We start from the raw sequence: 72,089 nt of genomic DNA, 5'->3' as shown, positions 1-72,089 counted from the left end.
AATTAGCTGTCATAATTTCTCTGCCATCATTTCATATTTCAACACCTTCCACAAACATTATTCTTCCACATACGTCCAGATACTTCATCTGTGTTCATTACAACATAGCGTATTCAGGTGGGTATTATTTGTGAAGTGGGCAGGCTATTTCTGTCCATCCCATTTCCAGACAGCTATGTTGGTTTATCATTTACAGGGATGAATGTTTGACGTTAGAAGGAAAAGTGTGTGTGTGTGTGTGTGTGTGTGTGTGTGTGTGTGTGTGTGTGTGTGTGTGTGTGTGTGTGTGAGTGTGAGTGTGTCAAGCACGATTTGTCAGGAAGAATTTGAACATATATGATAATATCTTAAAACATCTTTCATTAGTGGATGAAAGATGGGGTGAAACATGTTTGATTAGGCTGATTAGTATTCAGATGAACTGCAATATCCTGGATCCAGTCCACTTCTGAAACAGGAAAAATAAAAGGAGAGAACATTCTAGAACTGAGGTCACATGATGTCACTTTATCATGCTGCAGCATGTCAAATACCGAGAGACATTAAATATGCAAATAAAAAAAATAAAAAAAGATTAAGGATACGGTTTTTACTGCACAGCAATACACTGAGTTATGCAATAAGCAGAAACCCAGACTGAACGTAACTCTGGCCACTTCTGACGCACGAATATGCAAACCCATTATCAAATCAAAGAAGGTGAAATACCAAGAGGGTCAGTTTCTTTCATATGAATGAGCTGAAGTCCTGCGAGTCCTCCATTTGCACTTTGCAACACTTGCACCAGATGTGGTGTCTACAGCACGAGGGTTTATTTCTCTGAGAAATTGCACAGTGTTCTGCTCAGCAAGAGATAATGGCTGCCTGGCTGGCACACGCTGTGGATCCTTCCAAGGTACAAGCTATTCCAGACCACCCCAGCGGTGCCTGGTTGGGCTCGTGTTGTCTGGGTAGGGTGGTCTGTCCATCACCATTACAAGGAGCAGGGCGAACCCAAGTGCTGAGATGGCTCAGAACACCAAAAGGCTTCAATTAAGGAAAACAAAGTTTTTTTTTATTGAAGACTTGAGCAAAAACGAAACAGGCAGGCTTGGCAGAGTTCACACATGACCAGCATGGGCAACTCAAGACTAAGCAAAAAGCAGGACCAAGGGCAGGGCTTTAAAAAAAAAAAAAAAAAAAAAAAAAAAAAGCAGGCGAAATTAATAATTAATACAGGTGGAGGACAAACAAACTGAGACAAGGACACAGGTGGAGGATATTAACTAAATGAGATATGGAACACAGGAAGTTATGAGGCCATCTGGTGGTCATCTCGGGAAACAGCAGCCAAATCCCTGACAATCACATAGACTTACATAGCCACATGTAACTTTGCATGATGTTGGTGCAATGCGCGAGGCAATGAGTCTTTACCATTGTACACACAAAGATCCATAAGCAAACACCAATCTCCATCCACAATATACTGTTGCCCGTGCAATCACACCTCCACCTCTGAACCAGTCCCCCAGTACAGCATAACATGCATGTATATATCTGCGGAACGCTCTCTGCCCGTCATGCTGGAACATGCGGTTGCCCGTCATGCTGTTGACTCGCTGATTGAACAGATCACCACACCAGTATATACTTAGCCAGCTTGTGTTAGAATGTTCCAAGCACAAGATGTTGCTCTGCGCGGGTTATTTAGCACCACAAATCTGAGGTGTACCTGCCCTCCTCGCCACGTCTGCAGCCGTGGCTTGTTTTTCAGTCATGATTGCTGCCCGTTTTCCCTGGCTGTCAGTGGCCCAAGCTCAGAGGTGCTGAAAGACATTTACATTTAATCACTTGGCAGACCCTCTCATCCACAGCGACTTGGAAGGCAAGGTGCATAAGTGTATATAATAGGGCCACATGAGCAACAGTACGTACAGAAAAATAGCAGACCACATCTGGACATGCGTCACACACAATGTTATAATAGCCTGTATTCAGTGTGGCAGTGGGTAAGTGCTACAATAATCACAAACCACTACTTTCAACTATTGGTGTCAGAGTGTACTAATTCCCTAAGGCAACATATAAGAAAAGGAAAAGTACTGCCATTTCTATTGCCTAAAGTATTATAACCATATAGTGGGAACCAAGATGAATAGTGAAGTAAAAGGTCTTTAGTCTTGGTAGGAAATGCCTTGACCCTGCAGAATGACAAGGTGTCCCTACCTGGCTGAGTGGAGTTGTCTAGCTGTTATGCAAGGCCTGTTGATTGCTGGCAGATAATCATCCTAATATATATTCATTAAATGTAATATTATTATAAGAGCTCCCACTTTGCCTTCACGTGGAACCATTTGATTTGTCTCCTGGGGGGGGGGAAAATCACATTTTGCCTATGGGGAGGGGACAGGAAGGGATGGAAGCCGTACAGTGACAGTACTTTGAAATAGGCTACCAGCAGGATCGTGTTGCGTTTCATAGGGAAGGCTATTTTCTTTAATTTCTCTTCAAAAGACCACAAACTCAAACCTAACTACCGAATAGAACTGCTAAGGTATTCAGTTACTCCTTGTTAAAAAAAACACTGCATATTTAATCAAAGCCTACAGTGTCAGCTCGGCTTGATTATTCGGTGATTGCTGTTACTGCAATATAGTACATTTAAGTGGCTGGAAAAGGCATTCCATCACAGGGGGAAAAAAAAAAAAAGTTTCAAACTGCTTGCTTTCAGTGGAAGGGGTGAGTTTCTCTTCCCATGAACACATTGAAGCTCTTTCTGGATTTAGGTCATTAATGGGTCCTCTCAAGCCCCCCAGTCTACCATTTTGCACATTTAGAGGTTCAGTGCTTTTGAGAGCACATCTGTGGGTAGACAAAGCGCTAAAGGACCGAACAAAGTCTCAAGGCCCAGGAAAAGTATGTTTCGCAAAATGATAATTACATACAATTTGAAGATAATTGCACAGTGCGCATCCTAATTCTTCTCGTGAAATGAAAGTCCCAAATCGCACATGTACACAAAGTGCTATTAAATTCGCTGCAGATTCCCTTAGTGCTTAGCTGAAGGCAATATACTGCGGTGTCAAGGTGTGTGTGCACACAGTGCCTCTCCAGAATAACCTCGCAAGATTTCCCTTGGCCTTTTTCTATTAGAGAGACTGCAAGGCCAGGGCACCACAAGCCATGAGGTTCTCTTTAGATATTCCCAATACAAGCAAAGCACAGGTAAATAGTCTGAACTGTGCGGCGGGCACAGCAGGACTTTTGTTAATCCTGCCTTCAAATGTGTTGCACCGACCGAGATCAAGCTCAAATCTGTTATTAATTTGTCCCAGGACAACAGCAGCTTCACTGGCTTTTCCTTGTATCTTTCATCAAAATGAGCCGATAGCTTCCTTTAACTATTGACAAGAGCTGACTAAGACTGCCCAAGGACAGCCAAAAAAAAAAAAATTACTCCTGCTCATTTTAAGCAGACAGGCTGTGCACTGTGCTGCAGGCCATCTGGGATCAGGTGAGGACACTTGGAAAGGGAATATGAGTGAGTAACGTGTTTCATTTGTCCACACTTGCACCTGCATTTCCAATACAGCAGAGCAAGGTTCAGCAGACATTATTGTATGGCTCCATTTTGAGTGAAGTTCTGAGGTAAGTTAATGTATCCCCACCATCCTAAGCCGTAGCAGTCTACCCTCTGGAAGGAGAGAGGAAACTGGTGCTTATTCAATCCCAGCAGTTTGGGCTTCTCATGTCTTACTGCAGTTCGTTTTCATCAGATTTCTGTTATTAATACATTCTGCAATGCATTTATTATACATGCTGTAACCCCTTGCAGGCAAATCAAATTCCAAAGTCATAATTGAATACATTTGTAACCCGGGAACCAAACAACATCACATTAGTCTCGCTCTTCCAGAGACATTTCCATTTTGCAACAAAGAGGGTCACAAAGGAACGCTGTCACCCAACTACACTGCTGCTGTGCGAGCTTCTCAGCTGCCAATGACACACAGAGATATACCCCATGCATTTAATTAGCTTGCCCACATTTAATAGAGCTTGGAATGAAGTGATATTACTGCTAGGAAAAAAAAAAAAAAACAAAAAGGTGAGCCTAAACGTTACATTATCGTCGTCATTTAGCAGACGCTCTTATCTAGAGTGACTTACACACTGCACATAATGAAGGGGCATGGCTCTTTGCACAAACGGGACACCACTAACCACATGTGAACAAGCATCAGTGCCAAACATAGTGCTGAGATCAAAAATGCGTGTCTGGGTTGACATATAATTGCAAAGCAGTATGTAAGACTTACAGACTATGCCATTCTAAATATAATGTTGAACACATACAGTACCACACACATGCAAGTAAACCTGCACAGACCCAATTATGTAAAACTCTGAAGTACACTCCCACATATATAATTGCACATAAAAAGGGTCAAAAGGTCAATGCTTGAGCGGGGGGGCAGGGCCGTTGAGGTTTAGCCTGAAGAACTGGGTCTTCAGTTTAGAGTCTAAGAGTCTAAAGTGAATCCATCTTCTCCTGGGTAGAGAATAAGGAGGTATGGGAAAGCGCCGCTCAAAGGCCATACAAGCCTGCCGCCTGAGAGAAGAGTTTGATAAATGTTTGATTACTTACTTCTCTGAGTTGGTACGCATACACTTACTTTCCACACTGATGCAATAGATTCAACAAAGCAACAATACTTGAAAAATGAAACAGGGAAAAGTAAAATGAAAAAAAAAGAAAGAAAGATACACAAACTAGAAGCAGCTGTATCTGCCAAAGCAAGCGAACATCATATCTCCATATCTCATATTTCCTCTTTCCTCGGACAGTGTGGCCCTGGTGCCTCTCCCCTCCACAGCGGAGTGTCAGAACAGCTGCCGTGGGCACCGAGGGTTCCCTCGAGCCGCCATGGTACCGCCACTCTGTCCCGTCCACCATTTCTGTTCTCTGTCACAATCAATACAGCCAGCTCGCACGCTAAGCAAGGCTGACGTTTTGGTGAACCGAGCGGTCAAAACCTGATGCCCGGCGTGGCGTGTTGGAGGGTTGCCAGCGAGACAGAAAGGAAGATGGCCGGGGTAAAAAAAAAAAAAAAACTTTTACGGCTGCTTTCTCTCTCTCCCCCCTTCCCCCTCACAGTCCTCCAAAATGAAACAAATAAAGTCTTGTCAGGGAGAGGGAGCAAAAAGTGAGGAGTGGAGGATAACGCTTTGAGGGCAGAGTAGCGCGTTTCGGTGCAGAGCTCTCCCCAATTCCGTGAATAATGCAGGAACAGTGGAGGAGGGGGAACTGTTCACTGCTTTCAAACGGCTGCTCCGAGGAGGGGAAAAAGGCAGCACCTGAGACACCGAGGGCCAGACTAACACAACGAAGGACAAAGGGGACTCTGTTCCGCCGACCTGTTAGAAGACTTATGGTGGAAATATCTGACAGGAGACTCTCAGCAATCCACTGAAATCACCCCCTCTGAAAAATATGTCTATATTGAAGTCTGTCAGACTGTATAGATTTTTTTTTCCCCGCATATTTATGAAGGGAACTCTCTGCAGGTGGATGGATAAAATAAAACTATTCACTTTAAGTTTTTTTTTCCCTCCACACATTCTGTGCAGCACTGTGTGCAATGTCTGGTAATTAACATACAAAGGCAATCGACACCGCATGCTGCATACATATGGGAAGCTAAATTCACATCACATTTACATAAAGATGGGATGAGTTTTGGAACAAATGAGATCAGAGCTCTTTTCTCCTCATTAGAGTCTCTGAGTAATGGTGGCCTGAAGGTAGATGTATATTTTCGCAATGAGGGAGCTGAGTAAGGTCGATTACGATCCGCCATGAGATATTTCGCGAGTTCTGCTTACGTTAAGCTGCAGTCTGGCAATGAAGCACGCAGCACTTTGCCGCCAGCGTCGCCCATCTGGCTTATTTATTTTAATGTGGAACAGAAAGAGCTCCTCCATTCTCTGAATTCTGAGAATCAATACATTTTATACTAAGCATTAAACAAAAAAAAAAAAAACCCTAGATCAAATGTTCGTCCGCTCTGAAGGTGCTTAATGTATGCATAAAATATGGGTGCAATTAACTTCCACAGCGACAAATCACCGCCAGACAAACTTATGGTTGTGTAATGCAGAAAGCGTAAAGAATATGTACATAGATATTTATGAAGACATAACATTTCATCCCCCACCCCCCCCCCCAAAAAAAATTAATACTTCAATGCATTTCCTTGCAATTATACCTCCCTCCCCCACCCAACAAACACACACACTCCTGGGCAACCACAGCACACGTACACAATCAGCCTCAGCCTTATATCCAAAAGGTAAAAGGAAAGAAAGAAGGTTTTGCAGATCTGAAATCAATGACCATCTCCTTGGTCTTTCACTATTATTAGAGTCAATAATTTAAATTACAGTTAAATGTTTTTTCTCCTGTCTGTATCCTCTGGTGCAGTCATATGTCAACACCGCGCTGTTCTGTGAAACTTGTTGGTGTGGCTGCATTACTGCGCATATGTTCGATATAATCACTCCAGCTCTTGCAGGTTTTGCACGGTAAGCACAATGGTAGCACCAGAGAGAGGCCTTTCCCAGAGCACCAACAGGTCGCCTCTCAAATGAGCAACAGACGTTGCACTTACACCCTCCCTCTCTCTCCCTCTCAATAAATGAATCTGTGTTCTTGTAATGTACTATTGAGAGATACACCCACAGGAGGATGGCTGAATGAACCCACAGGAGCCATTTGTTTGTGTTATTGATTATCACTTGGACCCTCTAACTCCAAGCAGCCTCTCTTTGCTGGAAGGAGATCTGATACAAATCGGCATCCTCGCTGCTCTCTGCACCTACACAGATGTTTACATGCATCAAAACAAACTACCTGTGCAATGGAGGAGGACAGTTACACCTGACTGCTCATAAACATGACAGTGAATCTAAGCATCCACTAACTGTACCACTTTATAATAAGCAGGGTTGGGAGGGTTACTTTAAAAATGTATTCCGATACAATTACTGATTACCTGTTAAAAAAAAAAAATGTAATCAGTAACCTAATCCAAGTATCACAATATAAAAGTAACGTAACTTCATTACTTTCCGTTACTTTCAGATTACCTCAATGCCAAATAAAGCTATGATGTTAATTTGGTAGCTAGCTAGCTAACAGTATTAAAGTTGTCAGACCAGGTTGCTTGCTGTGGTAAAATTAACTATTTGGTCAGAAGAGACATAATGAGGCTGTATTAGTTTGATAGCTAGCTAGATAGCTATAAGTAATATGACAGTTGAGCAAAGTGCTTGAAAGCCAAATTAGCTAGCAAGCTACAGTATCTAGCTTTCTACGTTGTTTTTGTTATTGTAGCTAGCTAGCTAGCTATGTGTTTGTTTGCAAGATGACATTTGTATTTTTCAGCGGAATATGATAATCCCCATTTTCACTAAATGTGTCGTAATCTGATTACGTCTTTTTTTCTGTAACTAATGGAAAAGTTACCTTTTGGTATCCTAATTATGTAACGCCATTCCATGTATTTCCTTAGTCGACCAAGCCTGATAAGGCATGCTTATAAATATGTAATAAAGTATGTAATTAGATTATAATACTGTACAATTTAATGCTGGATTTACTGTAACTTCAGCATGCATTAACACAAGGCAGGCCAAGGTTATCATACTGAGAATTTCGCACAAAGATAAGAGGTTGCTAAACTGAAAGACAGACGCAGAAGTTGTAGACTAATCTCTCTCTGCAGTAAGTGGCGTGGAGTGCGAGGGCAATTTTGTGAAAATCAGTATGTCAAAACAGACAGCTGAGCTATCCCCTTGGTACCTTGCGTTCTGAGAATAAAAGAGACATAGGTAGTCATGGGAATACTTTTGGATTTTTTTTGTTTTTTCTTACATCTAAAACATGTTAATAGCACCTTTACCAATAATTTGTAATGCTGACATGTTCACAGTAATATATATATATATATATATATATTTTTTTTTTTTTTTATATAAAACCATTTCTATATAAAAACACTGCACCATATTCTACAGTTACTCAACTGACTGACAGGAGCCTAAGGCCAAGAATGATGATTCATCACTCAGAGAAGCCTGGAAAAATTTATGGATTCAAAAAAGGCTCATTAAAATTAAAAAAGGTGTAAAAGCAAAGCAGAAAAAAATTGAGTTAAATGGACTGATTTGAGTCTAATCACATGGGTGCAAACATCAATCAGTGTGACTAAAAAACCTAATGAGGCAACATATTTAGATAATATATTAGATTATTAACCAGTCTGAAGACCATTAAACATAGATCAACTTTTTTTAAGGAATCACAGCGCTCAGCAACTCAGAGGGGAAAATTTCACTCAGCAGTGTAACAGAAGCAGTGTTCTTCTTCCTACATGCTTACATCCTTATATCCCATCCCTTATATCTGATGTTTAGGTTGGAGTGGCATTTGCATCCAATTGACAATCTACCAATCAGCCTGCACTCCAGGGGTATAATTATTCACCCGGTCCTTCTCAGCAGATGGCTGCATGTTTTGTGGATGTAAACAGCTGTTGAGTCCTGTGGTGAGAACTTTTCCTGATGCAGCTGTTGGAAGATAGAAAATGTGGGTTACTTGGGGGGGGGGGGGGGGGGAGAAGACTTACATAAACTCATATAAAATCAACATAAAATTTTATCATCTCTAGGCAATCAAATAATGTGATCGTTGTCATTCAGTTCTGAAGTATATAATCAGTCTTTGGGATCAGAATGAGCTGTTCTGAATGCAATGTTCTTTAAAAGCCCCCCCAACACATACTGCACAAAACTTTTAAGAACACAGCCTAGGAAAGATGATCTTGTCATTTATTCACTTCTGTGCCAATGAGCTACGGATGTCTTATTCAATGCTTCGCCGCTAAGTGTCATGTCTTCATTGCAGGGATAATATCTGCTGAACACAAATTTAAAACTAAGATGTGTAATGTAAATGTATAATTGTGTAAAACAAATGTGTATTGTCAGTCTGATGTTATTACATTGTAATTGCGTACGCATTACAGTAGTGCATATGTAACAGGGTATTACTGCCCATGACTAAGGCTATTCCACTCTCCAGATTTAAATGCTGTTGTAGACATGCAATGGTTTTTTTTTCCCTAAAGATTCTGAAATCTAATCGTGGACATTCTGACAATCTGGCATTACATTGGGGGTTAACATTGGGACATAGGGCCCTGAGAGTTCCTTTGCATTATCTGAGACAGCACAGATCTGAGTCTGTCACTCCTGACATCTGGTCCTATTATAAGAAATAGGAATTGTGTCACCAGCCAGCATCAACCCCAAACAGAACAACAGAACCATCAGCATTGCTGTGTGTCACACCCGCTCCCAGTCAGCCAGCTCGGCCACGCCCAGTACAGCCTGGCTCGGCCACGCCCAGTACAGCCTGGCTCGGCCACGCCCAGTACAGCCTGGCTCGGCCACGCCCAGTACAGCCTGGCTCAGCCACGCCCAGTACAGCCTGGCTCAGCCACGCCCAGTACAGCCTGGCTCAGCCACGCCCAGTACAGCCTGGCTCAGCCACGCCCAGTACAGCCTGGCTCAGCCAGCTCAGCCACGCCCAGTACAGCCTGGCTCAGCCACTCGTCAAGCACACCTGTAACCCCTTCCTCAGTCAAGCCCTGGCTATTTAAAGACTCTGTTCAGTTGCCTCATTGTGGGGTATTGTTTCCCTGTGACATTACTGAGCCTGCTCTCTGCCATTTGATTGTGCTATTCCTGTGTTCTGACCTCTTGCCTGTTCATTGGACCTTGCTCATGTTTTTTGGGATTTCAGATTGGTGTAGTACTGCTTCCTGTTGCCGACCTGTTTTGTCCCTGACCGCACTTTTGGATACTGTGATTAAAGCCCTTACCGCATCTGGATCCCAGTCTGTTTCAATACAATATGGGTGGAACCTACATTTGGAATGGCTTTAAGTAAATATCTAAGAGATGCATTTGTGAGTTTAACCATTTTTTCCACCCACTTCCTTTGAAAAAGCACATGCCTTAGCTTCATGTCAACAGTATTTCTGTGGTTATTAATATTTAAACAATACAATGTATTGAAGGTTTGATGTCCAAAACACTAAGTCCTTGTTCTTTTCAGGTGAAAAATCATGTCAGTGTCAGCAGCAATTATAGCAGTCCTGAGCAATATATAGCAATTGTATGTGCTGTACCTTGCAAATGTGCCCAGTGGGGGGTGTCTAGGAAAGCAGCAAGCTTTAACTGCTAGAGGTGGGAACTGAACCCTGGTCTCCCTTCTCCACAGTGCAGTAACATTACCATAAGACGTAGGACCATAGCTAATGTTTTAAATGGATTTTTAAGTATTTGACATTGTCGCGGGAACAAAGAATGGTACATTAAGTCAAATAACACCGGCATTATTCTAAATCGAGCCCGTGAAAAGGTAAACATGGAATTTTCTGAATAATCTAGTGTGTCTCTGTTCCACGAAAATTGCACCTCGAGTATGAATTTATGCGCGTGGGAAACATGCTACGCTCATGCCACATTGAGTGGTGTTAAAGCCAGGGTCAGATTCGCAGCACATAACCGGCATGCTGATGAAATTCAAAAACAAAAAATGGAAGAGAAAAGGCATGCACTGTCAGAAATAATGCAGCACATACTGTACATTTGAGAGGGAACACCGGAAGAGAGCTGACCAGATTTTGGCCACCACTTAAAAAGCACCATCACGTCACCTACCAGTGATTTAACCCTTTGCACCCTGCCCTATTTTGGGACATTTTGGATTCGCCTCAATTTTAACCTTAATCAAATCTGTGGAGCTATCCATATATGAATTTGTTCAGATCTGGATTTGTCTAATGGCAAATGCCATCAGGAGCCCTGGAATTTGATATTTTAACTTAACTGAAAGGGCATACTTGCTTGTTTACTTCAATATCCTCCCAAAAGCAAATATGTTTCAGGTGTTTCAGATAAAGTATCTCTACAGAGACTGACAGTATAGTTTGTCTGGATTTTATAGATATGAAAATCATGTCAGAGAGACATTCCATTTCATTGCAATTTGAAAACGCATCAGTTGAGTGCCAAGCAAAAAAAAAAAAAAAGGCAACCCTTCATTTAACACACTATAAAGAAATCAAAATTTACCTAAGTACCTATATAAAAAATGTAAAAGGATAGGATTGTCAAATACATAATAATGTAAAAATCAATACCAAAACACTTATTTACATTTTAAGCGGTTGCAATCAAATACATGTAATAAAATTAGTTCATATTTAAGTTATAGTACCGATAAAAAGAAATTTTGTTCATCATTAACGTTGTCAGTTGTGCTGAGAAACAAAAAAATCTGAGCACACTGCAGTTATCAGTGGGCAGAGACTGTCTTCATTGCATACAATCCTGTTTTCTGACATCTGGTTAAACTCCACACAAGACCCACGTGGGTCTGGTGCACATCAACAACAAAATGTTTCTGTCCTGAAATGACCAAGATATTAAATGGAAATGAATTTGAGTTCTTTCAAGTGGTTCTCTTGGAACCACTGGTGATGGAAACATACGGGTGGACTTTGCACTGCTGTTGCGGTGACAATTTTATGTTTACCAATGATGAATTCAATCGGACACATTGAAAGCAGCAAGCCTCCTCTGTACTTCAGACAAACTGAACATTTCTGTGGGAAAAATGAGTTATTCAGCGAAGATTGAGGTAAGCTCACAGGACCGCAATCTGCAGATTTAGGGTTGTAAATATCAATTTGAGTGGTTGTAAATCTACAAAGACCAGTAAAGCCTACCACTGAGCAGATCCAAAAGTATGCTCCAATTCAATGTCATACAGCATCATAATATAGAATATCTACCTTATGACTGCATAATTCCAAAGTGTTTGGCTGCTAAATGCTTTGCTACTAGTAACAGTGGCCACTGTTAAATGGTAGCTACCTGCCATTGTATTCTCCATTAAACTGAATGAAATAGTACTTTCTGAATTCTGTAATCATTCTGTTATAGTGGCAAGGGCTGTACTGGTGTGACAGAGATCTCAAAGTACTGCTAGGGGAGAATAGTTGTTGTACATGGTGGCCAGAGACTGTCTGCTAACCCATGGCATTCATTGTTTTTTTGAATGAAATATTTATGCTTGAATAATGGATGGAGGTCATGTATGATGAATTATTTATTCACCAAGAACTGTCTCTACAAAAGATGGGTTTCCTTTGTTTAAGCCTGTGCTTGACATATCTGCTTGATGGCCTGCTTCATCTGGGATGCAGTACAGTTTTGTCACTGTTTTTAACAGCTGTTTCTTTTTTTTGCTCTTGGCCTTTCACATTTTATGGACCAGGCTAAAACTCAATGCATACATCAAGGCGCGTGGCTCTGAAAAGCAGTCCCCAGAGGGAGGAGAGTTCCTGCTCTTAATGAACGCTCAAGAAGCACCACCTTCCTTTATTTGAAGGTGAAGACTGGAGTGATGCGTGTTTCGTACATGCCCGATCTTCATGTTCTGCAAAGGGTTCAGTGCTGGAGGCTCTGGCTGCCCTTCAAGGTGTTTCTCTGATTCTACCCTCCTCTCTGCTACCTCTGTTCAAATTAATTCTCCTCTTAAAATCTATATACACCTCTGCTCTGTGACCTTACGTGACATCAAGGACAGACAATGATGAAGTGACCCGTTTTCTGCCAGACATGTATTGAAGCACTCTGACTTATTTTGACAAAGAGTACTCTTAAGGTGAATACGCGAGTGTCATTACACCAAGCCTTGATGTGATGTTCTTCTTCTAAAATTCAATGTAGTCTTGTCACAGGTCTCCTGTGAAGAGTCTGGCCTCGAACACACAGACACACACACTGAAGGAATGCTGGCAGCCAGAGCAGAATCACATTCATCCAGCTGTCATTGGAATTTGGTCATCCTGGGGCAGATTTGGTGCTTTTCAGATTCCTTTGTGCGCACCATCCATTATTTACCAAGTGTCAAAGGTCATGTGAAGAGGAGATCATGGATAAGAATAAAAAAAATGGATCTAAAGATATGTTCCGTTATATATATTTTTTTTTTACATTTCTGCCATGGTTTTGATGGCTTAGATGTATAATTCATCACGTTGCTTGGCAAAATCTATCATCTTTGATTCAATAATGTACACCTTAAGGTAAAGAAACTTGCAATACACTGAATCTCTTGGGGCCAACAGCAGTTTGAGTTTCATTTAGACAGCTGGCTAGATCCTCATTCCACTCTAACTCACTAGTAGTAATAGTATAGCTGGGTAACCACTAGTACAAACATTATCTATATAGCATTGGTTCACAAGCGTATTGGTGAACCAACACCACTTCAAGCACATTACCAGACCTTAGTCCTGTAATACAGTAGTGATTTTATCAAAGCACTGGAATACACAAAGGCTGGAATACACCATAAATGCATTGTGTCCGTTGCACTTACCAGCAACTAAGTAACCATTATGTTTTAGTCATTACTTACACATCGTTATGAATTCAGTGGACACTGAAACGAATGATTTTGGGGGAAAAAAAAAAAAAAAAAAAAAAAAAATTATATTTCAATGTCATGGAAACTGCATGATGAAACAGTTAGCCTGAATCCAGGTCATAGCGTGTACTTGTATGTCGCTGCATTAACGCAGATCTGCACGCGCGCACACACACACACACACACACACTTCTGGGTCAAGGCGCACGCTGCTACCGCAAGCAAGACGCCATTATTTAGGTACCCACATCAGTCGTGCAGTGTTTAGGTACCAGTGAAACTAGTGTACTAGTGAAAGACCTAATGCGCCCCACCAAATCACAGCTGGTTCTGAAGTGATGAACATACTCCGCTCATCATTTATTCAGCACATGTTTTGCCAAAGGTTCTCGCAGTGATCTCCTGTAAGCAGTAACTGAAGGTGTTTTCCCAGATCTTCATTTCAAGCACAATCCTTAATTTATTGCCGGCATGTGTTTTGAGTTGCCTACATAGTCTTGAGTTGATGTGGTGAAGCACCCAACCCTGGGAATTTAGCTTCACCAAAGTTATTTGAATGACAAGGGAAATAAATATGCAATAACACTGAAAACCACTGAAATGTGCATGATGCAGATGTCTCTCTTATTAGAAAGTGATCTCTGGTGCAAACAAACGGGGCAGCCTGTCTGAACAATCCCTACGGTCAGTAAATAACAGCTACTTCGTGTGACATCAGCACTTATTATTGGAAGCGGGGGCTCTCACACCTTGATTCACCTCCTAAAGAAAAAAAAAAAAAAAAAAGTCTCCAAGATGGATGTAAAAGTTTAATTAGCATTACTTGCAGTTTGGTTCACCAATAAAGGCTTCAGTGTGAGAGCGCTCAATATTTAATTAAATGGCTGCTAAACATCTCCCCTCTGAAATCACAACTTGTGGTCACACATTTTATCCTTACCTGCATTAATTAGCCAGAAAAACCATGAGAAATTCAAACAGCCAATGGTCAGCACTGCAATATCACTTTATCAACCTTCCTTTCCCCAAAAGAAAAAAGAAAATTAAATAGACAGTAGGTGGCCGCTGTAATGTGGTTTGAGCATACTGCAATGACGATCTGCAATATGTGAAAAATGAAGAAATAATCTTAGAAGGCAATAAAATAACGCACTTAAGTCCTCCAAGTGGAAACGACTTCCACTTCCAGGCCTAATAATGTACTTAAGTCCTCAAAGTGGATGCGTCTCCTCATCATGATCAGAATTCATTTGGAGGCAGCTCTGGCGAATTAAGAGCCTTTATTAGCACACGTTTGTTTCAGCGGTTGCTCAGGGAGGGAATTAGAGCAGCAGACATTAGTTTCAGCTCAGGGCTGCCCCAAGCCACATTACCACTTCAGATGTAAATTTCAAAGAGGGCTACATGATCAAACCAAACCATGGTGTGTGTGTGTGTGTATTTGGAGTTTTTTTTTTTAGTTCTGCTTCACTCCACTGCTTAACTTGATCAGCATCTAAATAAGGTGAGGTGAATGGCTTTTTTTTTTCTATTTAGCGCTTTTTCCTCTTTAGGAACATCTCTGTTTACATACCATAACAAGTATCAAATAAGTCTACCAGGACTCCTGTCAGGAATGGAGGCTTTTCAAGCCAAGCACAGCACCGTTGGTAGCCTCACTTTGATGCATTTCTGTGTGACTGCGCAATTGAAGTTAGATGCCCCCAACATCAAGAAAAATATTTACCAATTATTCACACAAGGCTTGGGAGCCTGCTGTTGTACAAGCCTTACCCTCAGAACTACAGAGTGTTAGCATGCTGCTTAGACTCTCACTGAGGGGGAAAAAAAAAAAAAAAAAAAAGTAGTTCAGCCTGTTTGAGTTGATGTCGCTTTTCACTTTATCTTGTAAAAGTGAATAAAGAACTTGACAGCATACGGTCGGGACCTGCTCCATATTTCACCTTGGTAGTCGTGCGGGGAATGTCATTACAGCTCAGGTAAGCGATGTCACACTCGTGGTCAGATCGTTATCGATTCGCCGCGGTATGAAGAGGCTTCTGCGACGCGTCTGTAAAGCCACATGTGATTGCAGGAGGATTGAAATTGCTGGTGTCGGGAGGTGCCTGGGTGGCCCCTCTCATAACACTTGGGGATTTCCCCGTTTTCACACATGCTGAATTACAGCTTCAACCCGTATGCTAGAAACTTATGAAGCAACACTCAAAGGAAGCTTCAGTGCTGTATGTGCATTGATCAGTTCTGTGAAGGTAACAACTGTGCTGTAATTTGTTTTCAGTTTGTTTTAGGAAGCATTGTGTGAATGGTTTATTGCTTTTATATGTATTTTTATATCATACATACACACACATACGCATGCATACATACAGACATACATACATACATACGTGTATATAAGTAAATATTATTTATAAATAAATGATTAGAAAATATTTGCAGCAATTTGAGGAATGTTTCCTCTGGAAAGGCATTTCTTGTAAAGCAGACCTTTTAAAATACAAATAACAATTAAAAGATAAGATATCTGGGACTGGAGTTCCTGTTCTGTAAAAAGTTCCGCTTAATATTTGCGGTTGTAACGTGAAATGAAATCCCTCACTTCAAAAGGAAACATGTCATATAATATTAGACAATGATCCACACAGCGATACTGTCCTCCAAATGGGCTATATTAATTCTTGACAGAGGACTTGAAATTATGCAGTTCCCTCAATAAAGCATACAGTAATGTGGCGTTTAATAGGCTGGAAAATACAGCGGTGATAAGAGTTTTAAAGGCCTCGTGGGTACACTTTACCTTAAAATCAAGGCTTTGGAGAGAAACGGCATGGCTATTTTTACACCACTGTCTCAGAGTTAAAATAGGCCTGTGCATTAATGCAGTATCAAGGACTTTTAAAAATGTTGTCTGCACTCCATTGATAAGGAAGTTATGTAAATAGAGTTAAAATCAAACTCGCAGCATTGAGAAGAGAGCTCTGCGATTCTGGATTATGAAACAGCAGAAATGACTCAACTTCCCCAAGCTGCCCCTGCAACTACAACAGGTAATGCGTGAGCTAAGATATCGATTCATTTCAAAACAAAAAAAAACACAAAGATTCACATTTTTCTCCTCAGCCTGTCAGTCACCTGACAACTCCATGAGTGCTTCACAATGTCGTTTGCTCACACGCTTATATACATGTGCCTACTCACAAACTGTCTTCAGGGCTTCAGGTTTAAAAATTGAGATAAGCTTCATTATTCATAGTTTGTGTTTGTTATATGAAAAAAAGGGCAGCTGTTGCAGAAATAATGACACTGTCTCTGGGCGTTCTGTACCCACGTTCCTGTTGATTTGCTTCTCCTACAACGTGCAAGTAATGCATTTTTCCCTGATGGCCTAGGAAATCACTGAAGATAAGAGCACCTGCCAAATGAATGAACAGAACATAAACCCTTTGGAAACAGGTTTATTCCGGGTGAACACTCAGACATGCATTTCCTGTCAATATCTATGAATGTACTTGCTTGCAGTGATTGCAAATGTCATAGATTGTGTGTGTGTGTGTGTGTGTGTGTGTGTGTGTGTGTGTGTGTATCAAAACTGAAGTTATTACATACCCACCTCAGCTTTGGAAATGTCTTGTGTGCAAAATGCACACTGACGTTCCCTGCAGTTTCCTGAAGAAAATATTTGTGAAAAAGGATTGTAATTCACTCCCCCGATCATCAATATTTAAATCATAGAAATAAAGCCCTGTGTATACATATGGAGTCCCAGATATACCTCCTTCTCTCACTCCCCACCACCACAATACTTCCAACTTTCTAACGACCACCAGAAAGCCATCTCCACAGTGCGGGCTGTCTGTATCATGAGTCGCATGGAAACAATTACTCTCAAATCTACCCGAACACTTATTCTGTTTCTAGTGAAGTAAATCGTCTCAAATGAAGCTTACATCTACAAGGGCCTTCTCCATCTTTAGGAATGCCAGTCTTTAAAATAAAGAGAGAAACAAAAAGGGAAATGACTCAAGGGATGTGGGTGACCCTGAGCAGTGAAACAGAACACCAAGTCAATGCTGAGAACTTGGCAGGGGGGGTGGGGTGGGCTGTGGTTCATTTAAAGTAAAGCCGCAGACTTTCTCCAGATCCCTGTCCTGTTGAGAATGTACAATCAGCATATAGCTTTATTCTGCTTCTCCCCAGAGAGTGACACTCCTCGCTCCTGTCATTTATTAGCTAGCATGTCAATGCATTTTCACCACATTGTATTTATTTACTTATAACATCCATCCAACACCAAAGCCATTTTTTGGGCTAGGATATACATTCCTCTCCCTGTACAACGCATGTGAACCGTGTCATGGATACATTTCTAAAATGAGGAACTTAACTTGCATACATACAGCCAATACATACTAACCTAATCCTTTATTAAGAAAACAATCATTCCCACGTCCACGCCATTACACTGAATGGCATGGGGATGGAAGGGACATGGAGGAATGTCTACAATCCTCCTGATAAGGAGACGTCACAGTGGATGAAAGAGAAGGTAATGCTGGGGACTCACATAACCGGGCTTTAAAAAGAACGCTTTACGGTTTTTAATTGGGTTCCTCAATATTTGCGGTTCATGTCACACAGGCCACGCTGAATAAGAAAGGATCGGGGAGGGATGACAAGTGATGGAGCAGAGGGAGAGCACTGTCACCTCATAATCTTCAATTACTCTCAATTCATTCCCGTAAGTAAGACGGAGGAAGTCTAATCAGTCTCCCAGGATCTCTCTCAGCTGCCTCCCTCTCTCTCCTCGGACAAGGATCTTTTCGCATTCAGAATGGCAACATCTGCTTCAGTTATCCGAGAAGAGCGTGGCGCATTCTTGCCTTTTTTCCCCTTTCACGTCTTCGAAAATGAAATGTACGCACTCCAATATTCCCCCCTCTCGCTATCAAAACAGTATGCAATTACACTGAAAAGGAAGCCTTCGCCACAGAACAGAACTAGAGGTTTGTTGCCATCTTAACAGCCCCAGCTGCACCAGTCATATTGGGTTTTTTTTGGCAATTTCTGATATTTTGTTAGTGTGAAGATAAGGAGGTACATCCTTTTGAGAAAGCATTTAAGAATTTTGTCAGAAGGTGAGCACCACCACAGGGTTAGTTGTGTGTTGGGTGCTGCTTTTTAAATGACACATTCTCATTTGTGACCTTCTGCACTACAGGCATCTGGGCTAACAGAAAATTCACTGATTCCCCCAGTGTATTATGGGAAGCATAGTTTGTCTATCGGGTGGGTTTGCATTCTGAGCTTGTGATACTGGTGGGCTGGGAAGCTAGGTGTTTTGGGAACAAAGAGAAGGGGGGGGTCATCTTGGTAAAGGCTTGGAGATTTGAGAAGAAACTGGTCAGATGCAGCAGGTGCAGTACCAGAAGCAGCATTATCAGGAAAAGAGATCATAGCACTGGGTAGTGACTGCATTTACATTCAAACAGTACTCTGGATAATCACTGGCTACATTCATACTGTAAATAAGCCGGTTTACAAACTCCATGACATACAACCTGTTTACATGAACATATCCCTGTAAAAAGGACAGGTGTGGATTTTCCTGCTAATTTTCTTATTTAGGAGGATGGCTAATTGCTGGTTAAATAAAGCAGCCACTGAGGCAGAAGCATGCAGTTTCTTGGGGTCTGTGCACATCTCCACTACATTCCTCCACCCACAGGCTGCATGCAACCCACATCCCTATACTGTATCCCAGGGATGGATACAGGAGAAACACCAACCTCTTTGCCCTAAAGAGTAGAGGATGGCCAGCACTGGCAAGGCTCCTTTTGAAAGCAAAAATTCCCCCCAATCAAAACTTGAATAGCCTACACATACAAATATTCATGATTCTCATTTCCCTGCAACTGCACTGACAATGTATACTTTGCTGTTATTGCTATAGCATTAGGAATCTAAACTACAAAAGGTGCCAGGTGGTGGCGACGATGCCAAGATTTCTTGGAACACATTAATCTTGCACAAACGCAGACTTAAAGGAATCTTCCAAAAAGGCATGATTCATTCCATTTAATATCGCCATTCTGAGCCGATCCTTTAGAATCGTCAATAGCAGTTTTTTTTGCTTTGTTAAAGCTGAACCACTGCTTGTTCCCTCATTCTGCTATGATCCTGATACAATAGTCTATCAAAATCTCAGGTTGCATTTTGCTCTAGCTGCTGTGTTCTATTCTAGGCCTCAATATTACAGGCCTGTTCGGAACCCTGGTTTCACGGCACACCTCACAATCAGATGGAGTATTGGGCTGCTGTGAAAACTGGAAACTGATCCACAGAAAGCCCCATGACAGACACTGAGCACAGACCAGCTCACAGTAGCGCCTTTTTAAGACTTATGTAGCTCTGGCACTTCAAACCAAAACCCCCCCTCCCCCTGATCCATGTTCTTGTAGTAACACCCTGCCACCCTTCAAGCACAATGTGAACTGAGAACTGATGTCAAAAAAGCTTGTTACATCAGCTGGGGGTATCGTTGACTACTAGTCTGCAGTATAAAAGGATAGATTTGCTGAATTTCTACTGCGCTACTGACCTCTGACAAAAACCCCTTTCCACCATCACATAAAAAAAACCCTGTTACTAAAACTTGTGTGATGGTGCTAGCTGAAGCACAACCCAAAGCTTTTTTTTTTTTTTTAAATAAATAAAAAAAACTAAAAGAACATCAAGAACAAACTAATAAACCACACCGAACCAAACAGCCCTCTCCAGAACCCCCCCCCACACACCTGTATTTAAACACGGCTTAATTGGCCAGCCTGAGCTCGTTAGCCAATGGCTGCCCTCCTTTACACGCACATTCCTCACACTCTCACAATTCCTGCGTCTCAACCCAAAATTAAGGAGATGGAATTAAGATCTCCTGTGGTTGCGTCTGTGAATAGGAATTGAGGATCCTCAAAGGTGACACTTATTCATTCTCTCGTTACCACTCCTATTAGGTTTAAATACACTATTTAAAACACACACACACACACACACACACATTTTTGATTAACATTATTAAAGCCAGCACACCTCATTTCTGAACATAGATGAGGGATTTGTCTTCAAAGGTCTCAAACTGTACAAATGACACCAGAGCAAATTATTTCAATTTTTTATGCATTCTTTGCTCCTTTAATAAGCAGTCTGTGATTGGGTGCATTCATTCCACTGGACTGATTTTCACACGACTGAAGGGTGTGATAATCTCAGCAGAATGATTAGAGTCGTGCTTTTTATTCATTATATTTTTACAACACACAGACACGCAGGGTTTCGGCCGGCTCAGCTGGTCCACACAGACCTGTTTGAATGTGATGTTTTCTGGAAGTGCTACACACTGCTCATTCCAAGTCTAAACTTTTTCCCTGCTGTGTCTCATTTTTGTCTTTTAAGTGTTCTTATCATCGTTCTCACTGGATTTTTTTCCAGTAAAAATTAACATCAGTCAAGTAATGCAGTCTTTGGACTGGATTAAAGTAAATCTTAAATTCCGACACATCCAGTATTTAGTATAAACGTCACATAAATAGCAGATCATTTCTGTTGGGAAATCTCTTTTTTTGTGCCTGTAATATTGTATAATTGAGCTTATTATGTAACAATAACAGCAGGTCATTTTTTATTTCTTTCCAATTAACAGTGATGTTTGTGTGATTATAATTTCTAGCTATCAATGATACTAAGCATACCACTGATTGTGTACAAGGGAAATGAATCTTAATTAACTATGGATTGGATATAATTGTTTCAACACAGGACTGTGGGACACTGAGAGAAGGTGTGTGTCTGTCACATTACAAGCATTGCATTTCTCTCCTGCTTTGTTTTTGTAAACAAGGCAAAGGCTTTAATTGCTAAACCTAGGCTTCTCTCCAAAATCTCCAGATTCTCCAGATAATCTCCAGATTAAAAAATGAGAATGAGAATATACATTCCTAAATAAAAGAAAAATGTTTCACAGAGAAGGATAAAAGCTTTCTTGGGTAAGCAATCTCAAAGACAAGAATAATATTCCAGAAATCCCCTTGTGTTTACATAAGCCTTCCTCGAACATGAACTCTGATATTTTTTTTTACCATGAATAGAAATAAATACGAAAACCACAAATGTGTCAGTTTAATATATTCAAGAACCAAGGGTGCCGTTGCATTAAATATCAAAGTTTGGTCACGTAACCCTTCCTTCCATTTCCTCATCTCAACGATTTCCCTGTCTTTCTTTGATGAATGTAAGGTAGGCCCAGGCAGTGTCGGGTTCTTGAGCATTACCCAAGCTGGAAGAGTGGATTTCCTCTGGAAAACTTGGGCAATCTTCTTGCACGGCCCCATGCAATTTTTCACAGAGATAGTGTTTTGATCACCCAGGAAGAAAATAGCATTATTTACTTCCGAATTGCTGGGCTTGATCCCCACAGGGATACCTGGCACCCCTAGACTGCACACCGATGCCCTCCTTGCCTTCCTATGTCCTCTCCCTCTGTCAGAAAGAGGCTCAATTTACTCTGAGACTGCAGCTAAAACGGCAGTCTTTTACGCTAAAGAACTCTGGAGAAACGGTCTCTCAAAGGGATGGTTATGTCAAAGACCTTTCCCAGAAATGGACTAAAATAGCAGGTGTTTAACTACATGGTTCCTGGAATGGAATTCTCGTATCGGTATACACTGGAATGGCTCGGGGTTCTTTCTGACCAGCCCTCGAATGGCAGAATAAAGTGTTTGTCTTACAAGTGCATATTGCAATGATGGCCTCCCACAAAAATTCAGCCTTGCTTTGATTTGTTTCCTGCTTCCATCAGAGGAACTTTTTGTGATGCCTGCCAGAGGAATGCTATGAATGTACCATCTCGCATTAAAATGAAATACCTTATGATTGCACTCTGTCTGATGAATTCAGCCATCTAGCCATTGGCGTGAGAGAGCGGGAAAATGCCCCAATGGCCACCGTTAGCAGGTGTAAGCTGGCCCTGATTCACCTGAGGGTGATTGAGGAGAAGGCTGATCAACACGGAAAGGAACACGCGGGTCAAGCGTCTCTTCATGGCTGTAATCAGCTGTGTTTCCCAGGGCAACCGCGAGCTTGAGAGAAGAGCCGGTGCAGAGAGATGAGCTCGCAACAAAAGGACATCCGAGACAGGTTACACTTAAGGAAGACCCCTGGGGCACAGATACCTACGCGGCTCCATTGAACCTCTGGTGCCAAGGTGACACCACAGATTCACTTCAGAAACAGCCAGTTCATTAAATATATGCTTTTTTTCCCATTGTTGAGTGATACACAGAGGTAAAAGCCTTGTTAAATTCTGGATGTTTTATTCCAAGCACTAGATTTCCTCCTGATACTCTGATTGTTGAATTCTTCCTTAACATGTTTTTTTTTTTCATGTTAGGCAGTCAGGCAGTGTTAGGCAATGTACTGAATAAATGTACTGAATGTACCTATAAACTAGAAAAAGATACATGGGAAAACAAGTATCTATGCTGAAGGTAAAGGTAATAGTACATGCACTAATAGTACAGTTTTTTTTCTGCATACCTCTCACAATGTGCGTTTTGAGACAAGTTATTTGACATTATAAAATTATTTAGCTCCAGAATAGAACACTCTTTAGGTTTTTAGCAAGTGCATGAAAACATATGTCCACAATGTAAGCATTGTCATCTAAAACACAAGTGTCAAAGGATCAAGTGTCAACAAAAACCTGCAATTGTGTCTATAATTTGGCAATACTATGAGCTATGTGTGAACAAAGACTAGAAGTTAGTTAAAGGGTTTTTACTGTCTTGATATACCTGCATTTAAATGACGTCCAACAGTGATGTATTTGGAGAGGAATGTCTCGTTCCACTCATCCTTTTTTCAAGGTCAAAGCCAGCAGCAGCAGTCTTAGGCAATGCTTTCCATCTTCTGTTTTTTCTCGGCAGCGCTGGCACCTGTTATCACTGTATAATACCCTGTTTGTCAGGCACCAGCCACCCATGAACTGCCGCTAGGATTCAATAACAGTGTTTCTGCTTTACAAAAAGATTATACAAAACATGTTTACTGGAAGTGTATAATGAAAGTGTAGGCTGGAATGTGGAGAAACCACCACCTCATCATGAAAAAAAAAAAAACATTTTAAATGTTCACTGCTTTTCAGCCAGATTTTACCGTCTGCGTTTCTGTCAGGCTTGAATGTTCATTTTTATTCCACAACGTTCTCGTTTTCAGCACTTAGGAAAAGTAATTAAGTACCGTTCAGATGAGACAAAGTTGTTGAATAAATTGGCACAATGAAAAAAAATATGCGGAAGAGGTGACATTATCCAGGGAAATTGTATAGCAAATTGCCGAATGCTTCGAGTGGAAGCTGTTTTTGCTCACATTTATGAGGCGCAGAAAAACTTCATTATAATCGCAATAGTTATTTTTATCCTCCAGCATGTGTAAAATGTTTTTAGTTTTCCTTACCCCAGTGTTTAATTAATCGGGTCCCTCGACAGACCTCAGACAGAGATTCATCATTTCAACCATGCTCCTCAGAAACTGTTTGAATTTTATTTCATTTTAGATTTGAATCATAACTGTAGTGTGTAATAACCTGGAAAAATGACTGGAAGACAGTCAGAAGAGTGAACTTGTCATTGATAAATGATTAGTGATAAATCAAACGAAAAATATCTCTGCAGCTTTCTTCTGTAACCTTCATGTGGTCACACAATGCACATATGGACAAGCATGACCTCTACTCCCAGTTTTGTCTAACATAAACATGTAAACCTCTTCTGTATTTACACACATAAGACTCTGATCCACGAACCCTCAGCTCAAGTATTTTACCTATTAAGAACTGTTGCTTTGTTAAATATAAATTTAAAAAAACACCTCTTCTCTGTGGAGGTCTTCTTTGGTAGAAGTGATGAACAACACATACTCACAGGGTTGAGGCTGACTTACCCTTCAACAATCAAACAATTAAAAAGCTGTAAAATCCATACCCACTAATTCTCATTCTATTAATTGTATGAGGTTGTTGAAAAATTGTGCATAATTTGCAAATATCTCTTGATTATTAAATAATGTTTTTGTTAGACTTACATGTTTTCCACTCCTGTGACCAGGGCATTTTGACAATGTTAAAATCACTCAATCTTCACACTCTGCACTAGTGTAAATAGTCATGAAAATGCATTGATTTTTTTGGAAATGAATTTGTTCTTGCTTCATCCTCAAAGCTGATCCAATATGCAATTACAGTACAGCTTACCTCTTTAAGCTAAAAGGGTTGTCTTTGTAAATTGAGCTCTTGAAAGGATGAAATTGAATGTCTAAATATTCTAATGTGACAGAGAAAGAACACAGCCACATGAGGTACAATTAAGAACGAACGAATTACCTGACAACGAGTGCGGATTATTCAGATAATTGGTGTGCCTGCTAATCAAGCAAAACAAAGAGAAACGGGCTGAGAGCAGTGATGGCTTCCAAATAGCAGGCAGTGATTGGACAGTTCTGGAGAGTTCTGTGCAGCTGGAATTAACTTTGCAGTTCACAGGCACCCGAACCACTTTGAGCCAATTTTTGAAATGGGTGCAGCTGATGCAACAGCATTGTTTTGCTACTTCCTTATTTTTGTAATTGATTATTGAATTAATCAATGTATTCCCTGAGCTTTAGAACACAGATTGCCTCTTTTAGGCAACACGGAAAGACTCAAGTGCAGTCTCTCAGCAAGAATATGCCATAGCTGACCTCACAATTGTAGGTTAAACTTGTTTTTTTTTCCTTTTATGAACATCTGAAAAGAAAGAGGTGCATGTTGACTACTATTAATTCAGTATATCTAGAATGTGTTATTGTCCATACATGCAAATTTCAAATGTATAACAATTTGTGTCTTGTTTGTTCAACTCACATAAGCATGCATTTGAAAATGTACATGGAGTACAATGTATCATAATTATCACGGAAAACAGCCAAGTGGACTGAAGAAAATTCTATGGCAAATCAATAACAATAAATGTATTATTTTCATTTCCTAGAGTTGGCCACCCTCTTGATATCCGGTCCATAGATACAAAGAAGTATACTTACAGGGATCACTCTGAATTTGATACAATGCAAGTCAAAACAGTGGAAGGACAGAGAAGTGAGACTGCAAATTATGAAGGACACTCGTGTCATATGGAGGGGGAAGCGTCACATGGCAACCTTTTCTTTTTTTTCCAGGTGGTCCTACAACAGAAGCTTGCACATTCTTAACTATCTATTATGAAGAATATAATCTTGGACTATTTGATTAAATATCAACTTCTACTTGATGGATTATCGTCATTATTATATTTGAGAGCTAGTGATTAATACAATGTCCATCTTTTTTTTTTTTTCCCTCTGCCTTATTACAGATACCAACACACGAGCTTCCAGAGATGAGATGAGTTACTGAAAGAACACCTGGAGCGTAACAGTGTAGGCAATCCGAGTGGGTGGGTTATATGGGGCATTTATAAGTGTTCTATCTGTAGTTTTGTTTACTTGCCCTGCCTCTTTTGCCTGTGTGTCTTTAACATTTGTACAAGTATGAATTATCATGTGGGGAACAGGTCCTCATTTTCTAATGATGGTCCCTGCAATATTAAATGTGAGCAGTCTGTGTAGCACTCAGTGTTTTACAGCTGACGCTTTCTGACGTCACTCTCTGTGGGCTCCTTCACAAAGCTGTTTGAGGTTCAGGCTCGAGCAAAACACATACAGTTGCAGTCTGGGGACAGCTATGTGTTTGCCCCTTCCTTCAGCTCTACTGCAGGTATATATTACAGTTACATTAAAAGTTTTCAAAGGAGAGATGTGCGGTATTAAACCTGGGGAATTGTCTCTGTAGCTGAACTGAGGATTTTTAAAGCCTTTCATTTTTAGCATTTTGTTCTCTTGTTGTCTTGGGGTAGATGATTGTTGTTCAGTATTATACTTGTTTTTCTTACCTTTGAATAGCTGTGGGAAAAGACTGGATTTTTCACTTCCTCAGTGTGATAACCTAACACGTTATATGTTTCAATTTTCACGACTCAATTTTCATGAATTAATTGTGATTACGTTTGGATGTTTTGCACATATCACAGAATCTTTAGACAAAATTATGGAGAGCAATCAATGTCCACGAATGGCACTGGTGTTCAAAAGACAGTGGAGGACAAGTTTGCATAAAGATGGCAGCATCACTCTACGGCACCCGTATAGTGACCACATGTCTGCCGTTAATGAGGAAAGGCCACCACACAGCGCACAGCGGAGAGAGCTGCCGTGTGCTCCTTTTGCTTCGATACACCTGCTCAGGTGGTCCTCCTCTCGGAGTTACCATCAGAGCCAGCACAGGAAAACACGGGCCTTTGAAGAGCCGGGACTGCTGAAAGACGAGACGCGAGGTGAAACCTTCGGAGGGAAGAGGCCGGGAAGGTCGCCGCACGGTTTCTGACAGACGACGGCAAAGCTGAAACGGGAGCACTTAAAAGGGTCATTTCCTGGTGCTGTGCCGCTGTTCTGTGCTTTCCTGCGTACTCCAGGCAATCTGGAGATGGCTTCGGAGCAAGGACAACGACATCAACGGCACTGACAGCCAGTCCCTTTTCAGCAAAGTGAGGGACATGCTGAGCATCAAGGAGGTGTTGACGGCACAGGGTCTCTATCAGAAGGCTTTAGGGAACCTCATTGCTGTGAGTTTGGTAGTGTAGGAGAGGAGTACCTAATCTCATGTACAGCCCTCAGTATATTTCTTTGATTTTCTTACACATGTATCTCCAGCAAAAACTTAAGCCTTTATTAACCAATTTTTTTAGAAATATCACAAGCAAAAACAAACTGATTCAAAGGGAAAAGGCCCAGTAAATATATTACAAGTAGTATATAAGAACTGAGTTCTTTGTGAGGATATTTTTTAATAATTTCTATTACTGATCATTAAAACAGATCACTACCTTTATTTACTGGCATTCAAAATTCATAATCTACCTTTCATATATCTTCAGCTGTAAAGAGTATTGTCCCCTCAGTTTCTGATAGGCCTTGTCAAGAGAGGGAATGACACCAACAATGTTGAGAGTAGTGATGTAGGTCTTTGAAGGCAAAATCCTTCAGCAGACCAAAGCATTCAACATACCTCAGCTTTGACCTCCCAACAACTTGGCTGGAGGCTTTGTTGGGGGTGAAACTGCTTGCTCTTTGCCACTGGCAAGCTTTCCAAAAGTCAAGGTTACTCACCCAGGGAGAGAATGTGAAGCCCATTGACATCTGTCAGGTAAACTACATTGTCATACCCTGCCTTCACCGACACCAGGGCAGAACAACATCGATGTGTAAATGACCTGGTTCCTCCCTTAATGCATGGTTAGTTCTTTCTCTGGTGTATTTCTTATGTTTAAAAGATGAAGTATGAGGTGAAGGGCACAGTCACTGGGGCATGTCTACTCAGAAGATGTGGAGCTGGACCTCTGGCCGTGCCCAAAGGGGAACAGAGGGGCACCGTTCAAAGACAGTGCTGTTGTGGTCAAGAAATATCCATGCTAAACAGCAGCAGAAAGTTAGGCAGAGCTCCTCAGAATCACCTCTGGAGGTAAAACACACATTCAGTTTGTTCCCAAAACTTATCTGAACAAAACTAAATGAACTGTATGAATGGTCTTGAAGCGTGTTGGTCATCTCCGACTTACCATTTCTTTTTAACACACAAGTATAGCAACTTCATATGAGATGGGACCAGCTCTGGTATGACACCATCAGGTTTTCCTGAAAGGTGGCACATTCGTTTGTTGTGGAGATTCAAACATAAACATAACTTTTAATTCCTGTTATACATAATTTGTATTACTCATGGTTAACTGAAATAGTCATTTTTTGCTATCTCTGTGCCTACCTAGGGTTCCTTTAAGACATTGCCATTTTTTATCTCCCGAAGACACTGTGACAATCTTGGTGTCATATTAAAGCTCTTGTTGTGCCCTGGGGCACTGCTTTTAAGTTTGTTGACAATGTGCTCATACCTATTTGCTTAATTTCAAAAACATGTTTTTGATCATTTTTAAAGTAAGATCTTTCATTTTGTTAAAACTTTGATAGAATATTCTAGAGATTTCTGCATGAGCACAAAAAAGTCAGAGTGGGACCTATTGAAGTCCACATTATTATTTGGGACAGTTATCAAGACTATTTAAAAAAAATATATGAAAATGATTCCCCAATACACTGTACAATTACTTTTATTGGATCTCTGAAAATTGCAGTTCCACTGTTCCAGTCCTATACATGTGTGAAGCCTTGCCCATGACCTCTTCAGACATGTGGTAAGCTCTCCTTGTTAATGTTAAAGGGACTGTAATTGTCAAGATCTGGCTTCCAGATAAAAGAATATCATCAATCCTTAGATATGAGAGTGATTCAGATGATCCAGATGGTTGACGCAAGCTCCCTCGTACCTTTGACGTGTTCCAGAAAAACCTCCAGCACGCTGCCTGCCAGGACCCCATTTTCCATTATGTTTAACTGTAGAAAAAAACCCCTAATGTCTTCAAAAGCTGTCCCACAAACCAGGCCTCAGGTTAAGGCCTAGTGAAACAGCATTGGAATCTAACTTAAAGGCAGGTGAAGGACAACCAGTGAATACCAGGGGATCAAAATGGAAAACTTAAGAAAAGCAAACTGACACGCAACTCACCAGCACAAGCAGGACGCTTGTCCTTGCTGTTCAGTTCAAGGTTCTGCTGTCTTGTGTAAGAAGGTGGATCAATCGCCTCTTGCTGCTGCAGCACCGCCCCGCTGGGCATGCGTTGCTAAGCGGCCCCAGGTGTCAGGTGTGGTCAGGTTGCTGCTACAGCACCCCACTGTGGGTAGCCACTGGCTTCTAAACCACTCCTGGTGTGTCAACCACAAAGTCACAACTTGATTAGAAATACCTGTTGCAAAGTCAACATGAGAACTTATCTATAGCTACGCAAGTCTGACAGGAGTTATACTAGTTACGTCAGTGAAACACATAAACACATAAAACACATGGGGTGGAAGTGTAGCATAGTGGTAAGGAGCAGCTCTCATAACCGAAAGGTTCCGAGTTCCGGTTCCAGTTCCGAGTTCCGGTTCCGGTTCAATTCTCCACTGGGGCAACGCTGCTGTACTCATGTGTTACGTAGTTATCCTAGAATTGCCTCTGTAAATATTCAGCTGTATAAACAGATGTTATGTATTCTGTGAGTAATGACAGTTGTTGTTATTATTATTATTATTAGCAAACCATAGTTGGCACTCTAAGTCGGCATGACATGTTGATGTGTGTCATTGCAGTCATTTATTAAAAACACTAGCAGAGCAGAAATGGTTAGTGGTGGTGTTCACTTGCAATTGTGTGTCATTCCAGTTCCTCTGAACATAATATTTAAGCAAACATAATAGTGTAAAAGCTGTAACCTGTGTAACTCACTCTGGATAAGAGCATCTGCTAAATGACAATAACGTAACATAATGTTAAAAAAAAAAAAAACTTGGCCAAATCAGCAAACATCCCCCTAGCTGTATCCACGGTGACGCTGTGTTAGGTATCCGTGCTGCTGTTAGCGAGCCCGCATGGTGTTTATCTGGCGGCCGCATGCCGACTTGGAGCATGCCTGGCTCGCCTCCCGTCCCGGGCGGCGGAGCCCCCGATCCCTGGAGGCCTGCGGTTCCCCCAGCTGTACCCCCATGGCAGTCGGGGTCTCCCGCGTTTCCGTCAAGGTGCTCCACAGCTCCATCTGGGCCTGCTCTGTCTCTCCTGCTGCCATTCTACCCTCAGAGCCTGGAAAAAAAAACGCACGCCACAGCCAGGAACAGTCAACTTCAATCTGCTTCCACAGAATATGTCTTTACAGTCTTAACGGTTACAGTTCCCTGTTCACACGCTGCCGCTGAAATGTATGTGTTTGTCCCAAAGCATTGCCACTTTGGGACAAATTGCCATTGTCAACGCACAGGGTCTTTGTGTACACAGTTAGGTAGCACTCATATTCAGTCATGTTTCACACTGGGCGGCAGTGTAGCATAGTGGTTAAGGTTAAGGAGCAGGACTCATAACCAAAAGGTTGCCGGTTCAATCCCCGCTGGGACACTGCTGTTGTACCCTTGGGCAAGGTACTTAACCCACAGTTGCCTCAGTAAATATCCACCTGTATAAATGGATAACATTGTAAAGAACTGTAACCTATGTAAGTCGCTTTGGATAAAAGCGTCTGCCAAATGAATAAATGTAAATTTTAACAGTGGTAAATTATTTGCAAAATGCTAAACAAACTCAGTTATCCAGAGCGATGTGTAGAGTGGTTCAGTTTATTTATTTAAAGATATTGTCCGTTTATACAGCTGGATGTTTGCTGAAGCTGTGCGTTTAAGTTCTCTGTTCTTGGCTGTGATCTCTGAGCTCCACCATGCAGTGATCCAGAGCTGTCTCTCCCTCTGCTCCCTGGCTCAGAGCCTGTACTGCGTTTACCAGATTTTGCTGTAGGCAGGATAATCTGGCTTCCAGCTTTTTATTTATTTTTTTTTTTTTTTTTTTTTCCTGTGAGCTGTCGTCTCTCTATCGGCTCTGTCTGGAGGTATTGCAGCTTTCTGGGAGAAGAGTCCAGCTCCAGGGTTCTCTGCCCGTGGAGGTCAGAGGTGGTTAGGTTCCTGGCTTGCTGGGAGTCCAGCATAGCTGACAGACAAAGAGTGCCTGGACCTCGCTGGTCACCCACCCAAATTTCTGCTTGGACACACGCCCTATGCATAGCCTCAGCCCAGTTATGGAATAGCTGACTTGGACTTGATAGGCCCAGGAAACTTAGATAACTTTAATAAGTCAGTATAAAGTAACTGCACAGCATGATCAATAATGTTTCAAGTCTGCTGTAGCCTGTGTTGTTGAACAAATTTGACTGCATTAAATAACTGAAATCTATTTTTTGCATGTTCAGTTGTTGACTGAAGATTTGGTTTTGTCACATGGTTTGTTGTGAATTTGACAACGGTAGCCATTATTCACCGGGTGTGTGTTACACACTGAAACAAGAGCTGGAGGCAAGGGCGGACAACACAAGACGTTATTCTGGAACAGGGCAGGGTACAAACAGGGCATGAACAGACGGTCGGACGGGAGACAGGCAGCAAAACAGGGTTTGATTTGTAACAAGGATCTAACAAACCAGGCTTAGCATGCACTTTTACAAGAGCAGACCTCACAAAGGAGAACTAAACACAGGGGTATAAGAAAGGGGAACAGAGTTATGTGGTGTACAGAAAGTCGTCAGCGATGCAGCTGTATATTGGGATGGCTAGGATGACATTTGAAAAGTCATGCATTTATGGGGCATAGTCCAATCCTGTAAAGCCTGGATAGTAAGATGTTTTTTGTTTTTTTTTTTTTTTTTGGGGGGGGGGGGGGGGGGTTGCCTGCGGAAATAACCACAAGGACCCAGAGGTCTGAGTCTTTAAAAACATTTATTTCTGCACCATCTACAGTCACTTTCACAACACAATGAAAACCCCAGCACAAACCATCGTCAGCAATGGGGTCCCATGTTCCCTTTGATGTAAATTTTGTGAGTGCAGATCACGTTTCTGAATGTGGGATGGAATTTTATTCATTAAAGTGGCAAGATAAATATGGAATTAAATAAAATACTCATAAGATATTAATACGGATTAAATATTTGTACAGATGAAAGTACTTACACTTGAAGTACAGTATAAATATTCAGTGTTGCGATGCACACTGTATGCCGGTCTGAGAACAGCAGGACAAGTAGAACAATGAAACACAAATCATGGTCTTCAGGCAGGTATTTATTACAGCATGAAGTAAAAAAAAAAATGTGATCATCATGCTTTCTGGGTTAAAATTCATCATCTGAATTTGCTCTGTGCAATGCTGTTTAGATTAAAGTTTAACACTTTTAAAATGTTTTAAGCAGAAAAGACATACCCAATAGATACGTTTTTTTTCTTCTTTTATAGCATGTTTTTCATTGTTGATGTTCCTGTTTAATCAGGGATATAAATAAACCTGGAGGACTCTGTCTTATTGAATCAGATCCAAATGTGTTTTGATTCAGTTTACAGCTCATGACAGCTCGTGTTTTTTTGTTTCCTCCACAGCTCAGTTCCTAAGCCCTCTAAAGTTAAAGATGCAGCTGACATGCAAGCAGACAAAGAAGATCACAGAAAGACTGCAACAATGCGCTGTTAGTGATGATCGCAATCATTACAATTCAAATTGGGTCCTGACTTCATTTCGAATATCGGGAATTTGCTAGTAGACAACACAATGCGCAAAAGAGCTAGATGATATTTCCGCAGAAATAACACAAAAACACAGATCTGGTGTTTAATGCACAAAACATTCAGTAAATATCATATATTTTACATAAAGTAATGTTAATTTATCCCCCATACGAGATTACAATTCCAGTTACCCCTCCTCATGAATGATATTCTAAAACCCTAATTGTTTACAGTGGTGTTATAGTATGCAGCAATTCACATCTGGCTGAACAATCCCATTTTCTTTATTGTTTTAGAATTAATACATCTCAAAAGTGTTATGAAACGAACATTAATATATAAAATAACATAATAAATGGAGAGTTTTTTATATCTCAGATTTTATCAAAAAACTGGAATGAAAACAGTTTCATTTGCATGTTTAATATTTAATGACAAATGGCACCGCGTTTGTTGTAGTGGCATGTGTGCACTTTTGAGAGGGCTTCTGATCTGCATTTTTATCACGTGCTTAATAGTCGTTATCAGTAAACGAGGACGAACAGTAGCAAAATTCCGCTCCAGCTTAATATTCCATCATTAGAAATCAAAGACTAATTTATTTCCTGTGTTAGAAATTGCTTGATTGCTTCCCATGCCCACTTCTCCTGCACACCAGTCACTTGTCAAAGCATGCTGATAGGTCTGGTAATGATGCTCGTGTGTGGTAGCTTAGCCCAGGTTTAATTAAATCACGGACGTGATATGCTGTCATTATTTTTTTGAGACCGTGTTTCATTAAATGAAATGACAGGTCACCCAATTGGGATTCAGACCTCGGCCGACAAATTGAAAATGCTAAAATTTCATAATGGTGCCTCTTTTTTGTTAATTCATACCAGAGGTGCAGAGCTGCATATTGCCAATATAACGCTAAGCCATTTCTTTTTTTTCATAATTTGGGGGTGTTTTAGAAGGAGGAATGAACACAAATTGTGTTAATAACCAACATCTGAATGCACATTCTGTGTTATGCGTTCTGCGGCTTTGTGGCTGTTCGGTGTCATTTCCTCCACAATCCGCTGCTTGAGAGGATGACACCCCGGGACAATGCAGACATTGTCTAAATGTTCCACCAGACCACCTCCACAGATCTGCGGCTTTTTACCGCCGCTTCTTCTCTCACCTCGGCGCATAATATCCGTTTGCGCATGAGGAATAATAAGACGTTAACAAAAAAAAGAGAGAGATAATAGCATTCGCGCGGATTCGCTGGCCTCTGAACCGCGCTGTTTAGAGAAGAAAGGGATGCTGATTCTTGGCGGTGCACTTCAATGGACATCAGAAATCCTTGAGGATGATTGTTAAAAAGGTGTGTGTGTGTGTGTGTGTGTGTGTGTGTGTGTGTGTTGGGGGGAGGTGAGTACTCACAGGCTTACAACAGCGAGAAGCATCCTCATTAAAAACGAACAGGACCGCGTGGGTCTCGCTGTACAACGGTCGCCCCTCGTGACTCCACCGATGAATGCACCGCTGTTATTGCCTGCCTTTCATGTCCCCCGGCCCAAAGCCCGGCTCGGACAGGCCGGCCCCGTCTCCCTCACTCTCTCTGTCATCCCCATTGTAGTGGAATAAAGAAAAGTGTCTCAGTACTGTGAAATTTGAGATGCGACAAACAAAGTCACCATGTCTCCCTTTCTGTTTCTCCCTCTGTCTCTGTCTCCCTCCAGCAGCCAGACAGGGAAACAAAGCATGGATTAAGTTTTAGAAAGATTTAAACCTTGATGTTCTCAGCCATATTTGGTCTAATCCCTGTTTGAATTTCTTCCTTTCCTAAACTGTTTAAGTCTCCTAAAGCCATTCTTTTATTTTCACACCAATGGGATGCAATGAAACTCTCTCTCACACTTTCTCTTATTCTGTCCGTTGCTTTTTGGGCTCAAGTTCAAGTGTCCGCTTTAATGGATCTCCACTACTTTGAATAACACCAGTGTACACCACCTTTTACACTGAAACACAGGCTAGCATAAGCAGCACTGTCATAACCATCCACAGCGAATCATTACATTACATCATTGTCATTTAAGACGCTCTTATAAAGAGCGACTTACATAGGTTACATTTTACATTACATATTTTCCATTTATACTGCTGGATATATTTACCAAGGCAATTGTGGGTTAGGTACTTTACCCAAAGGTACAACAGCAGTGCCCCAGTGGGGAACTGAGCCAGCAACCTTTCGGTTACTAGCCCTGCTCCTTACCACTACACCACACTGCTGCCGACATCAGCAGATCTGTAGCACAATTCCACTGTTCACCTCCCTCTAGAAGACTAGCAAACCCTCTATTTTGACTCTTAGCAGTGGTATGATTTACAGAGATTCTGGAGTGGTGAGTAACATCTCTTTGTCATCTTAGTCAGGTATGGGATGTCAGCATGGTATGGCAACCTTACTGTGAAATTAAAAACCAAGATAGCTCATATGGTTCACACCGCTATGAAGGTGATGGGGAGGAGGGAATACCAACCCCTTCAGTACATATATGAGCAGTCTGTTCTTAGGCAAGCTCAGAGGATCCTGACCGACCCATCACATATCCTTCACACAGAATATGAGCTCTTGCCCTATGGCAGACAATACAGAGTCCCCAGATGTAAACGCAACCATTTTAAAAACTCATTTTTTCCTGTCTCTATCAAATTTTTAAACAATGCTGCTTGAGGCTGTATGGATTGTGCAACAGTCTTGGTGTTCTATTATGGGTGTGTGCAACATGTGTTACACATAATATGCAATGTATTTTATCATGGGGTGTGTGGAATATTTTGTTATGTGCATTCTACTGTTGTGATTGGCACAGCTGGTGCTATTCTATTTATTTGTAGTTTATTTTATTGTAACTGTGAAGGCATTTTATGTGTGCAGCATTGAGTCCAAGACAAATTTCCCTAAGGGGACAATAAAGTATATCGTATTGTATCGTATCGTATCGTATCGTACCTCAGCATAAGAAATGAGCTTTTTTTGTTCAACCAACTCGAATTGAGGCACTAAAAATGCTAAGCCATTACAGAATGTAGATATATGATTGACTGGTGGTATTTTGATAAGCAAAAATAATCTTAATGTTGTCAGGATCCATATACATCCCACAATTGTGTTGAGACATTGTTAACTTAAATCTTTTATGTTGTGATTTGATAAAATCAGATGTGGCCGCTCATCAGAAGAGAGGAATTCCTTTCTTACAGGAAGAAATACATGAGAACAATGGGAGATACAGGATCAGTGAGCACTTTTTTGTGAGGTTTTATGTGACACTGAAGTAGTCCAACCACAACAGTAAGCGCTGTTAAGACAAATCAATCCAGCTTGCCAGGAGGAGCACGTTTCTGCATTTATAAAAACAGGCACAGCTCCGATCTGCCGCGGTATCAAAGATGTCTGGAGGCTGCCAGGGGGAATATTGCATTGCGTCTGGTAATCATCAAGTTGGTGCTCGCGATTAGAATGAAGCATATTCTATTCAATTGTAGCAGATTCAAGCCAAACGTTACATTAAAGAAGGAATCATTCATGGTTTTTTTTTTTTTTTTAAGTCATTACCGGAATGGAGAGATCTAATGGACCACAGTGGTGTGCAGCATTCAGAGACTTTGCTGCGGGCCCTGCCAAATCCTCAGTGATACGCACTTGACAATGTCATTGTAGGGGATGAAAAAGCCTGCAATGCAGGGGTAGGTGCGCTGACGGCAGGTGGTGGCTCGTCACTTTTACACCTGTGTGGCATTGGGGAAATTGCAAAACACTGATTTACATAGTCTCCATTTCCAAGCTTGCTACTCTGAAATAATTAGACAGGATGTTGCCTCTGTTTGCCTATGGAGGGCCTCAGGTTTTTGTTGTTTTTTTTTTTGTTGTTTTTAGCTGGGTGACAGGGTGATGTTAAAAAGAGCAAAGAGGGAAGAAAGGAGCTGGCGTGGGCATGTCAGCCCCACCAAGGCGGGCTCCAGAGAAAATAATTGGGCTCGGCTAGCTGCAGAGAAGGGTCCTGATGTGTTTTATCCAAATCCCCGCAAATTGTGAGTGACTGGCGCCTGATTGCCTGGGACGTGCTCTCCGTACTGAGCCTGAGAGGTCCCACGCAGGAGCTGACAGGTGGATCCACATGCTGGACAGGGGCGGCATGAGCCAATGGCAGGGCAGCTAAGCGCTAACTCCGCGTAAGACGTCACTTACCAGGCAGTGTTTTATTTCCTTCTTTCATTCAGCAATATCAAAACAGTTACACATTTAGCATCTCCGTTGACTCGCAGATTTTCCGTTTTCAACACCGACACTGAACGAGGCAGGTCTGCACCTGAAGTCCAGCAGGCAGAAACTCTACAGACTCTGGTGGCTTTTTAGGGGTTTTTCGCTCGTTCTGTTTTTTTTTTTCAGACAATGCAGTCACGAGTAATTCGGCTGTCGCCGTGAAACAGGGTGACATTCAGAGCACTTAATCTCATTCCATTAAGCGCGAGTTGTTGGTTAAAACTTCTCTTTATACTAATACTACTCATTAGCCCTCGTGCTGCTTAAGGCAATGATGCAGGCATTTTTGCTGGGGGTTGGGGGGGGGGGGGGGGGGCGGAGGGGGGGGGTGGGGCGTGGAGGGGGGTGGATGAAGAAGAGAATCCATCTGGGATAATTGACATTTATTTTATTTCAGCAGCGGGGTGTCAGCGATTGCTGATGGAGGACCATACGGCCATGTGAAGATAAAGTCTGCCTGCGGTATGTCTGAATGCGTGTGCGCCCGAGGGACTCTGGAGAACTCAACACTGCAGCTCCTCTTTGTTTCAAATTAGATTCGCTCCCTCTAATCTAATACAAAAACAGCTTTTTGACCAAATTACTCCTGTCCTTATTCTCCAGACAATTGAGAGGCTCTCCTTGTGTATCAACAGTGGGCAAGCGGCACTCGCTAAATCAATTAGTCACCTACAAGGTTCACTAATGCGATTGAACCTGTACGTAATGAAAAATTCAAGCTAATTGAATTTTTAATGAATAAGTGGGGGAAAAGGGGGAAAGTTTGGGATTGTCTTTCAGATCGACCCCTCTGAGACTTCTTTGTCCATCCCCCACTGCATATTCTCCAGCTTGAAATCTTTCTGGTGCTTTAAAGAATAGGAGAAAATAGGCCTGCTATTAAATCTGTCTTTCACTCAATACTCAGATCATTTTAGTGAACAGAGCAAACCATTAACTTCTCAACTGTCGATGTTGGCGTCCTACGTGTCACCTCCAAATATGAAATATTAGGTCAATCACTGTAGTTTTGTTCACGTGTGGCTTTATTGAGCTTCATTTATATTCAGTGATAAAGTTCTGTAAAATGTTTCAGTTCTGTAAAAATTAAACGGCCATTGAAGGTGAAAGTCGTCAATCCGGCCAGCGCAGTTTAGGGGCCAAACTCAAATCCATGGGGTTAATGAGAGATGGAAAAGGTTTGGAAGGGTTTCAGCTCCAAACAGCAAACATAACAATCATACAAGCACCAGGCCCCAACCCACCCCCTCCAACCCCACCACCCAAAACAGGAGAAAAGCCACTTTTCCCCCTCGTCATAGGGTTCACGCCTGCAACCCCAGGGTTTCACACACCGCGAGTGAAACTATGTTGAATTGATTTGCTCTTTTCCACTGTTGCAGACGTGTTTTTCCCTCTTTTGACAGGGAGCTGTAATTCCATCAGTAGCATATTGACTTTCTCGCAAAATCCACAAGAGCGAGACCTGACAGGTCTTCTTGAAACAGCTGATTTATTGCTTTTGCATGGAAAAAAAAGAAAAACGTGTGCCGGCCACACGGAGAGTAATGTGTCTCGGGGAACTCGGAGAAGGAGCCGTTCTGAACTTGGCTGGTGCTCGTGTGCCGCCGGTCGAGCTGCGACCTTTTGCTTGACAGTTTTGCTGATGTCCTTGCTGGTACTGGCATGTATAAATGAATCTCAATTTCCGTTATTAATTTTCCATGTCACTATAAATTTGTTTCTTTGGAGACTTCACCAGGCTTTTTTGGTGTCGTTCACTGGGAAGTCCCAGTCTTGTTTTTTTGTTGCTGTTTCTTGTGTTTTAATCCTGGTGCATGAACAAAAAATATCAATATATAAAAATATCAATATCAGTATTTCCCCCACCCTTATAAAAAAGTGCTTTATCTGAAAATATGGTCATTGTAATATGATGTTTTCTTTTTTTTATATACAGTATGTGATTGTACTTATGAGTCATAAGTACAACCACATACTGTATATAAAAAGTAGCAGTAAGTGATATGCATTTCAATATATGACATCTAACGTTTTTTATTCAATATGTGAACAAATATTAACATGTTATTTCATAAGGGGAAGCTCAAGATAGCTCTGCCTACTTCTACAGATTATTACTCTTCCTGGGTGTGTTGATCAAATGCTATGGATGCTATGTGATGGTTACTGGTCACTACAGTGGTTGATGACATCATCAGACATGTCTGCAGTTGATTTCCAGGATGTACAGGAAAAGACATGATTCTGTTTTAAAAAGGAAGAGAAACAGGGGGAAAGTGGCTGCATAGTCTGGCCCCCAAGGCAGCTCCATGCCAGCTCAGACAGAGCCACCTTTGTGGTCAGTTCAATCCAAGCCCGCTGTGAAGTGAACCCATCAACTTCCTCCCGGGGTGAGGACATCTGATTGGCTCGAGCATCACCGTGCCAACTGTAGCACTGCTAAAGACACGCAGTTTGGATATCCGTTAGCTCTTTAAAGCCATGAACACATTTACAGAGATTACTCACTCCAAGTGGAAATCTAAATGTATTCACAAGATCACTAATAAAATAATAAAACATAAAAACAAACATGCTATTTGAGTGTTCTTTAGGATTAAACTAAGGATTATTACTTATTAGGTTTCTTATTACGGTGATCTGACATCAGATTTTCTAAGCCAGTCTGAATTTCTCTGAATTCTTACAGCTTGTCTAACTCAATGACACTCATGCCAATATTATTTCAATGGTGTCTCACTTAACAGCTCAGTTACCATTAAGATAAGTTTGTGATAATTGCACTTAGAATCTCCTTTGATTCTACCCTCTTCCATTGTCATCCTCTACATCTCTAATGGAAGATACATTTATCGAATGTGGCGGATGGCATTAAGTGTTGCTTTTGAAGACACTACGCATTCTGGTGTAATCATCAAGCAGTCAGCTCTCTCCCTTTTCCATCATGTGGTGATGTGCAAATGTTTATTTTTAGACCCAACTTTTCACTGGGATAAAACGCTTTAAAAATCATGTTCAAATATATGCCCATATCATTAGGCTATGATGTGTATCAATATGATAATAACACCCACTTCCTTTGAGGGTTTTGTGACCATCTGGTCTCAAAGATGTTGCATATGTTTATACAGAGAAAAAAACAATCAGAGCATTCATTGGCCTTCTTATCGAGACTCAGCTTCCCAATTGCTTCTATTTGCTAAACAAAAAAGACCTCAGAATAGCTTCTCCGTGTGACAGCCCCTGGCATGTAGAGACTCTGCCTTGTTGAGCCGATGTGTCAGGGGAGAGAGGGGGGTAACTTATGCCGTTTGTCTGTCAAGCAACAGACTTCTTATTACATGCGGAAGCTTTGACTGTCTGCACTGACGCCCGCTGTCACAGCTCATCAACCATACCAAGATGGGGGCAAAAAAAAAAAAAAAACAGCTGCCATTGAACTAAACACTGGCCACAGAAGTGCTGACAAGCAAAACACTGTGCTATAGTCTGATCAAAATGAGTCGTGCCTGCATTAACATCCAAACCAAAACCTTCACCGTGTTTACTTTACATTTCTTTCACCAAGAGTAAACAGTTCTCAAAAAATATTCATATATACATTACATCACATTCATTTAGCAGATGCTCTTATCCAGAGCAACTTTCAGCACAGGAAAACATAAGTGTGTCCATTCAAGTTGGATGAGCAACAGTGTCAGACCAAACTAACAACACACCGAGACCAGTGAGTGTGAGAAAAACTATTCATGCCCTCCCACAAGTTCACTTGTGCTAATCTGACTAGACCGCCTAAAAACTAAGGGAAGCCAAGTCCACACACTACCATATATCACAGTCACTAGATCACAGTCTCCATGACAAATTGAGATGCTACATGTTAAATAAGTAACAAGTAATACAAGTAGCAGGTATTTATACAACCTATTATTATATTATTGATGTCTTAATGTACTTTACAATGAAATATACCTTATGTGAATAAGAGCGTCTGCTAAAAGACAATAATGTAATATGTGACTCAGTAATGATTCCATCTAATAACGTATTGCCCTGAATTATATCTTAAAAATGCAGTCATTGGAGGTCATCAACATTTATATCAAACAGGAAGAGCAATCTATGAGAAATTTTGGGTATGAGAAGGTATTTTGTTCTCATATGAAAACATTCTCTCGTGTCCTTTGACAGAACTTTTTACCAGAACAGTATCAGCAGTGTGTTGGAGCCGAGGACCTGCATGTAGCTCAGCGAGGACCTTCAGCAGTAACCTACAAACAGGGAAAGCGATTAGCAAGGTGTGCAAACACCCAGGGGGACAGATGGGACAGGTGAGGGCGGGGTCAAAGGCGCAGCCCCTCAGCCGTGGAAACCTCATCGACCGACCTGCCCTCCTCCCCACTCGTTTGGGTCACGGTCTCTTCCGGACCTCAGCAGAATCTCTGCTGACGTCCTCTCTGGCCTCTCCGATGGAGGGGGGGTCGGGGAGAGGGCTGGCAGTCCTGCATCCCCCCCCCCACCCCACCCCATCCCCTCCTGAGCCCCGGTGACCCCTGAGCGTGTGGGGTGCGTGCGGAGAGGAAAAGCCGGGGCTCTGCTCAGACAGCGCTGCTAAATGCAGCGGTCAGAGGAAGCGTGGGGCGCTGATGGGTGGCCATAATCCCCCCAAATCCCTGCCAGACTGTGTACCTGACCCAGTGACACCGAAAAGAAATTAGTTCCCTCGTCTGTAAAGATTTTCTTTTTTTTTTTTTTTTAGGTGTACCCAACTCGGCAGAAAGCTGCACTAAGACTCCTGCTACTCACTGAGCTTTTTTATCTCCTTTAGAGCGAAATCCCGCCGATACTGAGAGGAATAAGCACAAATAACAAGAATACTCTCAATCTCCTGTATGACATCTCTCAGCTGAATTCCGCGCCTCCCTAGTCTCTGTGACGGAGTGTCCGCTGAAGGGTACGGGTCTTGCCGGCCTTACTGGCCACACCAGTCTTATCCGCCTCTGCCAGACTTCTGACACATCCGTTTTAACATCCCTACTTCAGACAGCTCCTGGGCCTTGATTAAATACGTTTATTCCTCGTTACAGGCAGTGCCGTTTGCCAGGATGAACTGAATTTGACCCGGAAGTGAAATGGATCCAGGAAAGCCACACGCGTCACCCGCAGCTTTGAAATGGAGACCCTCAGAATGACTGACCGTGTCAGACTTGTGCACTGTAATGCAAGAATCTGAAAAATAAGTAAACCACAATAATACTATATTACCATCCTATTTCACCTCAGATCAATCATCTCCATATGGGACACACACACACTCTATTAGTACGCAAGGCAAAAAATGCAACTGTAAATATTATTTCAAGAAAAAAATGCATTAAGAATAGACAAGTCATTAAAGCCATGGGAAGCATTTCTCTACTGTAGCTTGATGGATGACGGTTTATGGCAGTAACCCTTAAACTGTAATCCCTTTGATGTCACTGTAATGCAAAATTCATTTTTGCCATAATCCCTTTAAGGGTAGGCAAAAAAAGCACCGCTGACCCAAATGTGTTCCAATGCATGAACCTAACCTGGTATTTGAAATGATACTTCACAGCAGCCCGTGAGTAATGTGTCTAAGAATCGGTAGATTATGATCTCTGTCACCCAAGAGACAAATATTTTGACCTTCTGGCATTAAATGAAATGGCCATTTACTGCTATGCCTCTCAAGGGAGGGTTTTAGAGAGCTAATCTACTGCGCTGGACACTGTCCATGTGGCATAAATCACTTTAAATATGATTGATTGTCTCTGAAATGAGATACCGCCATTCTGAAATAAATAAAGGAAGCAAAAATGGAAATAAGTAGAGCACTTCGTGAAGTCCAGTGAAATCATACCTGGAAATATTCACCAGTGACATCATTAGTTAGTTTTTAGTTATTTCATGATGGTGATACTCAGTGTGTTGGAATACAATTTATGTGGTTCAGTCCAAAACAGCATTATGCTGGTGTACTATTAACAGGGGTTTTCTTCTTTTTCTGTTTTTTTTTTTTTATCATTGTAATATGGCCATATTCATGGCACAGCAAACTGCATTAGCTGGGTGGAGATAATTACACCAGAGAAAATGATATCAATATGAGTAGAATTAGTAGATTAAAAAATAAATCCCTCATATTTTCAGCCATTGTAGCGTATGATTTATTGGTGTATGAATGAGGTCCATGCAGCTCTTATTATACAATATGGAGAGTAATTATATCATTCAGAGGATGCGGTTGGTGTTTACCAAGATGTGAAAATACTCTCTTCTCTTGGCGCAAGATGGAGAGAGCCTTTGTTCTTACGAACAATTAGGCTGTTGTTGCTTCAGACATTAAGTTGCAGATGCATTCACTCTTCTTGTTAAACGTTGACATTTGTATTAGGTTGAATGTGAAATTGTTTGTTATTTGCTCTGTCTGAAGTACAAAGTTATGAAAAATGGCTCCAGGGCCCAGTTTGGGCAGGGTCAGGAGAGACCCACGAACGACAAGCGGGTACGTCACACACGTTCCGAGCGGAGTAAACAATTATCCACGCGACCGAAACTTTCCCCCTTTCGGGGACATTAAAAGCGCCAATCTCCAAAGCGCAGCGCCGCCGTCACGTCGGAAGGGAAAGGTCACTCTCTCCCCTCAGTTATGTCCTCTTTAAGGCCAAGCTGGGAAATTATCACAGAGGAGGGGGAGGATGGAGCCGGTATCGTGGGGATCTGGGAGAGCGGTGTGAAGTGGCCGGCTCTCTACGGTCCTCGCGCTCACCGCCGCTTATCAAGCATGATGTCTCCGAGTTCGGGGCGGAACAATCCAGAAAGGTCACTCTCAGCTGGTCTCCCTCCCCCTCCCCCGCCCGCCACACCCCCGCCCCGCCACCCCCCGACATGCTGCAGTCGGTCCAGGCTTCAGAGCACCAGCTGCCAGCCATGAGAGAGCGGAAAGTGGCCGTCTCCCAGCTGGGAAGGGGTGACTGGTTTGATTTGAACGGTGTTCTGTGAAGAAGAAGAAACCGGGTCATTTTTACCAGGTCAACATCGCAGGTTGCTTGTCATGAATCTAACATAAGACCTCTTTCATTTTTTTTTTGTCATATATATGTGCATTGAAAGTCAACCACTCACAAAAAGCATTTGCCCTGAACCCACCTCTCTGGCAATAGCGCCACCTACCTGCTGGACTGTACATGAGATCCGCCGTGTACTTCTCGGAGCAGCTTTCTTCTCATAGGAACGTTCCCATGGGTGCTTCAGCCTTGAAAACTGCAGGTAGAGAATTCCAAACTTATACTAATTAGCCTTTTGTGTTATTTTTCAGTTGATTTATTTTGTCTGTCGAATGAATTCAGCACAAATGAATGGAGCATTTAGACGAAGTTGAAATGATTTAACAAAATGACAGCAGAGAAGTCCCAAGTGCCCGAGGTGTTTATTTGTCCTCTTACTGCTTTGGGAATTGCTCTATTTATATAAAACGATACCTGTGAATATTTGCAACCATAGCCTTTTCTTCCCACTCTAATTAAACAATGTTAGTCTTATTTAGGACATAGATATTCATAATGCCTAGCTAAAGAGCTTGTGGCACCCACAAGCCATAAATGGAAGACAAATGTTTGTCAGCTGTACAAGTGCTGTGCCATCAATCATACAAATTATAAGAAGTAAAGCATTATTTCCAATTTAAGAGATTGCTGATTCTGACATAAGAATATTAATGAAAGTATTTTAATTGTATGAAAGCAATGCATAAATACAAATGTCTGGGCCCCATCCTTCTCTTTTTACATATTACTTTACCCGAAGCAATAAAACACCAGCCTCAAAAGAAGCCCAAATGGCACAACTGTTGTAGGAAGTACATAGGTGCCACCTTGTGGATATAAAAAGTTATTGCAGCTTCAGCAATAACTGCTACATGTACAAAACCTTTACTGTTCCTAACTGCATAAACATTGTACTGCTACTTAGCTTGCAAGACTGTCACTGGCTGATCCCCCATCCCCCCCCCCCCCCCCCCCCATAAAACTTCTAAACACAATTGTTACAAGAACAACAAATACATCAAAGTGTGTATGGTACATTAAAATATCTTTAACATACACAGCAAGTGTGATATGGTTACATAATGATTATAATTGATAGGTTTTGATTGTAATGATATAGTGATCATACTTTGATCATCAAAAAAAGTGTGACAGCTGTTGTACTCCCATGTGCTCCAGGATCTTGGACGGACGCCACCATCTCTTTCTGCAACACGCTTAATCTTCGACGTTTATGTAATTTTCTGATTTATTTCCTCAGCCGATGCCAAACCAGCACAGTTTGCATTTTTATATTTTCTGCATGCTCCACACCATTCAAACTGGTGGATTTTCACTGAGGTGACTGAGATTAGGGCCACCCTATCCAAGGGTACAGTAGCAATGGGCTTCTCAGTGGACAAGTGAAGCAGTAGACCATTCATGGCAGACACTTATCTTTAAGGGTCACTAGAAAAGAGAAAACCCCTCAAAATATACCAGGGCAGCAGCGTGTAAACAAGAATTCCCTTGCCTAAGTAATATTTCCATGTGTGGTCCCACACCATATGCCATCGTCAGTAGTCACTGCAAATGGTCTGGGAGGAAAAAAAGCTATATGAGGAGACGTTCAGCTTAGTGATTAAAATAATTATTGTAAGGGGATTTAGATCACACACCACACAATATAATAAATTACAGCAAGCTATTTTAATCTCATTAGATTTGCCTATGAGAGTGATTTATACAGCACCTAGACAGTAATCTCTGTGCGGTGTACTGCAACACATCCCCTTTATTAGTTTTTTTTTTTTTTAAGCACAGGGAATTTAATCCTTCTCAGTTATTGTTTGAGAAAATGGTGGGTAATTTTAAAAGTTTCCTTTAAATAATGACTACCACTAGCAGTGGTGCAAGCAGTATTAGTAGTAATAGTAGTAGTTGTGGTAGAAGTAGTAGCTGCCATCGTGTTTCCTACCACCAGTATATACAGAATAGTGGGAACATTATTCATAGACCTAGTAAGGGAAGTACAAGCACTGTTAGTTTGAATCTGTGCAGTGATTGGCTGATGGCTGTAGTCAACTAAATTAAATTGAACAATACAAAGTAATACTGCACTCGGAATACTAAATTAAATTAATGAACAACAAGATGCAGTTCAATGCATTTCCAAATCATCCATTCGATGCCATTCATTTATCCAGCTGGATATCAAACAAGGCAATGTGAGTTAAACCCCTCAGTATATAATACCAGTGACTGGACAGGAGTCAAACCTGCAGCCATATGGTGACAAAGCCAGTTCCCTAAGCAATGATCAACTTTTCTACCCCTACCACTATTTCAATGACTTCTTTCAAGCCGAGTCATTTTGGTACATGCCCTGAAGGTGCAGCATTAAATTTGTGCTCAAATATGCAGCGGTACAACACTCACAGGAGAAGGACACAGAGTGTTCTCGGCATGCAATGAGAGCTCCTGCTAGTCTGGAAGTTACAGGAACAGAATAAATAAGACGGCTCTGACAGGACAGCACTGTCAAACAGAAGAAGGAGGATTAAATTTACACACGTTTTTGTCACGTCTTGTAAGATGTAAGAAGTGTTACTAATGTAATTACGCTATAGTTAAATAATTAATGTGTAACCGCAAATAGACACTGTGTTACTGTCATTGCCAGGACACAATTGTTACAACTTGCAGAATGTATCAGGGGACAATGATACTGTTGAGTTTAGGGTGTTTTGTTTTAGGCTAAAGGTTCCGGCTATATTCAGAGTTAGATCGATATTCCGACGTAGATCTCATAATAGGTGCAGGGATAAGACTAGGGTTATTCAGATAATCTGCAAAAAAAATATTAACACAGACATTAACAGCAAATTGACATGCAATACACATAACTAAAGACACCTATACAGAGTTATAATTACACCTCCATTACACAGTAGTTACAATGTAATTGCACAGATGACTTACCTAGTACAGGTATACATCAGTTAATGAAGCTTTCAGGACAAAACTCTTTTATAACAAAGTTATATTATTATTTAATTATTAGAAAAATATGTAGAAAAAAACTGTTACTGCTTGGCAGTGATTAAAACTATAGCAACCAAACATCCAACTAATGTGATTGCAAGTGGCCATCTTGGATAAAGACAAATTCTCTACATACTAAGATATAGATCGTAGAGAGGACAGAACTGGGGAAAATGGAACATGAATTAGTGTATTCATTCAATTTTAAAGTCAAAAATGGAAGCTATTTTGTATGCTTTTCTCCATTTTCACCCTGACAGCGGAATCACCAATTGTGCATTAATCTTATTCAGTCGCAACATCCTCAGCAATTGTGCAGCTGAAGCACAACAAATGCAATCTTTCAATACAACTGCATTGGCTATATTTTCACACGTCCCACAGTGCACCACAGGACTGTGTATGCTGGATAGAAGATGGGCTCATTCCGCACAGACACCATCTCAGCAACTCATAGGCACCTGATCAGCCACTAGTGGGTGCTGTTGAGAAGCGTAACAGAGGGGACCTTCCCTGACACAACCCACTCTACCCCCGTGGAACAGAGCCATGGACTATGGACTCCTGGCCATGGTTGGCTAATCTCTCAATCCAGATGTCTTGGGTGTTATTTATGTCTCAGTTGATGAAATTTCTGATAATGACGTGTCTAATACATCAACTTCAATAAAGGGCATATACCTGTATATATATATAACATTACATTTTGACCTGGTATTTGAAGGTTAAAACATTGGAATTAAATTCCCTTGACTTGGAGTGAAACAAATAATTCTAATGAACAATGTACAATTAGCTCTCAACAATATTTTTGATACCATTTTTCCCTTTCTTAAACAGTTTATCAATAGCATTTTACCTGGCCGCAGTTGCCTGTGTTTAATTAAAATACAGCAGTAGTGAAATCGAGACTAATCGAATCGTTAGGATTAACAAACTGAGCATTTGGCTAAATACTCATGAGAAGTAATGTACAGCTTACTATAGGTGCACCACACACTTCAATGAAACTTCCGCACTAATACACCTCTTACGCTCACCTTAAACACCCAAATCGATATTGTTCTTAATATTGGCTGAAATTATTGTGTATAAATTTAGAACAGTATGCCAAAGTGCCCGGGTTTCTATGTCGACTTAATATGAAGGTGTAGTGCTCTTTTTTGACGAAGTTTAGGCACAGCTGCATGTTGCAACAATTGGTTTGCAGAAAAATAAATATTCTCCAAAGCAATATAAATTTCTTTGCAGAAATATAAATCTTTATATGTAAATATATAAATATAAAACTTACATTCCTAACCTGTTTTACGTTGCAGATACAGTGTCCCCGTGGACGCAGGCCATCAAATCTGAGAAAGCTGGAGGGGCCGAATTTGAGGGAGCACGTACTTCCTGGAGCTGCTGCAGGATCTAACTGCGGAAAAAAAAAACAGCAGTCAATGGAAGCTACGCTGTAAAGTTAAAGAGCCCAGTCAGATGGGTCCAAAACACCCGTTTTTGTAGAACGGATGTGCCGATTTGCATCGCTTACGGGCACATTTAATTTGATGATTATTCTGGGCCCCATGTCTCAGGATCCTGCGCCGACGCGGGGAGCTCAGTCCGCGGCTCGGAGCTGCTACTCGCACCCGTAGGCTGTAGGCCGGCGAGCGGCCTAACCGCAGTCACTTTTCGCCCGTTGACATTTAGTTTTAATCAATAAATGGGTTGCTGTCGACGCAGTGCACGCTTCACGGACGGTCCAGTCAGCTGCATATTTATGACACGTAGCTACCTAGCTAGCTAGCAAACTGTATGTTAAACAGTTAGCGTTAGCTACCCGGTTCTGGGTTTGTGCTGTAGGTTGCTGGCTAGCTAGCGAGATCCGAATAGCCTTGCTAGCTAGCTAGCTACCTAACCGGCTAAGTTTTTTTTAAAGTCCAGAATTTTCTCTAGCTGGGCTTTTTTTCTTTCGTCTGCATTCTAGATCTTAGTTAATTTAATCTTCATTAAACAGGTAGCTAGCTTTAATTTTGCTAGACTACATCTCCCAAATGTGTATTTTGTATAACGTTAGCTAGCCAACCCTTTTATCAGTAGCAATGTCTGTAACATCCGCCGATATGCTTGAAACTCCACCTGGGTACCCCTTTGAAGAGATAGACTACCAGGATATTGAAGTTGAAGAGGTAAGTTTTACTGTCTACCTGGACAGATTTTTTGCTAGTAAACTGTCATGTCAGGTTTCGGGGATAATCACAGTCTAACCAAAATCCTTTTTTCGAGAGTGAACTGTTACTCATGGCATTGTTGTCATGTAGCTAGCTAACTAACGTTAGCTGTCTTAGCTAGATACAGTAGCCATCTGAGCTGTCGTTTTAGATTAAATGCTAAAAGCAGCAGTATAATCTCGCCCTTTGTTTTGTCAGTGTCAGAGGGCCTCACCTTGAACAAATGTAATGCCTTTGGTAAACTTCAGGAATGTCAGTTGCTTGAATCATTTTGCTTCCAAGGTAGCATTATCTAAACGTATTTGATGGCACGGCTAATACGTATGCTTTTGGCTTCAGATCAGAGTATATTGGTGCTAAAATGTTGTTTTGGATTAGTTTATGTAAGGGGATTATCATGCTAACTGGCTAGTGTTTGTGTTGCTTAGGTAATGGGCACATTAGTACGCTATTTCACTGTCTTCCTCACGGTAAACCAAACTCACCCTCTGCCTCACTTAAGTCACACTTGTCTACTTTTACTGTATTTGCAAACCTTCTTTGTTAGAAGTAAATTAATGAAGATTTTACTAAACATAGCATACTGCACTGTGCAATGCATTGATTTACGATGCACAAATATCCAGGATAATAAGCCACTTTATTGAAAATTTAGACCACCTTCTTTCAGTCTTAATATTGAGTTATATATACATGGTTCAGGTTTGTGTTACATATGATATTTGTATGGAATTGAGAAAATTGTTACCTGTCTGGCTTTCTTTGTGCTTTATAGATGGCTATTTTTAATCTACAGTTACATCTTAAATGATATCGCCATGCAGTGCTCTCAGATCATAAGAATTGCAAATGAAAGCATGAATCGAAATGCTTTGCAACCATTTGCATTCCACCATCAAAAAGGTGAAACGGAGCCATCATAAGCTATTGTTCTTTAATTGTAAGGGATGGTTCTGTGTTTCTATTCGCTAAACAGGGCTTGCTGCTTTGCCTTGTTTATTTTGCACTGTATTTTCTAGCGTTCTGTTGGTCTCTATGAGAAAGGGTGTCAATGTAGTAAACGTGATTTACCTTACCAGGTATTGCCTACAGTGTATGTGAAATTGAAAGCATTTTGTAAGACATGTCAACAAGAGTTTTGATCTGTTCCGCAAATCCCTTTTCAATGAGTGTACCTTTTCCATCAGTTTGAAGAATTCCACTTGTCTTCCATAATCCATAATTTCAGTGTAACTTATCCTTATTTGTGTTTTATTTCCAAAAAAATAAATCTTGACCCTTTGAGGTAAAAAAGTGACATTTTTTAGTGTTGATAACTAATAAGTTGTCAGAAAAATTGAGCTACATTTGACATCTCAGCACTCTGCCTTTAAAATGCAGTAGAAGTTCCTGAATCTAATCGTGTGATATTATTTTTCATGTGAGAGGAGTGAACATTGCCCCGAGGCTGCACACACCACGTTTGTTTGAACTGTATGTTTAACTACATTAGGTTTTCTTGATTACGTTGCCATCAGCTGCATTGAAGAGGTGTTACTGCACAGGATGTAAAGAACGCAGACTGGAGAATACACATTATCTTCAGCTGCCACAGTATCTCACCACCATATCTCGCCAAAACAGGATGTAAAAAAAGAAGAAAGCATTTTTAATTTCAATAAAATGTATTCCTTTCATGGTGCAAATATCATTTGTTTTATGTAGTCAGGAAAAAGTTGCCCAGTGAAGTCAGATCTACAAATCTATGGTGAACTGGGGGTTAATGAATGAAATGAGAGTAGAGTTAAATTGTCGATTTATGGAGGCTGTTTAATTCGTGGAATTCGTCGGGATATCTACTGTTTTGTCTTTATTGAATGTTTTATGTATTTGAGCAGCTTAATGTGAATTATAAAACAAGACGATTGTCCTGTCTGCTCCTGCTTGTTCCCATAAGGATTACCACAGTGGAAATGAGTCTTTCAGGCTTGCTTGTGTTGTCCTCAGTAATCTGTTTTTCATATTTTGGAATTCATACGTCTGTGTGAGGATGTATGCCTGTGTATTGTGATTTCTAAATTGTCAGAACAGATCAATCAATCAGTTGTTTTTCGTTTTCAGGTGGTCGGACGGGGTGCTTTCGGTGTTGTGTGCAAGGCGAAATGGAGAGGCAAAGATGTCGCCATCAAGACAATAGAGAGCGAGTCTGAGAGAAAGGCGTTCGTAGTTGAGGTAAAGTCATCTTTAATGTGCATCTGAGCCAAAGGTATGGCTAGTTGAGGTATAATCATATTTTCATGCAAATCTGAGAGTAAGGCCTTTATAGTTGAGGTATTGTCATGCTTTAATGTGAGTTTAAGAGAAAGGCATTTGTATTTGAGTTATTGTCATTTTTTAATGTCTGTAGTTCCCGCCTGCAGGGACGGCATTTTCATTACACAGGCCCAATATCAGTGAGTTAATATGTAAGAAATTATTTGGGCCCACATTCCGACAGGAGCCCCACTTTCATTATCATTCCCTGCCCCAAAATATGGATTAAAAACTCAGCAGCAGCAGCAGCGGTGGCTCCCAGTTTAGCTATAACGGTAATGTGTTTACCTTTACTCCTGGTGTCCTCTAATTAGAGTATCTCTCTGCAGTGTGGTAATCACGGAGCATACGGAGCCGCATTTTATTAAACTGAGGCACGGGCCCCGTTCAGCCGCATGTCAGCAGAGTTATTAATCAGAACCTGGGAGCAGCTATTCAGAAGTGGCAAGCAGGAGATGAGAAGGATGCTGTGTGTGTGTGTGTGTGTGTGTGTGTGTGTGTGTGTGTGTGTGTTTTTTAGCTGCTGAAAAAAAGGGGGTTTGGGCAGGTGCCTGTGAAAGCTGGCTTTTGAAAATCGTGTGAAAGTGTCAGGAATGAGCTTTTGGATAATTCTGTTGATGTTGTTTACAATCTGATGTGAAGCAAGTCCATTGCCCTTCTTTAATGCTTCCTCCCCCCCCCACCCCCCCCTCCCCTTCTCAGCTGCGGCAGCTTTCACGGGTTAACCACCCCAACATTGTGAAGCTGTATGGTTCATGTAGTACTCCAGTAAGTCAACTATTTAAAGTGAGTTTTTTATGTGTTAATTGGGATTGCAGTGTGTTTATATTGTTTGCCAGGGAGTAACTGAAGAACGGAAGCTTTGATAAATAAATGTAACTCTGTGTTTTTTATGTGGCGTGAAACGTGCACACTCATTTTCAGAGGCTAAAGGAATATCCTAGACATGACTAGAAGAGCACATAATTATTTGGCATTTTGTTATTGTCAGTAGTGTGCTGTATTTCTACCTGCTTTTTTATCAGTCACAGTTTCATTCAGGATATGTAATTCGTTCTAATGATGCCTGTCTGCAGGTTTGTCTTGTGATGGAATATGCCGAAGGTGGATCTTTGTACAATGGTGAGTCAGACAGAGGAAATAAATAGATTCACATTTCTCCAGGACTGAAGTAGTAATATGACACCTCAGTTTTAAGCAGGGTGTAAAGTAAAGTGGCTCCTGTAAGCCTCTAACTTCACATGTAAGCCCTTGTCGGTTATACTCTTAGAAGTATTTGTTAATGTCTTTGTTTTATGATCTGTAACAGATTTAACACTGGGGGTCTACTTAATTAACTTTGACAGCTTTCTCACATCATAGTCTGGTTCTGATCAGAGTAATCACATTACAAGGCAGGCTTACATTTATGTCGAGTAGACAGTTTGCCTATGCAAATATCCTGTAGAGCTTGAATAGTGTTGTGCTCAAACTCACTGGTCTGGGAGTGTTGTGAGCCTGGTCTGACACTTGCTTGTTTAAATTGAATAGACACGCTTATGTTCTATTGCGATCGAAGTCACTCTGGATAAGAGCATCTGCTCAATGAATGGAATGTAAATGTAATGTAAATGTAATGTAATGTAAAGTAAATGTAAATGTAATGTAACGTAATGTAATGTAAATGTAATGTAATGTAATGACACGGTTCTGTGTTTGCAGTGCTGCATGGTACCGAACCCCTCCCCTACTACACCGCCTCCCACGCCATGAGCTGGTGCCTGCAGTGCTCCCAAGGGGTGGCCTATCTCCACGGCATGAAGCCAAAAGCCCTCATCCACAGGGACCTCAAACCACCCAAGTATGAACGCCATCTATTTCTCATTCTCTCTCTCGCTCACTCTCTCTCTCTGTGTTTCTCTCCTTCTCTCACTTTGTCTCACTCTGTCTGTTTCTCTGTCTTCCTCTTGTGATTTTTTTTATACACAGAACTCTTGCCACAGTATCCTCTTCTTATCTCCCTCTGCTGTGTGTCTCGTGTGACATGAATCTTTATTTTCGTGTCTTTTACACTGTTACAAGATTTAAATGTATAATTCATCATATCTGCTCATTTCCCTATGTGAGGTTCTTCATGCGGTATGACTGTTTTGAAGCTGAGGGTGTTTTTAATGTGTGTTGATTGCTTTGTGCTGCCTCACGAGCCCACAAGGTTATTATTGGTCACAAGTGGAAGTAACCCCCCCTGCAAAGCATCATGGGAATGGGCCGCTGGTCCCGTTCCTAGAGAGTGTTCTGGAACTCGGAGGAAAAACTAGGTCACGTTGGCAACAGTTCATCTCACAGCCAGCCATTCAGAATCTGGAGCCCAATCAGAATGTTCAGTTCCTCGCGTAGATTTATCCTAAATGGCAGTATGCGTATTTAAAATGATTCTGTGGCATCCCACAGTTCAAGCTGTGTAGTGCAGTGGTAAATATGTAGGACTCTGTCTTAGCTAAAGAGAAGAATGTATAGTTGTTGTTTTTTAGCTTTGCATATTTTCTAAAAGGCAGATGGAACTTCTGAATGCATTGTCATTATCTTCTTGTCTTTGTTTTTCACATGTTTGTTCTAGTACAGTTAAGTCCTTTGCATGCATGTGTGAGATGTGTTGGATTTGTAGAGCTTGATGAAATTCCTTTACCTCATTTGAACTAAGCAGCTGACAGTAAACAAGGTCATTGTAGCTGACCCATGTCAGGCTTGCACAGATTGATGTCTGAACTCTGTGTGCAGTAACTGGCTGCTTTCTGCCACAGAGCAGTTCCCTCACCCCTCTCTCTCCTGATTAAAGACATCCATCTCTGTGATGTGGTGGTAGTGTAGCATAGCGGGAAGGAGCAGGGCTTGTAACCGAAAGGTTGCCGGTTCGATTCCCCACTGGGGCACTGCTGCTGTACCCTTGAGCAAGGTACTTAACCCACAGTTGCCTCAGTAAATATCCAGCTGTATAAATGGATAACATTGTAAAGACCTGTAACCTATGTAAGTCGCTTTGGCTAAAAGCGTCTGCCAAATGAATAAATGTAAATGTAAATGTAGTGTAATGGGGTGTCTTCCTCAGCCTGCTGCTTATCGGTGGTGGGACAGTGCTGAAGATCTGTGACTTTGGGACGGCCTGTGACATCCAGACGCACATGACCAACAACAAAGGAAGTGCAGCCTGGATGGCCCCCGAAGTGTTCGAAGGCCAGTATGAGCTCCCCGCATCCTGTCCGTCATGTGATGTCACAATCTGTCTGCCCCTCAGCCCCAACCTAACACGCAAAGCATCCATCGCACAGTGGCTGCCAGTATGACATGACAGCCCCCGCGACATACTTCTAACACTGTGCAATTAGGTTGAAATCACTACCTGTTTGTAAAGTTATGGATCTCCAGTGTTGCAAGTCTGCCCAGGAAAGCAGTGATTCTGCAGTGGATATTGGGCTTGAGTGTGTGTCTGTAAATTGTGTTTGTAAAGGGTAATCTGTGTCAGTACTCCAAATACTCTTTGTGCTTTCACTTTGGCTAACACGTCTAGGATAGACACAGGCTCAGTTAATCACAATTGTAAATGAAAGTGTCCTGCTTATCTCTGTGAACGTCAGTTCATTTTGAAAAGTGGTTGTAATTGCTTGGTATGTCAACCTGCTCTCGAATCATTGTAACGGTGTTCATTTTGTACAATTTGGGAGCACTAAATCAAACAGATTGAAGAGACGAAGGGAAAATTTTAAACAGCTTATAGCTGTTGAAGTTGAGTTGTTTGGAGCCAAAGGTTTTTTTGATACATAAGTGCTTTTGCGTTATCTTCAGTGTGTCCCGTACCTCGTTTTACTGATCACCTTTTGAAGGGGTTTAAATTGCACACAAGTTCCAATTTAGTCACGTTGTTTGCAGAGGAAATAACGCAACTTATCCAATTAAACCATGCATATTTGCCCTTAGAATGAACCCCTTTAAGCTCATTTGCATCACTGGAAAATGTTTGTATTGTCAAATGAGTTTGGCGTAATAACTTCAAAGTGTATGAGCAATGAGCAGTTTAATTTTGGAGGTATAAACACAGTAATTATCCATGTCCCGAGCTGTCCTCGGGAAAATTACCTTTTTGTTTCCACCACGGGCACTCAGACGTTGCGTGAAATTTAAAGGCTCCTGTGCTCCGCGAAGCAAAGCGTAGCTTGTGTGTTTTACCGCAGTTAAGATGCCGTGGAGAATTTCTCCACGGCATCTTAACATCTTAATTTAAAGAGGCGCTGGCCCCTTTAACGGAGGGTGTGTCCTGAGCGCCGGGGTTGTCCTCTGCGTTCGCAGGCAGCAACTATAGCGAGAAGTGTGACGTGTTCAGCTGGGGCATCATCCTGTGGGAGGTGATCACGCGGAGGAAGCCCTTCGACGAGATCGGCGGCCCTGCCTTCCGCATCATGTGGGCGGTGCACAACGGTGAGTGTGCGCGCGCGGGGGGGGTCGAGGGGGCGCAGGGTGAGGGGCGAGGGGAAGCGCGGAGCGGACTCCCCAGCGAGGCCCAGCGCCCGGGTTTAATTAGTTTAGCGGCTGACCGGGGGGGAAGGGGGGGCAGGAGGGGAGGATTAAAGGAGCGTTCTCACCTGCGTAACAATTACAGCTGAATTACAGCTGAAGCCCTGCGCTGTGATGATGGAGCGAAATTCGAGTGGGACACGGGGAGAGCGGCCCAGGCCCTGAAGTAGCACGTGCAATCTTAAACCTTACTCTGCACCGCGGCGGCATCGTTAGCTCCTGATTGCACAGATGATGAGCTGCCACGTTTGGTGCAGTTTTGCGTGTGTTTGCATTTTGTCTTAATTTCCGGGGCGCTGCAGTTTACCTCATGTATTGTTTATTGCACTGATGAGCAGATACAGTGCGGTTTGCGGTTTTTTTTGCTTCGCGTGGTGAAGAACGTGCGTGCGCTCCAAGCGAACGCTCCTGAGCGTGTTCCTCCGGTCAGACTCCAGCTCTCTGACGGGCTCGCCTGTGTTCTCAGGTACGCGGCCGCCCCTCATCAAGAACCTCCCCAAACCCATCGAGAGCCTGATGACACGCTGCTGGTCAAAGGACCCCTCCCAGCGGCCCTCCATGGAGGAGATCGTCAAGATGATGACCCACCTGATGAAGGTAAACACACTTGGCCAGGCGCACCTGGCCCGTCGGGCTCTCCGGCAGACTGTCCCCTGTGCTGCTGGCTGGGGAGGACAATGACATCATCGTCACAGAGATTCTCACTCTCGTTCCAGTACTTTCCGGGGTCTGATGAGCCCCTGCAGTACCCCTACCAGTATTCAGATGAAGGACAGAGCAACTCGGCAACCAGCACAGGTACACCCAAACCTGCTGAATCCAGGCTGTGGGAACGCCCGCAGTGTATTTAACCCCGTACGCACTGTACGATCATTGTCCCCTGTAGAAGCCCCCGTGTTTGGTTTTACTTCTCGGCTCTCTAGAGCTTGGATTGCATCATAAATTGTGTTAACATCTGATTGGCTGTCCTTTCGCAGGGTCCTATGTGGACTACACCTGCACCAGCACCAGTAATAAGAGCGATGCCAACATGGAGCAAGGAGACTCCCAGGGCAGCAACGACACCATCAAGATCATGGAGACCAAGTTTGCACCTCAGTTCAAACCAAAGGTACCACAGTCCCCTCTAATCCCGTGCGCATTTCAGTCATACCGCATTAGTCTGAAGATGATGGGACTTGATGTCTGTTGTCTGTTTGTTTAAATAGGAGAAAATGTTTGGTGTAGAAGTCAAAGGGAAAAAAAATGATTCAGACCAATAATGCTATCATAAGGATGGTTAAAGTGGGACATGTCTGTGTATTAAGTTATACATATTAGCAGAGAGAATTGACCTATTAAGTTGTAGAATATGGGCAGTGAGAACTGATAGCGGTTAAGTTGCTGCGGCTGTCATTCCCCCAGGGGGACGCGATGCGAAGTCTCCCCCTGTCCAGAGGGGGCAGTGTGGAGAGCCTAGCAGGACGCCCGCAGTGCCTGGCATCCTCTGACAGCAAGAGAATGAGCACCGACCTGTCAGAGCTGGAGCACAGAATGCCTTTCGGACCCGCAGGTAATGCCGGGAATCAGGTAACCTCATGCAACACAGGTATCTGTGACACATAGGTAACAACACCCAGAAAAACCGGTAATGTCAGAAATAAAGTATATTATACACACATATAGCACATAGACACAGGTAATAGCAGAAACTAATCTAGCTATACACAGAGATTGTAGACAGACACAGATAATGGCAGAAACTAAGAAATACATACACATAGATATATGACATAGATAGTGGCAGAAACTAGGTTAGCTATACACATATAGCACATAGACACAGGTAGTGTCGGAAACTAACCTAGTTATGCACACAAATAGCAGACAGACACAGGTAATGTCAGAAAGTGAGCTCGCTATATAAACACATGTCTATAAGAGGTGAAGGCAACTTCAGAGCCCAAGGCGCCTATACGGTATGCAGGTAGAGCGCTGTCAGAAATCAAAGTGCGTTTCATCCTGGCGATAACACTGAGAGAGGGAGCTCAGAGTTGAGCGAACAGGAGAAACGCGTCTCTCCACAGTCCTCTCTTCCGGGGGCCCCTACATTTCATCAGCTTTCATCATTCTGAGGTGACGCCTCGGTCTGCATACAAAACGCTCCTCACGCTTCCCCCATCTGGGCCGTCCAGCCAATCACATCCCTCACAACATCTCCACCACTAAAAAAAAACAAAAAAACAAATAGAAAATACATTCTCATTAACCATCATCCCGGTCGGCTCATTGGTGCGTGCTTGTGTAACCGTGCCGGAGGTTTTGTGTAAAGCGGCAGGAATAGAAACTATTATGTGCTTTTTATTCTTGTCCTGCCCCAGCATTGCAGGTTCTGTTGCTGTTAAACTACTGTAGCATTTTCAAAATCAAAAGATCTTCATTGGGTATATAAGGACAAGTCAACTCCACATTAGAGCTAACTTTTGTTCTGTTACTTCATAACAATATTTATATTAATTTTTCATTCCGTAATATTTTTTACTTGTGAATTGAATGTCATAAACCCCACTTGGAACCATAATCATAAACCATAATTTAATCTTTGTGGTAGGAAAATGACCATCAGTGTAGGAATAAATATTTTGGTACGGAAAATAACGAAGCATCCTGTGCTTTCTGTAGTCTTTTGTTCTGTATTAGTGTTTTGGTTCCCTGTTACCAGGCTGTAGATTTATGTACATTAGCCTTTGAATCGGTGCCTCGGTCATCATTATCATCCGCTATTCCACATTCTGTTTGCACATGCAGGTTTCTCTTTCAGTTAGGGCAGCGACTGCATGAGGTAAATGTCTGTCACACGTCCAGTCTGCCTGGTCGCAGTCTGTGTGCCACGTCCTCGGCAGCATGGCTCTTCTGCTTGTCTAACCCCTGCACGTCTGGAAGCGGCCGGCCGTGCATGTGCCTGTCTCCACACGCGTTTCCTCCGCAGCGGAGGAAAGGGGAGAGAGCCGTCTGTGAACACGTGAAACATTCACCTGCTTGGGTCCTCTTTGCCATGTGCATGTGTGTCTGCATCTGTGTGTGTACGTGCGTGTGTGTGTGTGTCTTCGCAGCACGCCCCCAGTATAAACGAGGCCATCGTAAAACCGCTTCCTTTGGCACCATTCTGGATGTCCCCAAGATCATCGTCACAGGTACCGGTTGACAGCGGGCGGGCTCCTCGGCGCCTGGGTCCCTCCCGAACCTGAGCCTCAGCCTGAATCAGCTGCTTTCTCTGTCGCTCAGCTCCTGTGTCTGTTACTCCGGGGTCCAGGCGTCTGGGGTGAAGAGAAAAACAAACCTCTCTCTCGGAGCGGCAGGGCGCGGGCAGTCCTGACGGCACCGTGCGCACGCCACAGCTGTGCTTTTCCTGCCTCTCCACCCCGAAGCTCTAGCGCTCTAGCTGCTAATGGTGGCATTTTTGCAGATGAATATTCATCCTCACTCATTGGAAGCACAAATGACTTCTTTCTCTTTGTGCTCTGCTTTGAGTAAGTTACACCTGGAGTAACAGTCACACTGCTCTCTGCTCGCCCTTGAGTAAATTAAACCTGGAGTAAGACTCTCACTACCCCCTGCTCACCTTTACGCAAGTTAAACCTGGAGTAACACACTACTCCCTCCCCACCTTTAAGTGAGGTAAACCTGCAGTAGGGCTCACACTGTGACCTGCTCACCTGTCAGCTTAGTCTGGAGTAAGAGTCACGCTACTCCCTGCTAACCTTTAATTAGGTTGAACCTGGAGTAAGACTCTCATTACTCCATGCTCACAATTATGCTACACCTGCAGTTAGATTTATACTATGAGTAAGCTAAACCTGTAGAGAGACTCACTGTGCTTTGGGCCCTCAGGGCCTTGGTGTTGTGCTGGGCTGTTTGCTGGCTGGCCCTGGGGCTTGGCTTCGTTTGGTGAACCGTAACTGACCCTGCGCTTCAACTGAGCTGTAGACTCTCCCAACACCTTTCCTGCTCACGTGACATTTCCAGCGCATGGCTAATTGTTTTCCTCGCCTCCATTAACTTTCCGAATGTCATTTTAATCAGTCTGTTTCACGTTAAGGGCCGTATCTCGAATCTGTTATCGGCGGGGATTGGGAGGAAAGAGCTGGAGAGAAGGAGGAGTATAATGTGGCTCTGTCTGAAGTGGAAGTTCCATCCAAATTAATTACTCAAAGGACTAATTTAATGTGGTGTGTCTGAGGCTCTACTGGCTGGCACTGATTTTAATTATGATACGTCACTGCCATCGGTGTCCGTGTGCTCCTTTTGTAACTCCGCTCCTTCAGAGAGACGGCCTCCAGAGAACAGTTAACCTCTTGACACCGCAACACTGTGACACTGAACATCTGCAACTGCATTTTGATCAAATCAAATTTCAAAAAAATTAAAATTCAAGTGTAATCTCTGCTCCGGCGCTTGTGAATAGTCAGTGTGCTGTGCGTGCGTTTATTTTGGGTAGGATAGGGTCAGTAAGGACAGACGGCACACGACAACAGCGTAGCATTTCTCTTTTCTGTTTCATTTTGTGCTGTAGACACACAAAAGTGGAACATCAACTCCTTTTTTTTTATTATGCACACAAAGGCAGCCTTTTCTGCTGTCCTGTGCCTTTTGTCCCTCTTAATGTTAAAACAAATACTCTTTAACCTGGGTATGTAGAAATGATAGTAGTTCAGATTATTAGAAGTTGTGTGTCTCTGTCGTAATGCTGTTGTAAAAGTAGACAGGTTGTGCCTGGTGAGAAGCTTATTTTCACTTTTCACATTCTGTCAGGAGGTGGCAGTGTTTCACCATCTTAATTTAAATGATCAGACTTTTTTGTTTTTATCACAGTGACTTTTTTGTAAAATTTTCATTTCTTACCTGTATTACCTGTACCTCATTGACAACTTTACAAGGCATATTTAGGTTATATGTGCAAGTATTTACAATAAATTATATTTTCAACAGTCACAACCTTTACATGTTTGAAGTGTCTTCTGAATATTTCCTGGTTCCCTGGCTAGATAGTTAATGCTCTGTGTGAAAACTTGAACCTTCCTTTTCAATTTACTGTATCGTCGTTAGAGTTTTTGAATTTTCACTCCCTTGTTGGAATTGAACAGTGTATGGTGTGTTTAAACATCATTCTGATTACTCATAATTTCATTTTTTCTTTGTTCACAATTTTCTTTTACCATTTGATTGCTGTGTCACCTGCTTGCAGTGGTTGATCTTAAATCCAGAGAGGAGCTCAGAGACCTTTTTCTGTGTATATCTCTCAGTTCCAGCCCGAGGTGTTAAAGATGTGCCCTTCCTTTCAATGTCAGTGAGGAGTGTGTTTGCATGTGGGTGGGCGAGGGGAGTGGGCATTCTTAGCATTTTCCGGTAATTACAAACAGGTGGGGTATCAGAGTTTAGCACTACCTTTTTGATATGTTCATTGTAAGATGTGACTTTGAGGGCATAGTTGGGGGTTCTCCAGCAGGGATGAGGCTGTTAGCACGTTTTGCGGCCAGATAGCGACAGTTTTGTGGTCTGATTCTGAGGATGCCAGGAGGGTCACTGGCGGTCCTCAGGCTTACTTTGGCACGGGGAGCAACTCTAGAGGAGACTCTGCCTCCACAACCGTAATTTGAAAGCCCCGTTTTGTAAGATGCCTGAAATGCTTTCTGTCACAGTGCCTGAGAGAGACAGAGAGAGAGAAGGAGAGACAGAGACAACAAGACAGAGGTGGGAGGGAGGGAGACAAAGAGAGAAAGGGAGGGAGAGACAGAGGGAGAGAAAAAGTGAGAGGGAAAGAGAGACGGGGAGAGAAAGGGAGGGAGAGACAGAGAGAGAGACAATGAGACTGGGGGGGGGGGGGGGTGGAGACGTAGAAAGAGATAGAGAAACATATATGGGGGGGGGAGGGGGGACAATGAGACAGAGACAGAGGGGGAGAGAGAGAGAGAGAGGTGTCTGTGTAAACAGGCGTGGCAGGACCCGTGTGAGGACAGGCTGATCAGCCGTGCGCGTGGCGGGAGGCAGGGGTGATGCATGCGTGCGTGCGTGTGGGAGCGGCGCAGATTTAGAGTTAAATCACTGCAGCTGTCTCCCCTGTGCGGCTGGATGTGACTGCAGCTCTCTCTCAGTGTCACCCTGTCCCCTCCTCCCCCCCCACAGCCAGCTGCGAGTCCCAGAGACGCAGATCCGTGCAGGACCTCCCAGGAATCGGCACAGAGTCCAGCCAGGTAAGCAGCCCCCCCCCCCCCGGCCTCACCTGGGCATCGGGGTTACAATCGCCCAGAAACTACAGGCTCTCTTCCGCTGCGGAAATTAACTGAGCTGACAACGAGAGGGGTTTCCTGAACGGGTCCCTGCAGGATTCATGAACTCTTACTGCCGCATGTTTTTCTAACAGGTTGAATCTATTGTTAGCTGTGTTTCTCTCTTATTTCTGTTTGCTTTTTCTGAGCTTCCTGCTCCTTCCTCCTTTGGGGCGTTCTGCTTGCAGCGTAATGCCTGCGTCTGATCTCCCTCCCTCGCGTCTGTGAGGTGCTACCTGCACGGCAGGCGTAGGATCTGAGAGGCAGAGCGCGTCTCCCGGCCGCTGGTTTCAGGGGGGGGTGTTACCGAGCTCCTGAAGGGGCGCGCTGGCTTCCCCGCACGCAGGGAAACTAAGTCACAGTTCACACTGAGTTCACAGAGCAGCGAGCGGGAGCCTGGGGTTGGAGGTGGGGGGGTGTTGGGGTAGGGATGTTTGTTGGATCATCTTTGAATGGGGAAAGTCAGACTGTGATTTTATGTTTTACTTTACAGAAACACATCTCATTTTCTTGGGCTAGGGCTGCCTGGTTGATTCTTATTTTCTCAGATTTTGGATATTTTTAGCAGGCTGAGTCCACGCCTGGGTTATGCCTTAACAATGAAGAGGATCAGGGAAGAGATTTATGGATGACACGGTTTCCTCCTGGTTTATCTGGCTTTCTTGCGTGCTTTCCTCAAGCTGGGTGCTCAGCCGAGCATCCTGTTGTTTTCAGGGCCGCTTCCTCTCGCTGTGGACCTAGACAGTGAGGGAGTGCTAACCACACACCCAAGAACAGGAGTGATGCGTTATCTCCTTCCTTTACTGCAGTGGGGGTCACCGGGCTGGCTGTGCCCCAGCGGGGAGACCTCTGAGACTGCTAGGTTAGCTCAGTGGAACTGTACAGTGTTTAGTGTTTAAGTGGAGTGCTTTCGTGAAAGGCAGGGGTACAGGTGATGGAAGTCGACGTGACAGGGTGGATGGCTTTGTTCAGTCCTGCTGAGAAGAAAGAGCCGAAGGCCTCAGCTACTTTTGGGGAGTACCTGCCTCTGCAGACCGGTCTCAGGGGTCCCGCAAGCTCCTTAGTCCAGTCCACAGAACCCTCTTCTCACGAGGACTCTGTCTGCGAACAAGTGTTTCCTTAATGTGGAACATTCGCGATCCTCATTGTACAGCTGCTTTAGTAAATCTCATGGTGACATCAGTTAGTCTGTCGTTCACATTTTGTAATGATGGGCCTTGGAATGGTAACCAGCGCGCTAACTCAGTGGCAAGATTATTAGTTAGTTAATTAGCTTGTTAAAGTTAACTCGGTTACTGTTGGCGAGCTATGTTGCCTGAACTGGATTTAAACTGATTATTTGTCTCACTTAATGTTGCATGTGCGGATGGCAATTTTATAGTGTATAATTTCAGCAATTTTATAGTGTGTAATTTCAACAAAGCTCATGTCCTTATGTTGTTGATAGTTAAACATACTGGATTACTGTTCTAACACAGACAGTACGTGTTTCTGTGTCATCAGTGTGGAACCCTAATGTTAGATACAAGGGACAGTTCATCCTCCCCTGCCATTCAGAGCACACGGCTGTCGCCAGCTGCTCTGCTCGGTATCGCCTGCAGCACTGACATTGTGTGCAGCCTGGAAATTAGTTTCTGCTGCTGTCATCATTAGAGTCCATCTCGAGGTGTGACACACCGGTCCATAGCCATGTGACAATGATGCATCACATGATGCAGACCCCACAGGATGTTTACCAGGCTGGTGGCGATCTCTGCGGCGGAAGGTAGGCGCAGTCTGATTGGCCGTGCCCCTGGCTGGGCGGGCCTCTGATTGGCTGTGCCCCTGGCCGGGCAGGCTTCTGATTGGCTGTGCTCTCGGCCCTTTCCAGGGGAGCAGGAACAGCAGCAGGTCGTCCAGCCCCAGCATGAGGATGATCACGTCGGACAAGACAGGCAGCAGGGGCTACGGCTTCTCCCCCGACGACCCCGCAGGTAGGACTGCTCCTTTAACCTTCATTAACCTGCACTGCAGTGTGGCAAAGTGGAAATGAGCAGGGCTCATGAACAGAAGGTTGCTGGTTTGATTCCCCCTCTGGGGCACTGCTGCTATATCTAACCCAGAATTGCCTCGGTAAACATCCGGATGGCATGGAAAAACAGCCAAATGAAGATAATGTCGTGTAATGCAACTCGAAGGGCGGAGCGGCAAATGTAGCTGTGTGTTTTACTCAGGTTATACTCACAGTCTCATAGGGTGGAGAAACTAACACAGTGTGTTTTTGTGGTACTTTCGTGATTGGAGGACAGACCCATGCAGTAGTATGTTGTACTCGTGTTTTACTTGTGGTCTCTCACAGGATGGAGCACCTAACACTGTTTCTATGGTCCTTTCATCATTGGAGGACAGATTAGTGCAGCAGTATGTTTCTCTTGTGTTCTCTCATGTTGTCTGAAACATAGGGATCCACGGCAACATTACATTTGTACTGAATTTCTTCTCCTTGCCTAAAGTGGAGGGAGCATCTAATACGCAAGTGAAGCCGATAGGCTGTTATTGAGTCGCGGGTTCAGGATTTTTTTCCCCCAGAGTTCTCTGTGTTCATCTGCTTTGTTATTGGGTTCAAACACCGAGTCAGTCACTTGACATAGGGGTCCCAGTGCCAGCAGCAGAATCGGTGTCTGACTGCACTGATGGTATTGCAAAAGGCCAGGCTCTGTGCAGCAGACGGCACATAAGTTTCATCGACAAATCAAAGCTCTTGACTGGATTCACCCCACAACGTGGGGAAAAGGGTTATTTTGGTTGAGGGGCTTCTTGTGTCTGTTGATAAGCAGACGGACCCAGCGTCTGTGCCGTGCTGTAGGCGTGAATTAACTGCTGTTTGCACATCTGCAGATACCAACGGCTCAGACAACTCCATTCCCATGGCCTATCTAACGCTGGACCACCAGCTGCAGGTAAGGAAGGCTCCCTCCCGTCTCCTGTCTCCCCCCCCCGCCCCCCGCCCCCCGCCCCCCGGCCCCGTACACAGGCTGTCCCCCAGAGCACGGCTAACTCAGGTGCCGTCTGAGGGGGTGCCATCTTTTTCCGGAACATCAGAGCCCTCCAGGAGCTGATGCTCCACTGCCCGTCCTTTCCTCAGTTTTGAAAGTTATCCTCTTACGTTCAGATAACAGCCTGTTTGTCTGATGAGCTGAATCTCCACACCCAAAGATGCTTTCAAACATGTGGGCAGCAGACTGTTTTAATTTAGTTAATTGAGCTTGGATTACTGCTCATTGCAAAAAGAGAAAATGATGCTTGTCTAAAAAGGTGGAATGCCAGTATAAATACACTTTGGCAAGGATGTTGGGGGGGAGACATTTGGACAGCAGTTTTAGTGGGTATTTTTAAAAGCTTAGATGATTGCTGTTATATATATTTGCATTGCTGTCTGACAGGACTTAAGCTGCAGAACCAATGAATGGCATGGTGCCTGTTTATTTCCAGCCCCTTGCGCCCTGTCCCAACTCCAAAGAGTCCATGGCTGTGTTTGAGCAGCACTGCAAAATGGCCCAGGAGTACCTCAAAGTGCAGACCGAAATCGCGCTCCTGATCCAGAGGAAGTAAGTGAAGGAGACCCCCAGCGCTCCGAACCCGAGGGGGGGAACAGGTCCACCCCACCACACACAGCGGGCTCCGTCCCTCAGAGCACTGCCTACAGGCAGCTACCCCTCTACAAACTGTGAAGAGTGTAGTGTAGCATAGTGGTTAAGGAGCAGGACTCGTAACCGAAAGGTTGCTGGTTCAGTTCCCCACTGGAGCACTGTATCCTTGGGCAAGGTACTTAACCCACAGTTGCCTCAGTATCTTATCCAGCTGTATAAATGGATAAAATTGTAAAAGAACTATAGCTGAGTTGCTCTGCATAAGAGCGCCTGCTAAATGCTAGTAATGTAACGTATTATAATGAAGATTCAGCCCATATGATCTGTTGTACACTCTCAAGATTTCAGTCTTAATGGTTTATTGTGTGCTGCGTTGTGATACAGGATTATTTCATTGTATCATAAGTTATTGCTATGCTTGCTACAGTAAGAGAACGGCAGGGGAGCCACAGTGAAATTGCATCTCCGCTGTTGTTGTCTTACATGAGAACGTCAGTGGAGCTTCACTGCCACTTAATGAGCTGTGGGGGGGAGACAGAGCTCGAGCCAGCAGGTTTATGACTTCACTCTCGTCCGTGCGGTGTGTCTGTTCAGCGGCAGGGAGTGGGATCTCTCTGTTCCCCGACAGGCGGGGCATGACGCTGTAGAGGGAACCGCGCCAAAGAAAGTAGCGTTGGATTAAAAGGGCTATATTTAAAATGCGGCCTCCAGCCGCGACGCATCGCGAAGAAGGCCACCCAGAGGCAATTACTGCATTTAGCTGACAAATCCAAGAAAAACAATTCTCCAATGCTCCTAGGCAGCGTCGGAACAACTGCCCGTGTCCCACCCGAGCTCATCTTGTATTTATAGACGGTGACTTGAGTGGAAAATCTGGCGGCGTCTTGCCTGGGGGGTCCGTATTTTTCTCCGGTGCTTTTCAGTTCCCTGCCGCAAGTTTCACACTTTCCTTCACCAGGGTTGCAGCGTTTGGCCGAAGCTTGCAGTCTTTTTTATTTATTTATTTTTGCGCACAAATTAGTCCTGAGTTGTTGGGAGTATGAACGATCCCAACCGGTTACTTCCAAGTCACCGTTTGTTTTGCGGAGCAACCAAGACAGTGTTGGCCCTGCACGGACGGTCTGTACCTCACTGATGTATACAGTGAGCTGCATTATTCGATGCCATCAGTTTTAATTAGCTGTGTTAATGATGTGACCCCAGCAGTGGAAAGTATAGGTGTGCTTTAGTGAGAAATGCATTAAGCGTGTGAGCTGGGTGCTGCGTAGGCTTCACACTGACGGCACTGTTCTGCGAGACCTTTAACAACCTGTCAATAACCACTGTCCCCACTGTAATTAAAACGCAGCTCAGGGTCCATCTCTCTATGTCTCTCTCTCTATCTGTTTGTCTTTCTCTCCATTTTCTCCACCCCCCTCTCTTTCCGTCTCGCTCTCTCACTGTCTCTGTCTCTCTCTTGTGTCTTCTCCATCTCTCTCTCCTTTATCTCCCTTTCTTTCTCTGTCCATCTTGTTCTCTCTCTCTCTCTCCCTCCCTCCCTCTCTCTCTCTCTCTCTCTCTCTCTCTCTCTCTCTCTCTCTCTCTCTCTCTCTCTCTCTCTCTGTCCATCTCTCTCTCCATCTCTCCATCTCTCCCTCCCTCTCTCCCTCCCCCTCCCCCCCCCCCTCTCTCTCTCTCTCCATCTCTCTCTCTCTGTCTCTCCCTCCCTCTCCCTCTCTCTCTCTCTCTCGTCCCGGGCACACGTTTCCAGGAAGGAGCTGATCGCCGAGCTGGACCAGGACGAGAAGGACCAGCAGAACACCTCCCGCCTGGTCCAGGAGCACAAGAAGCTGCTGGAGGAGAACAAGAGCCTCTCCACCTACTACCAGAAGTGCAAGAAGCAACAGGAGCTGATCCGGGCGCAGCAACAGAAGAGGCAGGGCACATCGTGACGAGGCGCCGGGACACGCCGCCCCCCCCCGCTCTCTGGCTCCCCCTCCAGGACACCCCTGCAACAGATTCGCCCATATCCCTGCACACCACAGTGCCCCCTGCTGCCCTTCCCCCCCCCCTTTCTCCTGTGGGATGTGGGGGTAGGCTTCCCTGGTCTGTAGGTTACTGGCTTTCTTGCACTGTAAAAGAGACCTATGATCTACTGTGTTCAAGCATGCTGCGTCATATACACGATCTCAACTCAGAAAAGGGGGGACAGGGAGGATCAGGAGGGAGATGGGCCAGTCAGACCCTTTCAAAATTGAGCCCTCTTGTGTCCCATTAAAATCAAAAGATATAAAAAAAAAAAAGAAAATCAAAGTATATAATCAGCCAACCATCTCAGCTGTCTGTCCGGTCTTACCAGTCCAGACAGTGGCAACAGATCAGAATGCATGCACATCATACCTGTCCATACCAGGGTGTGTGTTTGGGGTTGCCTTGGCATCCAGGTGGCAGTGGTAATGTAGGGAACACAAGAATGCTGGAAGTTTCAGAGCCTGAGAGTGAAATGCCGGCGTTGTTCTGGCCCCGGTCAGAGGCCGGTGAGAGGCGTCTCCACCACTCTGCTGTCAGACTCTCAGGGCGTGTGTCCAGGTGGGTCAGTGAGAGTGCAACCCCCCCCCCCCCCCCCCCCCCCCTCCCCAAAATCAAATACAGCCGAGCTGTGATGCAATGGCCATGTTTCCATTGGAATGTCACCAGTTGCATTTTAACTGAAAAGTAATGTGCGTCGCACCAAAGTGATTGTTTTATTTTAATATCGAGTAGATGATTGTATACCTTTCACGCCTTTATGGAAACATGGCTGTTGTAACTGCTCCAGATGATCTGAATTTTGGCTATAGAAGATAGGGGCCAGTGCTCATTGGTTAATCTCCCTTCTGGAGAGGATTTCGTGTGAACGTGGCCTGTCTGCAACAGCCTTTTTCCCTCAGACTGTTTGTGGGTTTTACTGATTTTATGGTGGATGTGTTTTTAACTGAAGCTTTTACTGTACGTGGTCTCAGTGTCGCATGAGAGGAAAGGAATGTATGACAAGTAACTTGAATACAAACCTTGGATTCACCTTCACAAGCCAAGATGCAATACCTCTGAGTCATTTTACTTCCATTTCCATCACATTAACAAAGAGCAGCCATATAAGGGAGTGATGGGGGACCCTGTTCAGGCAGTGCAGTAGATGCCATCAGACCCTTAACAGCCAAATTTGATCGTTTATTGGGACATTAATGGCAGTGACCATGTGCTCGATATCTTGCTGTACGTGTTTTACAGATCACACGGCCCTGTTCGGGCTGCAGGGTTGCGGCACTCCAGTAAGTAGAGGTGCCGACCCCTGATTTAAAGCGAGAAATCCTCTGCTTCTTATTGGCTGAACATGCTGAAGAAAACATCACAGTTTAGATCAACATGTGTATCATGGTTTCAGTGTTCTATTTTCCTTTTGCTTTTTTTCTTTTGTCTTTTCAGTTAAATAGTTGATTTTTGTATGATAACGTAGGCCCATTTGTGGACGATAGTTTGGCCTGGTACGTCATGTAACAGAATGGCTTCCTCCACCTCGATATAGTATGTTTATGTTTATTTTTAGTTCACAAGATGCCTTAGAATTTAATTGCTTGTAATTTAAAATACTTCATTTGTTTTTTTGCTGTATTGAAAATTTGTCAGATTGCGCCTGATAATTAACGATCTGGAAAAAAAAATGTGACTGACTACTTTGGGAATTGCATATGCAAATGAACAAACCAGGAGGCAGGAGACAGGGAGTTTGCCCTGACTGGCGTAATGCATCTCTGAAGATATGCTGCAAAAGAAATCTTGTTCAAATTTGAATAGCAAATAGTTCTGGATGCTGATGCAATGGAAAAAAGAACCTGCTCCGTGTCAGCGTAGCTCAGGAGTGCTTCTTCAGTCGTAAGAGCGTACCGTTTCGTTTCACAAGCACTGAAGCCAGTTTCCCTAGAGCCCCCTCTGATGTTTGCACAATCAAATGGTTTTACTGAACACCAGTTAGCAATTTACATTTACAGCAGTTTGTCTTGTATTTGAATGCAAGTTTCATTATACAAGAAAAATAAATGGTAACTTATCAACATGTGTAAAGTGCATATTTAAACAATTCATTTATGATATGCAGTGAGGTTTTTTTTTTTTTCCCCACAGATTTTTTTTTAAGGTTTTGAGGTCACATTATTAAGCGATGTACTGTATATAAAATGTCTGATTTCTTAAGCTATGGTATTGGGAATAAGGAATTGGAGAAAGAAACCATTGTGAAATAAAGGAAAAAATTAAGATTGTCTTGTCTGCCCAGTTCTTTTGCAGTCACTCAGGCTGTTTTTAATGTGTTTGCAGATATGTGGGTACATGCATGTGTTCACACCCACACAGACTCCTGCTTATACCATGGTGGAAGCTGATGCTTTAAGCAGATTCCTTCCTTTATGATTTTAGCATCACTTGAACAGTCAGTTTTAACCATTGTAAATTGAGGGGGGTTTTGTTTTGTTTTGGGGTTTTTTTCAAATTCTGAACTGCATCTCTTTTCACTTGGTGTGACCTTTAATAAAGTGGAATTGAACCCATATCGGAATATGTTGAAGAAAGGGGGTGTCCCAAAAAACAGGGTCAAAGGTCAAGCTATCAAAATGGAGTGTTTATAGAATGACTCATTATCCCAGTTAAATTGAACCTTTAATTAAACAAAATATCCTATATTTCTTTGGGGGAAATGCAAATCATGAAAAAAAAAAACTTCTTTGCATGTGAAATTACAATGCTGGATCAAGTAACCCCGATTCATTTTGCATTGAGGCTGTAAAATTGTTCCACCAATAGGTGGCGATGCAGGACCGTGTCCTGTGCTCCCTTAGCCTGGAGCCACAGTAGGGCTGATTTTTACAGACAAAGAAACCGGGATCTGCAGGATGTGCGGTTGCTTCTTTATGTATTCTCAATATAGTGACCATGACCAGACCCGTATCAAGGTCAGGTTTTACAAAGCCCTCGAAATAAATTTTTTTTAAAAATGATTAAAAGCCCCGTTTTTACAGCAGTTTAAATGCAAGATGTATGCTGGAGTGGAGGTGTCCAAAATTGTATTGTCTGATGAATGGTTGTTAAATGTTACCCAGAAATCTGTTTCAGGGCCACATCCCATTCACCCATTCACTGAAACCATGACAGAAACCCCCCAAAAAAAAGGAATTCATAAGTTGAATTTTTCATTTTTTTTCTATTCCGTTCCTAAGGCTCTTGTTTTGTGTGACTGGATTTTGAATGTTTGGTCGAGGTCATGTTCCGATCTCTCCCCCCAAAAGGGGGAGAATGAACCTGTGCTTCTGAGTTTCTCATAAAAATGGCCGTGTTGCTGTGAGGGGCTTTGTTTTCTTCTCGACAGTTGATGCCGGTGTTGCAGCAGGTGCTTGAAGTTGACAGCCAAAGGCAGGACAATGAATTATCTCTGTCAAGGACAGATGGCGTCTTGCTTTCCTTCTCTGCTAGATCTAAGGATGGCGTTTCTCTTTCAGTCCTGTTGAGCTGTTAGTACAGCAATAAACAGTTTGGCTACTTTAACATCGAGCTTAATTAGCTGTCTTTCACCCTGCAATGTGAACTGGTTGTGTGTTGTGAATTTTTGAGGAGGAATCTCTCTCATCTGTTTTTGAACGTTCGTCTTTCTCAGAGGAAACAGATTACAGGTCTTCAGTGTGACCCAGGAGATGCCATAATCGGGGTGCTTAGCCTGTGCGCTACGACCTCCTCGGGTGATGCCAGGGAGTCAGAGTGTGCGCGCTGGAGCCGTTTCATGCTCTTAAATAATACTGTAATCATGCTAACAAGGGAACGGTTACAGGTGGATTATGTGCGTAAGAGC

At 42.9% G+C, this 72,089-nt stretch overlaps 1 protein-coding gene and 1 long non-coding RNA gene across 3 annotated transcripts; one reads left to right on the top strand and one right to left on the bottom strand.

The window, feature by feature from the left end:
- Nucleotides 1–44,099: 44,099 nt before the first annotated feature.
- LOC118791813 lies at nt 44,100–49,151 on the bottom strand. The gene is made up of 3 exons (XR_005005574.1): nt 48,555–49,151; nt 44,355–44,444; nt 44,100–44,177 (listed from the first exon to the last, which is right to left on the bottom strand). It is a non-coding gene; the product is annotated as an uncharacterized LOC118791813 (long non-coding RNA).
- Nucleotides 49,152–49,165: 14 nt separating this feature from the next.
- map3k7 (mitogen-activated protein kinase kinase kinase 7) lies at nt 49,166–68,834 on the top strand. 2 transcript variants are annotated; one of them, XM_036549276.1, is made up of 17 exons: nt 49,166–49,422; nt 51,565–51,675; nt 52,459–52,524; nt 52,833–52,878; nt 53,458–53,596; nt 54,842–54,966; nt 56,077–56,205; nt 56,768–56,898; nt 57,018–57,099; nt 57,279–57,412; nt 57,706–57,853; nt 59,394–59,474; nt 62,464–62,531; nt 64,477–64,579; nt 65,484–65,545; nt 66,078–66,193; nt 67,986–68,834. In XM_036549276.1, exons 1-17 carry the CDS (start codon nt 49,336–49,338, stop codon nt 68,164–68,166), a joined length of 1,809 nt encoding a protein of 602 aa, XP_036405169.1. In that variant the 5' UTR covers nt 49,166–49,335; the 3' UTR covers nt 68,167–68,834. The 2 variants fall into 2 exon arrangements, with proteins under 2 accessions (XP_036405169.1, XP_036405170.1); XM_036549277.1 differs by lacking the exon at nt 59,394–59,474.
- The last annotated feature ends 3,255 nt before the right edge of the window (nt 68,835–72,089 follow it).

Source organism: Megalops cyprinoides, chromosome 17 (genome assembly GCF_013368585.1).
Source record: "Megalops cyprinoides isolate fMegCyp1 chromosome 17, fMegCyp1.pri, whole genome shotgun sequence".
Taxonomy (NCBI): Eukaryota; Metazoa; Chordata; class Actinopteri; order Elopiformes; family Megalopidae; genus Megalops; species Megalops cyprinoides.
Note: the sequence above shows the minus strand (reverse complement) of the source record. Positions and strands in the feature narration are given on the sequence as shown.

Excerpts from the sequence above, each read along its gene's own strand:
- map3k7 (XM_036549276.1), top strand. The coding sequence starts at position 49,336 with ATGTCTGTAACATCCGCCGATATGCTTGAAACTCCACCTGGGTACCCC. Across the intron at positions 49,423-51,564 it reads AGGATATTGAAGTTGAAGAG|GTGGTCGGACGGGGTGCTTT; the intron begins GTAAGTTTTACT and ends TTTCGTTTTCAG. Across the intron at positions 52,879-53,457 it reads AGGTGGATCTTTGTACAATG|TGCTGCATGGTACCGAACCC; the intron begins GTGAGTCAGACA and ends CTGTGTTTGCAG.